This window comes from Perognathus longimembris, chromosome 15 (assembly GCF_023159225.1).
Source record: "Perognathus longimembris pacificus isolate PPM17 chromosome 15, ASM2315922v1, whole genome shotgun sequence".
Classification (NCBI taxonomy): domain Eukaryota; kingdom Metazoa; phylum Chordata; class Mammalia; order Rodentia; family Heteromyidae; genus Perognathus; species Perognathus longimembris.
The window spans coordinates 44,835,977-44,904,274 of record NC_063175.1 but is presented as its reverse complement, the minus strand read 5'-3'; the positions used below and the strand labels follow the sequence as shown (position 1 = coordinate 44,904,274).

The window sequence follows — 68,298 nt, the reverse complement described above, 5'->3', positions numbered from 1 at the left end:
CTAATTTTCCCAGCTCATAGTGTCTTTCATATTTGAAAATCATGATTTCCTCTCCTCACCCTAGAAAGCCATTGTTCTTTAGTTGTTTGGTGGAGAAAGTGAAAATTTTTGTTAGAGGCCAACACCACACATGTAAGACAGTAATGAGTGTGCCCTTATCTTTGCAACAAATATTTTCTTGATGTTCATTAATATAATCTAAGTAAAACAATGCAGGGGAAAGATAGAACATAATGCTTCCAGCATGAACTTTCATCAAAATAATGGATTCACTACGGTTGAAAGTGACATCTACCAAGAACCTCAATTCCGGAGTTCGAATGGCTTGTCCAGGGTTTGGGAGAAAATGTCCTTAGATTTAGGAGCCTATTTTCATTACAAATACCGTGTGGGATTGCTATAAGTAAAACCAAACTCTGGTAGAAATGAAAACAAACTGAAAGAATGCAACTTGAATGGAGTGAATAAGGAGAGACTTTACTCGCCCCAAGGAAGAATTCCTTTATGCCTTTGATCATCACATTTTCTCAGGAAAGAAGCTACCATCTTTACCATACAGAGGTGAAATATCAATATTATCTAGGAAATGTGCAAAGGTGTATACAAACAAGTGAAATAATGTATTTGTACATCCATCCAAGTACTGTAACTCAAATTCTGTGTGTTTTGTGTGTTTCATAGTATTCTGGCAAATTTTTTGTTTTGTTTTGTTTTGGTACTGGGCCTTAATCTCTGAAATTCACACTCATGTTGGCTTTTCCTCTCAAGGATGGTGCTCTTCTACTTGAGTCACACCTCCAGTTCTAGCTTTTTGCTGGTTAACTGGAGATAAGAAACTTAGAGACTTTTCTGCCTGTATTTCCTTTGAATCAGGATCTTCAGATCTCAGGCTCCTGATTAGCTAGGATTGTATGTTGGATCTAGCAGCTCTCATCATCATTGCTTGCTATCTTTTAAGGTCTGGTTGTTTAATAATGTGTAGGGCATGATTATCCTATGCTAGAACAATTCCAAGCACTTTATTAATTTCTTTTATTTCCCTCACCCAGGGATGAGGAATGTCCATCCCTCAGGCCTTAGAAAGCCTCAGATATGATCTGATACATGAAGGCATAGACATGGAAAGTTCTTTGTCATCTGTCTGCATGTCATCTGCTAGTACTGAAGATTTTGTATGGCCTATAATGATGTTATGAATATCTTAATAGCCCTTGGCAGAAGAAAGGGTCTCCATCCCTGAAAGGAGGTCACTTTGCTATTTGTGTTTTACACAGGAAGTGATGCTGAATTAGCTAAGGAATTTTCCCAACTTCTCGTGGTGAACAAGAGTCTGAACCTTTTGAGTTGGCTCTTGAGGTATTCATTCTGCCTGCTCACTTGGTGTTCTGAGTTCTTTCCCAGTTACAGAAATCTCTCCTCTTGCTACCTGAACAAATGCACACCTTCTTGATAGCTCTCTGCATTATCCTGCAATTGCTAGTCAGAAATAAGATTTGCTGACAAAAATCAAAAATTTCTGAAACCAGTTCATGTGTCACCTGTTAGCCTACCACCATTGCAGGGGTCCCTGCACCCCGGGTGCTCTCCCAACCAGCGGGAGAGGCAAGGAAGCACACCCTGCGGAGTGTGAACCCAGAATAGGTAACGAGCCGCGAGTCGCCCGCACCCAGCCCAACCCAACCTTTCGCCGGCAGTTGGACAATCAGACGACTCGGGAGAGGTTCAAGACTGCTCTCAGTTTTAGTGGGGCAGACCCGATCTTAAGTATGGGCAATGGCAGCAGGAAGAGGAGGGTGTAACATACCTAGCCAGGGGCGATAATTGGCGGTCCAAGCTGTCAGTCAAGGGCGGAAGGCCATGGGACCTCCCTAAGGGGCGGCCTAAGTACTAGCAGGACTGCCCCCAGGTTACTGCCGGCAGCCATCTTGCTGCACTTGGTCTTAAGGCTGGGAGGCGTGGCCAGCTAGAGCCGCCTTTCCAGTTCCGGACCCAGAAGGCAGGCGGGGCTAACTGGGATCCCTCTTCCCGGTGCAAGCAAGCACGCCCCCAGGGACTGAGGCAGGCAGGGCTTTTCAGGGCCTCACTCCTCCCGGGCCCGGACAGGCGGGGCCAGTCATTGTGCCCCACACACACCTCATTTCTATCCAAATAATTCCAATCCATCCAGGACTGAAAAAGTGCCATGCAAATGACTAGTGTTGTAACAATTATAATGGCCTTCTTCCCCTCCTCCTTAACCTAAATTTGTGAGATGCCATTTTACTTAAATAAAGTCACTTGAAAAGGAGAAGGGAAAGCCTATACCAGGTTATATAGTATACCAGGCCACCTCCTAGTTGCTAGGTCTGTTTTAGATGTCAGGGCCCCAACCTGGGCTGGACACTGGAAGTAGAGGGGAGAAGAAGGAACAGGGGAAAATGAAAAATTATCTCTACCATCATATAAAATGCATTCTAGTTGGGATGGGGCCTTGTGGTAAAGTGCATGCTACCAGGCATGAGGCACTGGTTTTGATCCTCAATACCAAAAACAAAAAAACCAACCAAACAAAAACCCTCAACAAACACAAACAAAAAACTACTGAAGCAAAAATGTACATCTCAATGTTCTGAGGACTGAATTGTAAACTCAGAGAAATATCTGAACAGTTGTGAAGAAAAATAAATCAGACTACAGGGAGAATTCCTAAGGTTGACAGTGGTTGGCTGCAAATTTAAATGGGATGATCAGTTAACAAATAGTAACCCAGGTGCTTTGGCTCACGCCTGCAATCTTAGCTACTCAGGAGGATGAGATCTGAAGATCACAGTTCAAAGCCAGCCCAGGCAGGAATGTCTGTGAGAGTCTTATCTCCAATTAACCACAAGGAAACCAGAAGTGGAGCTGTGGCTCAAAGTGGTAGAGTGCTAGCCTTGGGCAAAAGAGCTCCAGAACAGTATGCCCAGGCCCTGAGTTCAAGCTACAAGACTGACATATACATATATACATATATATATACATATGCATATATATGTACATATACATATATATATACATATACATATATATATATGTATATTGATGACATGTAGGAAATTAACTTAAAATGAGATGTCCTTCTTCTAAAGTGACATTTAAACAAAAAATAGGAAGGAGGGGGTACTGGGAGGAGATGAAGTGATGGAAAGAGGCACTATTATTAGATAAAAGAGAAGGCCAGGCAGATGGCAAGATCACGCAGGCGCACAAACCTTAGGTGGGCAGACTGGACAAATGATTCATTACAGTGCCGCAGGCATGGGTGTTAAAGAATGATTTCCGATGTCATCTAAATCTTCTTGAATGCAATTGTATTTCCTTTGTAGAAGTCATGTCTTTTATTTGATTTGGAAGGTTTTCATCCAGTTGTTTCATTGTTAATTTCTTTTTTCTTAATTTAATTTTATTGTCAAGGTGATGTACAGAGGGATTACAGTTACATAGGTCAGGTAATGAGTACATTTTTTGTTGAACATTTTTACCCCCTCCCTGTTTTTTTCCCTCTTGCCTCCACCCCCCACCCCCAAGTTGTAAAGTTCATTTCCAACATAGTGTCTTGTGAGTCTTGCTGTCTCATTGGTTCACCCTTTGTCCTCTCTGTTCTTTAGGAGATTTAAAGTCAGTTTTTCCTGGAAAGGGAAAGTGAGTGAAATTTTCCTTTAAGAGTTGGTTTGACCTACCTGGTTAGCCAGGGAGCTGCTTTTGGAACAGCTTTTGGAAGTCAAGCGCTCCAGAGTCTGAGCAGGGAAGTTTACATCGACGGCAGTAAGCCGCTTAACTAGTGAGATTGCCAGTGGCAACTCTGGGTCACTTTCTCACCAGCCAACAGGCCATAGAAGACTTTCCCTGGTGAATCAGTAATGCTGATTCTGCAGTTTTCCCCATCTTCCTCTGCCTCCTCTTCCTATCTCTCCTCCTCTTTTTTGTCTTTTTCTTTTCAGCCATTTGATAAAAAACAGAGTGTCTCATCTTTTGGGGTCTAAAGCTATGCTAGAATATTTCCAAATATCTGATTGCTATCTCAAAAATTTCCTAGACCCTATAAAGGATCTGGCAGATCATGTTAGTGTTCTACGCCACAGTGCAAGTCACTTACATGAACAGAACGCCCACACTCTTATAATATCTCATTCCCCCTCCACAAAGTAGTCATGCATATTAGAAGTGAAAATTTACTTGATAGAATTGTGAATAGCAAAACATACTTCACCTATAAAAGCCCTATAATTACAGAAAAACAGAAACCATGTCACTGAGCTGGGCACTTGTGGCTCATCCCTGTAATCCTAGGCTGAGATCTGAGGATCATGGGTCCAAGCCAGCTGGGGCAGAAAAATCATGAGACTTTTATTTCCAATTAGTCACAGAAAAAGCCGGAAGTAACTCTGGCTCAACTGGTAGAAGGCTACCCTTCAATGAAAGCAGCTCAGGAACAGCACCTAGGTCCAGAGTTCAAGCTCCAGGACCAGCAAAAAGAGAGAGAGGGTGAGAGAGATGGGGGAAGAAATCTTGCCAATGAAGAGAGCAAGCATCAGGCTTCTCTCTGTCTCTGCCAGTCTGTCTGTTTCTCCTCAATGTGAGACTATGGTATGACTTTTAAGACTCCCATAAAGGCATTAAAGTGAGCAAGCCCCTAGGACAAACCCAATGGCATAAGATTCTGTCTGTGTAACAGCACTGCAGATACTGGGGAGGAATGTTGGGGGAAAAATTGAGCCAAGGATTTATTTGCGTCTGCTGGAAGAGTTGTTTATCTTTAAATTAAAAACTCATCATTATCTTGGCAGATCCCATCTAAGCAGCATATGGAAGAAGATCCACTCTGGGAACAAGGCAGCCTTTGCAAATGAACATTTCTAAAGGAAGCTGTATGGCTGTGGTTTGGAATTGGCCTTAATTACCAGGCTTTTACCAATCTGTGACCCAGGGACAGCCTACCACCTGTGCAGTGATTTCTTATGAAGAATACAATATGTGGTCGTGCTCACATCCCATAGAATATTACAGCATATTAATTTCTAGTTTTAATGAATGTACCATTCAAAATTATTAGAAGATTTCACTGGCAAAACTCTTCTTAAATAATTAATGAGAAACTTGAGACGGAAGTAAAAATCACTTCACTTGAGTCCATAGCTGTTCTTTCTTCCTAGATCTGAATGGATTCCATTTTTTACTGGGATGCAAGTTCTTGTTACACTGATTTAATGTTAACACCTACCACCCATTTGATTTCCACACAGACATAAAGTTGAAGACCATTGATAAAAATGCAACTTTATTTGAAAAGTGTGCAGAAATTATCACTGAACTCAGCCATAGTATCCATACCTAGACACCACAAAAATCACCAAATACTATGATTTCTGAAGCCACTAGAACTTTGGTACAGCAAAATAATGACCTAGCAGTTTGTGTCAGGGGCATATAGACTCAAAACTACATGTTCAACATTTTAAGTTACACTCAGAGCATTAGACAAAACAGACATCTGTGTGGAAGACAGAATAAGCATGCTTAGCTTAAAATGAGAGTAATATTACTGATGGGCAAATTGTGGTGATACAGAGTGAAGCACTTCAGAGCTCTTATTAGAACTTTGTCTATTTGTAACATAGTAACTAAAGCAGAATATTTTATTTTCCTTTATTTAGAATACAGCTATAGTCTTTTTACAAAAAGGCTATATGCACAAAAGCAGAAGAAGTTGGACCATGGGGTAATATATTATATAGAAGCAAGCTGGTTTCCTTGAAAGAAATACAAGATCATATACAGATTGAAATAGAGCTCATATTTTTTAACAATGAGATACATTAAGCATCCTTAATCAAATATAGTGATCTTAAGGGGGTCTGACTGCCAACTGGTAGTTTTCAATACCCTTACTAAAATCAGTTGGGTTGATGCTATTAAACTTTTTAATGTAACAAGTGGTTCAAATTCTGACTGTTTTTTTTTTCTACTCATGGTTAGGTTGTGGTAACAACATCTGTTTAGAAAAGGGAAAATACAATAAAAGCCATATTCTTTTACATGCCCTCCTTTTAGTCTCACAGGAGCCCCATGAGGTACTTGAGGTTTCTAAGCCTTGTATAAGGAGAAGCCACTAAGATAGTAACATACTCCAGACTCCCAAATGGTTGTTTCCAGATACCTTCCTTTCTATAATTCCAGGATTTCTCTCAAAGAGCATTTGGGGCCAGAAACTATCTGGAAACAAAAACAAGGGTACATATACCAGACAGGCACATATAGCAACCACTGTTAAGTAAAGGATCCATTCAGTTGAGGTTAGATGAGCTGGCTTCTACAGACTTCACTAATGAGCTTAAAAGAGTGTCCACTGAAGGATAATAGTCATAATTCTCCTAGCAGCTTGGAAAAGAAAGGAGGCAGTAAACTAAATGTACGCCACCCAGTCCAAGATGAGTCCTTTGTATTTTTTTTCCTAAATGACGACATCTTTTTAAAATAGACCTTCTGTATTGGTACTAATGTTTCTTTCTTTTGTTAATGACCTTTTCTTCATGTATGAAATCAGAAAATAGCCATGGTTTGCTGGTATAAATGACTCTCTAGAAATGCTACTCTGAAAAGTTCATCAAGTACAATTCTTGAGAATATTGTACTCATTATACAGAAAGTGAAATGTTTGGAAATATCCCAAATTTTGAGGATAATAATGAATTATTTTTTATTTAAATGTTTTATTAGCTTTGAAGGACTTGGGGTTTAAGTATTTTTATTAGCACAATTCTGAGGGACTAAAACTGACTTGATATATCAAATGATGAAGAAATACCTTCCATTGATCTAGTTATTAAAACTCTAAGCATGTTTTCCTACCTGAAAAGCAAGCTTTGGCCTTCTCCATGTCCTGGTCTATTGATTTAATCAACTTTTGACTCTTATTTCTCTCCATGGATCCTGTTCAACAGTGCCATTTTGTTAAGGCTGTATTAGAAATCTATCTAATAACAATTTTAATCAGTTCTACATTATAAGACAAGCAGCTTCATAGTTTTATAAGGCATTGAGACATGTGAAGTTATATTTTATATCCCTTTGCATGTTTAATAGTTCAACACTCCCTAGAAATAAACTGATTTCATCTTGATTAAAGATCAAGGGAAAAAATATAGCTCATGGAGAATTCTTAGGCAATCTTTGCAAATATATATATATATAGCATCTTTAAAAACGATAAAACTTTCCCTAAAACATGTAAACACACTAGACTTCTCTACAATGTAAAACTTGGCAGTACACATTGAACGACAGATTCGCTTTGGCTAATATCAGCTCTCAGGTCTTCTTTTTAGAGAGTTATTATATGTACTTAGGCAAACCAGAGACTTGGAACATGATGTCTTTTTAGTCTGAGTTCTAGAATGTAACTCTGAAACTCTTTCAATGGATGGCAAGTTTTGCTCAAAGTTTTGACACAAGGAGGAAATCATACAGTTATCATGTTTTAAGTGAGCGGAGGTGCAGAACAGTAAATGACTTTGCTTTGTGAGTACAAGCTTCTGAGTGAAGTACTTTTTCTCTAGTGAGGCACGGTGTTCAGTACATGAGTTTGTTTCACTCTGTCTATTGATGGGAAGATGTGGAGACATCAGCAACTCTGACGACTCCCAGAAGACTCCATTTACAGCTGAAACAATTTTGCATTATTATTATTTTTTTAATGTAGTTATGCCTTGCTTTCTGGTCAAGCTTGTCTTTCTTATATGGGGGAAAGAATGGGCTAGTTACAATTTGCACAGTTCATCCTTTTCTATTCAGGTTAAAAAATTATAGTAGAACCATTGCACTGATACAATTACATAGAATGGCCTATCAGGTTAAAAATAACAGGTAAAATTCTTATTTTCGAAAATGGTGGCTAAGGGGCTGGGAATATGGCCTAGTGGCAAGAATGCTTGCCTCATAGAAAATGGTGGCTTTGAATATTTTTTTGTTTGCAGCCTGATAGCTAATACATCGAAAATGCTAACAAATTGGCTACAGTAGTAACTTACATGGGTTATAAAAACTTATGTAGAGACTCACAAATTCAAAACACACCATCCAGAATTTTTGCTGCAAATCACGACTTGGGGCCATCATTGGACCCAGACTAATATTATTTGTCTTGACTATTTTTAAAAATATTTTTTAGGAGTTGGGATCATGGCTTAGTGGTAGAGTGCTTGCCTAGTATGCATGAAGACCTGGGTTTGATTCCTCAGTACCACATTTTTTTAAAAGCAAAATATAAATAAAATAAACAAAATTTACAGAATATTTTTCAAAGGACAACTCTTTTCTTCCATTAAAAGACAGCCTTGTTATGGCTAATGACAGTGAAGTGAGGCCTCTGCTGTGAGAAGTGCAGAAGAATCTCCAAATCAAGGTTTGGTGTCCTTTGCTGAAGATATCAGAAGATAATTTGCTGTGATGGTGTCTGTACAGGATCTTTCTAAATGTAAGATGGGAAGAAATGAGCTTTGTGGCTAGAGACAAATTTCATCACAGACGTGTGTGAGGCACGTATGTGAGAGCAATGTAAACATCAAATCTGTGTAAATACTCCAGGAATGAATTCTATATCAGAAAAGAGTTTCGTGTATAATTTAAATATTTCTTCTGAATATTCATGTATTTGGGATACAATCAGCCACAGGACACATTCTGGCTAAAATTCCATAATGGGGGTGGGGGGGCGGGAGAAAAAGATATGGAATTCTTAGATGTGGTCTGTATGCTCACATTACCAAGTCAGTTTGGAATTGTAAAGTGAATTCTCCAGTGCTATGCATACTAAAATAATTGGAGAAGGGAGTTTTAACCATGGTTATACAGAACAGGAGATCAGGTGCCAAATTGTAAGTCAAAACATTTTTAGATCAAGAATTTATTTACAAGTCGAATAATAGTTTAATCTTTTTGTCAGTTGTAAATTCCATTCCTCTTCAGATTCTAGTAACTGTTATTCTTACAGGCATAGTTCTATAATTGTGAATGTCATCAACTTTTACTATGTGCTACAACTATCAAATAATGATCTCAAAATAGACCCTGAAAATTACTCATTAAATAATTGGCAATGACAGTATCTTGTTATGAGTAAATCAATCCCATCACTGGAAAGATGAATAGAAACTGAAAATCATACCCCCCAAAATACCTTTAATATTTAACAATGGCCAAGCATTCCCTATTAAGGACAGACAGGGGACTTCACACTTTGGATCCAAACAAATTGATTTAAAAATAACACCACAAAATATCATCAAGTTTTGCCACAGTCACAGTGACAGTTTTTGTTACCCACTTTCCTTCCAGTAGAAACACCTTAAATATTCTCCAATCATTTTCTATCTTTGTGGCACAAACATTAAAATTGTGAAAAGTATTTGAGGAAAAAAATACTACTGGAGAGATTACTCAACTGTGATCAATCTAGGAAGCTGGCATGGTTGATGCTATACAAATTGGAGGGGCTGAGCAGTTTACACTGAGAAATACACTAGGGGCCAATCCCAGAAAAGCTTCCAAATGTTTTCATTCCTGGCATAGCTCTAGGTCTAGCCTACCCTAAGAATGTTATAAACACTATTCCCCTTGGACTGGTGTTTTTCTGAAACTGGTTCAATACCAGATGGAGTTTGGTAGGGAGAGAAAGAGGGCACTGGGATTTTAGTTTCCAGTGTTTAATTAAAAAAATCCATCTATGCAATGTATGGAAAAGCTAGATATATTTGGACATTTTATAGAAAGAAGAATCACTGTGTCAAACAGGATAAACTTACCATGAAAAGAGAAAACCTGATGTACATTACCATTGTTATTGATGAAGTGGGTTGGCATTTAAAAATGGCATTTTAACTAGCTTCCCTGTAATCTTAACTCAGGATGCTAAGATCTAAGTAAGGATCATGGTTTGAAGCTAGCCTAGGTGGGAAAGTCCTAAAGATTCTTATTTCCAATTACTCACAGAAAAAGCTGGAAGTAGCATTGTGGCTCAAATGGTAGAGTACTAGCATTGAGCAAATCAGAGTTTACGGACAGTGCCTAAACCCCATGACTGGTTAAAAAAAAAAAAAAAAAAAGTTCGAGCCCCAGGACTGGTAAAAATAAAATAAAATGGTGTTTTGAGATGAATGGCTTGTGTGTCTCAAAAACCAAGAATAAAAACATTAATGAAATGGCAGTTGTCACAGTGATAACAATAGACAACTGAAGTTATTTTCATGATCATTTTTAGAAAGAAAAAGGAAGGCAGCGTTTTGTGAAAAAAAAATAAACTGATCACGTTTGGTGAGATAAAATAAAGCTCTATCTCTGCTCTACATTCAAATATAGCTCAACTGTAGGCATTTCCCTTTGTCAAAATAAAAATGTTATAATAAGACATGGAGTATTACCAATTTTAATGACATTAAGATTCACAGTGACCACAAAATTCATTTCTCATTATCCTGAAGTTGTTGGTTTGCAAAGTGATGCATCTGCATTTCTATAAATGGCTCAAAAGCTATAAGTGAGTGTGAGTTGGAGGAAAATATGATTTAAACATTACTTTCACAAAATAAAAGAAAACCCATAACTACCAGTCACTTTTTGTTTCAGGTCACCAGGAAGTTTAACCTTAAAAAAAATCAAGTCTGTATAAATTTTCTTGATTATCTTTTAAAGAGACATTTAAGAAACAGTGATGGTTTATTTTTCCTTGTGACTATTCAACATTTGCTAAGGAAAAACAAGACGTGAATCTGAGTGCCTCCAAATCAATCCCTAAATTTTGTTTAAAATGGAAAACCTCTTAGTAATGGAAATTCTCTTAATCCCAATGTCAGCTTTTAATTGGCCGGAGTGAAATTTGGCCAAGTAACTCTCCCAGACAGCTATAAACTATCCAAATGCCATATTCCTTTATTTTATTTTCCTTCCGGGCCATTTCTCTCAAACTTGGTTATTCCAGTCCTGTGCCTACCACTGTGCCATTTATTAAAAATATAAAAATAGCATCATTACACAATTTCCTACATCTTAGTAGAAGTCTGACATTCAGCCACTTATAACCTTATCAGCAACTTAATCATTCCACTACAGTTTACTGTGTGGGCACAGTAATGTTATTCTTAATGGACCATGTGGATTTCTTTATTTTGTATCTACTTTTAACTAACATGTTTTCCCCAGTGAATCATACTCTGGGTAAGTTAAGCCCAATTAAAAAAAAATTCTGTGTTCTCCCCTTTGTGGCCCATATAAACTCACTGACATTTCTTCCTGTATGCTTTCATATAAACTCAGATTCTTTATTAAAAAAAAAATAAAAACCAAAACCTGAGCATCACCTTGAGAAATTGTTGAGTTTTTGGTTTGGAAGGGATTCAGAAGAGCTGATCAATTTGTTTGACTATTCTGGTTTCTTAGAATACATGATCTGGCAGGAAAAAGAAAGACCTACCCTTATGCATGGTCTACTCAACGATTTTGTGCGCTGCCATTGTTTGGGGCAGTAATACCTGGGAAAGGTTCTCAGTTATCAGTCCCTAAGTAGCTTAGCAGGCACATTTCCTTTCCACTGTCTTTTCTCCATCCAGCTTTCCAGAATTTCCACCATTGACAGCGTCTGGGACTTGTGTCTTCTCCACACACTGTTCCATCCGCTTCATTATTAAATCCAGGAGATTTTCCACTGACTTCTCTACATTCTGTCCAGTCGCTGCACTTGTTTCAAAATAGGGTATGCTAGCATAGAAGAGATTTAAAGAAAAAAAGTATTTTCAAAAATGTACTTTTTGAACTTGACAGATATATATATGATGTATATATATGATATGTATATGTATATGTATATGTATATATATGATATATATATGATATATATATCATATATATACATATACATATATGATGTAACCTGCTTGGAGAAGCACATGCACCATGGAATGGATATGTCTAGCTAATTAGCAAATGCTTTATGTCGCAAGGTTATCACTTTTGTTACTATCCACTTCCTCTGAGTTTTTCAGGAATTACAGTTTATCATCTCTAAGCACATTCATCATATTGTACAACAGAGTGCTTGAATGTATTGTATTCTTGACAAATGTTGAACGTGGATGCCAAGAATTATTACATAAAAATTTTATAGACAGATACAGCATGAAGAAATTGGGAGGAAATAACCAAGATGTAGAAATAAATGACATGAAAAGTACACAGCTGAGGACATGGTCAAATCATGGTGGGTTTTGTTTTTTTTGGATAAATTGGAAACAACCTTATTTTTTTCTCAGTGAGTAAAAAATTGGATGGATGATTCTGTAATGGTTGTAAGTAGATTGATGGGGCAAGGAAACCACTACAGGAAATAGGAAGTTGAAGGCCAGGTTTGAACTTTATTAAAAAAGAAAAAAATAGCAGGAAGAAAAAAAATCTCTCATCAACGATCCATACATTATAGATCATTTCTATTTCTCTTCTAGTAAGTCATTTAGAAACATGATTTAGAAATTAGACATGCATCAAAGAGAACATTGATATAAATGTAGACAGACATAACATTTGAAGCTCTGAATGAGAAATCTTTAGTAAAAAGTAAAAACTGGCAGATAGAAGGTTAACCACTTACAAATAAAGTTTAAAATGATAAAGACAAATTGTATCCTGAAAATCAATTTACAATAGCACAGGCTGGTTTTCATAACAGTCAGTCGTTACATTGAAGGCTACATTATCTGTGCATGAACAGCCTTCTTCTTTAGAGTCCCTTATATTGAAAGGCAGAAGCCTATAGGGGTTAAGAACATGAACTATGGTCTTAGACTCCCTGGGTTGAATTTAAGCTTGGTTTGAATATGGCCCTCCATCAGATATTAATATCTTGGTGGTTGAGGCGTCATACAGAAAATAGGGTATCTGGTGTCTGACACAAAGCTATGCAAAGTGATGTGAATAAAAGTCTAGGGCCACTAACTAGCACCTGATAAGGATGCAGTAACTGTCAGCTTCTATGAAGCTTTATATGAAGTAATTTATTAGCATATTACATATTCCTCTGGAATATGTTTTTAATTTGCCTCCTGTTCTTGATCTGAGAGGATTTCCTCCACTTTCCCTCTCACACCTCTGCTGTATCCGTTAGTCAGCAGCCCACAAGGTCAGTGGCCCACTTACCCATATTTCTCAGCCAGTTCCCGTGCTTGCCGCTCATTGACTTCCCTCTGGTCTGGCAGGTCTGCCTTGTTGCCAATTAATACTATATCTGGATTTTCACAGTAAGCGTTGGCTTGCAGTTGGCCTTGGAAAGAAAACAGATGGAATCAGCAAGCCAGTGACAAACAAGGAATGGCAAGTGACTGCTCATACTCAAGATTTCTAAGCGAATTGTCTGAAGACCAGTTGCTTGCTTGTAACAATTAGCCAGCTTGCTACTCTCCTCAGTCACAGCTTTTGCATGTATTAAATGAAGAGGATGCATTATGAGCTTTGGAATGTGAAGATGACAAATAACAAGATACATGCAAGACCTGAATCAACACTGATCCGTGGTCACCTACATCAGGAAATGTTCTCTTAGCTCCCCCAACCACATCATACTGTGTGTTCCTCAGATAGAAGTGAAGATAATAGGCATGGTTTTAAAGCATGTAAATTTTGCTTGTTCCATTAAGAGGCTTCTAGGTCTCTTAATTAAATTTATCAATCAGTTAGTTAATTGAGACAAAGTCTCACTAGGCTGGCCTCAAACTGGACCCTCCTAAGTTTTGAAATTCTAGGCTGGTGCCAACACACTAGGAATCTAGATTTCTCTCTTCTGATATCACTAGTGATGATCTACAGAAAGGAAGCTTTTTGAACAATTGCTTCATGTAGAAAAATGTTAAGTACTTTGCTTCTATAGGAAAATTATGTGTATATTAAAAAAGAGACAAGGGAGAAAGACTGAGACATAGAGACAGGCAAAGAAAAAGACAGAGACAGAGACAGAGGGAAGGAAGGAAGGAAGGGAGGGAGGGAGGGAGGGAGGGAGGGAGGGAGGGAGGGAAGGAGGGAGGGAGGGAGGGAAGGGAGGGAGGGAGGGAGGGAGGGAGGGAAGAAGGAAGGAAGGAAGGAAGGAAGGAAGGAAGGAAGGAAGGAAGGAAGGAAGGAAGGAAAGAAGGAAGGGAGGGAAAGAAGAGAGGGAGGGAGAGAAGAGAGGGAGGGAGAGATAGAGGGAAGGAAGGTGGAAGGAACAAGAAGAGAGGGATGGAGAAAGAAACAGGAAAAGGAAGGGGAAGGAAAGAAAGGAAGTAGAACCCATTAAACCTGTGCCTTTGAAGTCCCAGAGGCTACTTTAATGTGTACCTTCAGGCATATTGTACATACCTTGTCAACAGTAGATGAAGTATACAAAGACTAACCCTGACACATAAACTATTTTAGGGTTAGAAATTCAATTGCTATTAGACTTGGTTATTACACTCATTTAGAGAGACACATAAGAAAGACAAACTCCATTGATATTCTCCCCACTGGTTGACACTGTATTATTGAACTCAAATTGTAAACAATGAGTTTACTTATTATATGTTATTATTTTTACACATGTATGTTTTGAATATCCACTCAGTGCCAAAGTATTCATCAAGATCTAAAATAATATATGGAACAAACTAGAGAACAATCTTCAATTTCACAGAGCCTGTTTTCTGGTGGTAGGTAGAGTCCAACACCCAAGTTGACACAAAAGTAGGTAACGCACCATCAGTGTGTGTGGCAGAACCATGTGAACTATAAAGTGTGTTGAGGTGAGGGCCCTCAGAGTGACAATCGATGCTCTGCTAGGTGGGTCCTAAAAGCCTGACTCAAGAGATGAGTATGTTTTTGACAAAAATGTGAGAAGGAAAGAATTAGCACCAGCTTGTACATTGGCAAAAGAGAAATGAAGACAGAGGAAAAGACCCTCAGGTAGGAGTGGTCTTTGTCTGCTGGGAGTATGGTTCGTGGCCAGTGAGGTGAAATAAGAGGAAATACAGTAAAAGTAAATAGATGGCTGGGCGCGGTGGCTCATATCTGTAATGTTAGCTACTTATGAGACTGAGATCTGAGGATTCTGGTTCAAAACCAGCCAGGGAAGAAAAATCCATGAGACTCTGATCTCCAATTAACCAGCAAAAAGCCAGAAGTGGAGCTGTGGCTCAAGCGATAGAGCATTTGCCTTGAATGGAAAGCTAAGACTACCAGGCCCTGAGTTCAAGCCCCATCATCGGCATAAAAGAAGTAAAAAAATTATCAAAGTGGCCTGAGAAATGGCTTAGGACCCAGAATTTTATTCCAGGTGCAATGGGAAATCATAGGCAAACTCTAAGAAGAGGGGATAAGATGATCTTTCCAAAAAAATTTTACTCCTTTGTACAACTACTTAAAGAAAATAAAAATAAGAAAAAATTTTGTTGGCCACAGATAGCCCTTACCAATCTGAGAATGACAAAAATAGCTCCTGCCCCATGAGACAATTGATCTTTGTGCATTCCACTGGGATCAAACTTCTTATTAATAACAAAATACAAATAAAAAATTCCCTTGAGTGCTACAGCAATTCTTTAAAATGTTGTATTTTAAAAAGTTCTCCTGTTTTGAAATTTATCCATTTTATTTCAATAATTGATTAGGTGATACTGATATGTGGTCTATTTAAGTTGCTATGCAGGCTGAATATCTTTCCATTCAAGGTATCTGCACATTTAAATAATTTCTGATTGAAGTAAACTCCCATGTGAACTGTCTGACTCAATCCCTGTGCCAAGGGAATCCCTGGTCTAGTTAACCCATTCATCCTCATCATCAAGCACATCTTGGGTGTCAATGTCCACTTTCAGAAAAACACTGCTAACTTTATGCCGTATCCAAGTTTGACATTAATGCTCTCTTACCTGTAGAAAGTCCTCTAAGACATACTGGACAAGCAGATATAATGGCTTTTCATTACAGTCATGAAGACCTTACCTACAGTTGCTAAGGAAGGGACGTAGCCTCCTCCTAAAGAAGAGTGCCAGAGGAAGAATTAATTCCAGACTGCCATGGGTAATCCCTACAATGGCCACCACTCTGAAAGTAACATAAGGAATGCCCAATTCTTGATTTCCCAGAGTTCATCAGGGTACCCTATCTGGCTGTATCTCAGAAGGCAACCAAGCCAAGGGCTGTGGAGTCCCCAGGCAGCCAATACACATTACTCAGCCCACTTACTCATCCAGTTTCTGACATTTAAGAAGCTCTGCTGATTGGTGAGGTCAAACATTAATAAGAAGCCCATGGCATCTCTGAAGAATGCGGTAGTGAGGCTCCGGAACCTGCCAAGGAAGCACAGAGGACCGTGCTGAGAGTTAGTGCACAGACGTAGGCTCATGATACAAACAATGCCATCTCTCAGATACAAGTATAGTTGGCCATCTTGAATCATCCCACAGACAGGGGACTGAGAGGGAAGGCAACCGCTGAGGCAAGGAAAGAGAGTTAGTCCGAGAGGTTTTCTTTTCTTTTGTTTTCTAAAGACCAACTTCTGATCCACAGCATTGACACACTGTATGGATATTGTAACATCTGATCACGTACTTCCTTACACAGCCTCAGGAGAGCTTGTTTTTCTTTTTGATTCTCAAGTATCCTGTCATCTCCAACTGAAATATAAGTCCTTTTAGGTCCTGTAGCCTGTGGCTCGCATCTGTAATCCTAGCTACTCAGGAGACAGATGTGAGGATCATGGTTAAAAAGCTATCCCAGCCAGGAAAGTCCTGGAAACTCTTTATCTCCAATTAACTACCCAAGAAGGCCTAAATGGAGCTAGGCCTCATGTGGTAGAGCACTAGTCTTGAGCGAAAAAGCCCAGGCCCTGAGTTCAAAGCACAAAAGAGAGAGACAGAGGGGGTGGGGGAAGGAAAGAAAGAAGAAAGGCAGGTAGATAAATAAAGGAAGAATGGAAGGAAGGAGCCACTTTAGAGTAGAAATTTTAACTTTTACTTTTCAGTGTTTCTTGTCTGTACCCAGAAGAAAACTTGGCACCAAGTAGCCTGAAAATGTTTGTGATCACATGATCCCATCTTGGGATTCTGTTGGAGGGAAAGACATTGGGGAGCAAATTCTTTCAAAGGCATTCTTTCAGATAAAATTGAGCTTCAGTCTGGCCTGCAGGAAAGGGATGATGTATGAGTGTTTGGAGGAAGATGAAGACAAAAGAGTCATTTGTGGATTGTGGAAAGAAAGTGAGGCTATTTGTGTCTGTTGGAGGAGGGTGAAGAATGTATTTCCTATGTGATGTGAAGGCATTCTCTCCTAGACATGTCCCTGCTTCCCCTCCCTCCATCTTCAGGGAAGCTGAAGAAATGCTGAGCTCCTGTGAACATTAGCAGTGGGCTACATGCACACAGTAACCACGGAAGGCTTTGGAATTGACTGTGGGTTTTCTCAAAGGCACATCGATTTGAGATAAAATGGTATAATACTTCCTATCCCAAATGTCCTCCTGATTTTTGAGCTCAGTCTGTTTTGTAGCTCTTCATGTTGATTTTCTCAAGGTTCTATTCCTGACCCTAATGTGACTCTGCATCACTTCATTTACTTCCTTGGCTGTGGAGTAAGCACCAAATTTGTAGATCTAGACCTTTTGTTTTGTTTTGATTTTTTGGGGGGGCATTTTTGCACCAGTGTGCTTAATTACTTGGACATTCTACCTGGAAGAAACTCAGGAACCTTCAAAGTCACACATCCATTTCTGTCATTCTCCTTGTCCTCCTTCTCTTCCTCCTCCTCTTCCTCCTTCTCCTCCTGGTGATATACCTCCTCCTTTGCCTGCTATATACTATCAATCCATTCTTCTTGACTCATATCTGTCCATCTACCCAGTTGATTTATCTCTCACCTAGATAACTTGAATCACTTTTTTACTGGGCTTCCTTTCTATGCCCAATTTTGTCTGCCTCATCCTGTTGATTATATCGACCCCTACTAACATTGTAAGTTTTAGTGTGGCTCTTATGATAACACCTAGAATTCTGATGAAGCCGTCTGGATTCTGCAGGAACTGGTCCTTGCTCAACTGTCTATTTAACTTCATCTCTTGGCTGCCCACAGGCCCGCTGATCTTCTCTTAGCTCTTAGAACATTCACTGTCCTCCCTGGGGCTCTCATGGGCTAGTGTTTCTATGGGCATCTTCATATTGATGCATCCTCTTCCTCCAACTCCTCTAGTTTTGACTTCACTCACTCACACACTACTGTGTCTCAAGGTAAATAGAGTCACAGCAGAGGAAGTTCCACTTCCCCAAGGCCTCCTGTGGTCTCACCTCTGTCTTTGTTCCCTTATTAATAATGTCTTAAGGCTACACTGCAGTTGATTATTGGGTCATCCTAGCCTAGCCTTAACATGGAAAACTGATGTGTTTTGAATTTGCTATTCACTATATTTTCATGGCCCAGGATATGATCCACCTAGAAAATATTTTTAAAATGAAAGACAGAGCTAGAGACTATTAAAAATTTTAAATATTAAGGATTTAAATTGCTCCAAAGGAGAATTATAGCTTGGATACCCCCAAAATAGTGAAAAAGAGATCATTTAACTATTATACTTATTCCCAAAGTAAGATTTCTTTTGTAGGGCATTAATTATGATCTAAGTAATAAAGATCACGACATTTCTTCCCCCTTCCTCCCCTTCTGCATTTGTTTCTGCTATTGCCTGGGTGTGCACAGAAATTACCATGATTTTATGGAATAGGTCTCTATTTGTAGACTAGCTATACCCACAAAATTGTCTCTTACTCAGTTGTAATGGTGATGTAGCTAAGAAAATTGTTCTTTGTTCTCTTTCTCCTCTCTCACTTTCTCTCTTTCCCTCCTTCTCCCTTTCTTTCCTTTTCCTTTGCCCCTCTCCCTCATCCTTCTTTCTGATTTGAGGATAATTATATGCATTTTCCTCTCATTTCCCACAACACATCAGAAAATCACTCAAAAATATCCTGTTGAGGTTATCCGATGGAGGCAAACACATTTTCTTTCCTTCATGGTAACATGGATAGGACTTATATGTGTGGAGTAGGCATATACCCTGGATCGATCTGCCCAGTATCCTTGTTTCCCCCCGACTCTTCTCAAGGGGACAAGGGATTGATCCCCAGTTCCTCATACCTCTCCTCATCACATTCTGTCCAGTGCACAAGCAGTGAGAAAAAGCTGGGAGCACACAAAGAAAGCAGTCACCATTTTGTTCTTTCTCCCTCACTGGGCATTAAGGCCCTGCCTCCTATCTTTTAGGTTTAAATAAGGATTATGTGTTTTGTCTCTTGCCAATGGTTGTGACTGTTATCAAAAGGCAAAAAGTCCTATCACCTTACATGGACTGTTCTGCTAGATGTCCTGAGGCCTAGGGCTGAGGTTGTAAACCACTGTTGATCTTGTTGCTTAGCTACAATATACTACACACACACACACACACACACACACACACACACACTATATACAGAGCTATAGATATAGATATGAATATTCAGAATTATAAATTCTGTATGCATACATATATGCATACAGAATTTGTAATTTTTCAGGGATAAATAACCCACATGCTACTCAGGCCTCCCCAGTCCTCTCCATTTCCCCCCAGTATCACAGCTGTCTTAGGGGACAGATGAGAGAAGCCTGCCATCATGCTAGGCTGACATAGCATGTGTGAGGACATATGGGTACCACATTTTTCTCCTATTACTTCTTCAAAAATGTATTAAATTGGTCTCTAAAACACACATCTTTGTGACAACAAAACTGACACATGAACAGAGACTCTTGTGAGGAAAGACTCAGAAGACCCAGCAGTGTTGAAGGGTGTGTGCAAATGGAATTCACAGTCAAAAGAGCTCACAGAGAAGGCCCAGCGCCTCTCCTGGCATTTACACTCACTGACAGCGAGAACATTTTGGATGCATTTCAAAACCAGAAGTGTTTACAAGCATAAGCACTTTCTGACATACGATGTAGAATTTGGAGGTATGTGCCTACTGCATAGCATTGCTGCCAATCTACTGCTGCTGTTTAATTTTTAATTTAATATTAAAAAGCTTTATTAGCTTTGGGTAGTTAGCAATTCAAAAATCATAGATCCCCAAGAAATATATCTTTAGAGAATAAGGCAATAAAAGCCTTGGCTTTAAGCAACCCATACGACTGCATACTGAGTATCTGCTATTTCAGACATGGCAACAGAGATGATGTTGTAAAAACTAGTCAGCCAAGGGCTCTTCCTAAATCCAGTGAATTAATGCATTGTGATTTGAGATAAAATAGATTACACTGTTTTTTGGAAGATATATATATGATTGAGTGACTTTAGGCTGGGTCACAAGTATCCAGAAAAAAGGAAGAATTTGTTTCAACTGGGTGTTCAGACAGGGATATTCAAGAAGTAGAACTGGGCCCAGCATAGTGAAGGTAAAAAGGGTGTTAAGGATTTGGTATAGAAACTGATGGAGGGGGAGGGAAGAGGTTGTGAGTGAGCAAAACCAATCACCCAGCAGAAAAGAAAACACAAGAAAGATCTGAGCACCTATTCTTCAACTTCCACTTTGAATGCCACTCATAATGGTCAATTTCTTCGATCAAGTAAATATTAAAGTTTTTTCTCCTTACTAGATAGATTCAGGATGTACAAAGATTTGCTTGAATCTGTACAATGTTATGGTTAACTAAGAAATCACATATATATTTTTATATGTTGGACCTAGCGTTTGACCTCAGCACCTTACTCTCGTGCTCTGCTTTTGTTGTTCATGGTTGGTGCTCTACCACTTGAGCCAGGCCTCAAGTTCTGGTATTTTGCTGGTTAATTGGAGATACGAGCCTCCAAGATTTGTCTGGCTTCAAATCTTGATGCTCAGATCTCAGCTTCTTGAGTAGCTAGGAGTACATGTGAGAACCATCAGCACCTGGCATTACTTTTTTTTAATACTTTTCTTTTTGTCATGGCGGGGTTTGAACTTAATGCTTCACATTCTTGCTCTGCATTTTTTTGCTCAGGGGTGGCACTCTACCACTGGATCCACATCTCCGCTTCCTGCTTTTTTAAGCTAAATTAGAGAAAAGACACTCTCACATTTGTCTACCTGGGCTGTCTTTTCAATCAGGATCCTCAGATCTCAGCCTCCTGAAGAGCTAGGATTACAGGCATGAGTCACCAGTGCCTGCTTTATTTTTAATTCTTGCTATAAATGTCTATTTCAAACTCAGGAGTAGAGTTGCATATCATCTTTTAAAGCTCATATGTTAGCACTCACTTAAAATAAGTTTTTTTTTCTAAGCAATTTGTAGCAAGTAACAAAGTAAAGTTACATTACCGCTCTTGTCCTGCTGTATCCCAAAGCTGAAGATGTACCTTGAATGCTTTCCCCGAAGATCCATTTGGTCCTTGGGTATTGTAAACCTAAAAAAGAAAACAAAAAAAAACCCAAACTATGATTCTTTTCACTTAATATTGCTCTGAATTTTGTCAACATTTAAATCTCCGGGTTTACTCAGCATGTTTTTTTTCTTGATTACTATAATCAAAGTTCAGAGTGCAGAATAAATATTTGCTCTATTTTTTCCCACAAGCATCACACATATCTCACTTTTAAATGTCAAGTACAAGTATGGTTTTCAACACAAGTTAGGCATACTGCAAACTTAAATTAGACACCTTCTGTCATTTCCTCACGGTGGTAGCAAACATCCGATTTATGATGCAAGTTCTAGGTTCAAACACCAACTCCTCATTTAACCTCTTTGAGTCTGATTTGCTTATGTACAATTTGAGAATCATAATTCTTTCCTACTTTTCAGAGGCATTAAAAACTTCAATGAAATAACAGGGGGAAATGTTTTTTTAAAACAAAGTGTTTTACAGATAGATACATGAATTTCTTTTACTTAGCTATAAAATATGCACAATCCTGGGTGTATTATAAAATCAAATGGATAAAATGTACTCACATAAGTTGCCTCATGACATTTCATGCCTTCCTGGACTAGCCCTTTATTCATAGACTTTTTTTAGATACATTTAATATTTTAAATGGACATTTGTGCAATGATTTATACTCAGATTAGTGGGGATATAGGAGAGTACAGAAGTCAGGACAGTCCTGGAAATATTCTAAGCAAGTTTGCTAAAATGAATCCATAATGTATTGGCTTTCTCATATGGCATAAAGAAGACCTATAGTTTCCCAGGCAATAGGAATCTAGTGGAATCATTTTTTTTCTCTAAAATCTTCAAAGAATGAGATTTATGTCATCAACTGGAAGGCACAGCCATCTTGGCAGTCAAGAAAACCTTGGTGGCATGAAATCTGGCCAAGCTTCTGTGCCTATGTTACCCATCTCGCATGTCATAATATCCTCCTTCCTGTCATTAGTGTCTAGCATGGGAGCAAGAAGTGACTGTGATTCTCACTTAGACACCCTCATCTTGGAAAATAGCATGGGTTAGTCTCACATTCTGTTCATAATAAGCCAGTGATTGATGGCTGAGGCTACACATAAATAAAACGGCAGCAAGAACTCACAAAGCTCATGTTCCAGCAATTTGCCAATCATATATATATATATTTTTTTAACCCCTTTGTCAAGAGTAAGGAAATGAACACTGGGTCTTCTTGAGGAATTTAAGTCAAATCAAAGAGTTAATGTTAAAGACTCTGAGAAACTCAAACTTTGAAAGAATTTGTAGGAGCAAAAGAGTCACATAAATCCTGAAATCATTTATTTTAGTTGTCATGCATACTTATGAAGACAGGAATTCATGTCACTCAATATTTTTTAATCAAAATGATATTTATGGTGTAAATAGTAGTAAATAAGATTCCAAAGTTAGGTTATGATTGTTGTGTGATAAAAGACAGACACTTTGCAGCATAATAAACACAGTTCTTAATTCTTTCTTATTTTATACCAGGGAATAAGTAACAAGATTAAAAGTATGGTTAAAAACTTACCACACGTTTTTCCCGGAAATCTATTCCTACTGTAGTGATGAATTTGGGATTGAATTTATTATCCGTGTATCTATAAAGAAATGTTGTCTTTCCCACCCCTGAATCTCCAAGAGCCAGGAGTTTGATCAGATAATCATAGTCTCCATCGGTCATAGTGGTGGTCTTGGGTGGCCTGAATGGGAGAGAAAGGACCAGCATGTTAGGATTAAGGTTGATTTCCTTTGCCTCTTAGAGTACAACGTCTATTGAAATGACAGAGCTTTAAAAAATCCAATGCCTCTACTGTGCCAAATTTTGAATTAAGTTGATCAAAGCAGCTTCAGGGGTGTGGTTACATCTATCATTCCACTCACTGCAAATCTTTTGACATTGTGTCACTTGCTATGCAAAAATATGCAAATTATCTATTGCCACAGAAATAGTGGAACTTAAATGACAATGTCGTAGACTTTTGTTTTACCCTTAGTTTTGCTCCTTGGGATGAGGGGGATGGTGCTGGGAAGAGGGGGAGTCACATGAAAAAAATTGCCAGTGTCAGAAGCAGCATGATAGTACGGAGACACTGAAATCACATGGGTCATGGAAATGAAAAGACTCAAGGTCTATTTTGCATCTAATTCTATAGCAGGAGTTTTCTATCATGTCATACAAAATATTCCTCTTTTTAATTTTAAAGTTTTATCAACTACTATGACAACCATTAGAAACATGGATTTGAAATCATTTCAGAAGCAATGTTTAGAAATCAGCGTTGAAACTCTAGAGCCTCTGTTCTCTGTAGTCAGTACTGTGTTTGGCTGCATAGTAGTGTAATTTCCAAGCCCTGAGGAAAAGGCAAAGCCATTGCAAGGTAAGTTAGAGTCATTCTGCTAATATTGCTCCTTTCTGCAGAAACAGCACTTGCCCTTTCTTCCAGTGCACTAACCTCTCCTGATGGAGCTTTATTTACTCTGTGAGTTTACAATGACTATGAGAGGATAAGCTCAGAGCTAATGCCAAGTGCACTTTTTAATTTTTTTTTTTTTTGCCAATTCTGGGGCTTGAACTCAGGGCCTGAGCACTGTCCCTGGCTTCATTTTGCTCAAGGCTAGCACTCTACCACTTGAGCCACAGTGCCACTCCGGCTCTATATGTGGTGCTGAGGAATTGAACCCAGGGCCTCATGTATGTGAGGCAAGCACTCTACCACTAGGCCATATCCCCAGCCCCAAGTACACTTTTAAGAATATCAATACATGTATTTGAAAGATGCCATTATCTTCAGTAAATGACATTTCCACCGTTCAGTTTAGAAAAGTGGTTTTCTGTTTGGTACAACTTTTTGTTTCACAAGTTACAGAAACAACTCTGTTTTATCCATTGCAAAGAAAGCCCTGTGAATTTTTTCTAAGATAGGAAACTTGATTCTTATTATTAGACAAAATAACATATATTTTCACATCTTTGAAGATCCAGAAAAGGTTTCCTTCTCCATGAATTCTTCACTAATTAAAAGTAAATTTTGATGATACCTATTCATACATAATCTTAAGGACATTGGATACTTCTGATAAAGCTATTTAATAAGAAAATGACATACATAATGTTCATGAACATAAATTCAAATCAAACACTTTGCTGGGTGCTGGTAGCTCATGCCTATTACCCTAGCTACTCAGGAGGCTGAGATCTGAGGATCTCGGTTCAAAGCCACTCTGGGCAAGAAAGTCCGTGAGGCTCTTACCTCCAAATAAACTACCAGAAAAATGGAAGTGGAACTGTGACTCAAGTGGCAGAGCACTACCTTGAGCTGAAGAGCTCAGGGACAGCACATAGGCCCAGAGTTCAAGCCCCACAACCAACAGAACAAAATAAACCAAACAACAACAACAAAGCAACAAAATAGAAACCACTTTGACCTTGTCACTTTAGGTAATGAAGCAGGGACGCTGAATCTAACTGGGGCCATCTTGGCCACATGGTGGATGACAGAGTATTGGGTGCAACTGGCACCATCTTGTCTTCATGATAGAGACAGGGAAATCCCACCTCCCAGGTGACAGGTGTGCCTGAATTCCTAGAGGCAGAGGTGGGAACTTGGACAATAGGTTACTGAACTTGACTACAGTCTTAAGTCATAAACACTCAAGCTCCCTGTGACCTTGACCACTGACCTGACCCTATTTAGGCCCAGACCAGCTCTGGTCTGGATGCTGTGACTTGTATCTTGTGTCCTGGCTCTTCTCTGGTCACTGTGGCATCCCACTTCAGCTCTTCATTGAAGTAATCTGATTTGTTGGTATTGTTTTTCTGCTTTTTCTTTCCTCTTCAGCTCTCATGGTTCATTTTTCTGACAGTGGGCAGTGTATGAAGGGCTGCAGGTTTTGCTAACAGAATGTGCCTTCATTTACCAGTTTTCCAATAAAGACTCCCAAATAAAGACTCCCAATTCAACCTCTCAAAATATGGCTTCTCTGTTTTCTTGCCATACAACAGTAAAAGACAAAGCTTAAAGGATTTGTATATTGAAGTAAAAAGAAATCGAAGGAGATTGTTCTGTTTCAAATGCTCCGTAAGTATTAATTGCTTGAAAAATTTGCAACACTTTTACATGAGGACTTTTAGAGTGGGTTGTTGCTGACTGTGAACATTATGTTTTTCTTGTGAAATATCTAGAAAAAAGCGTGATCATTGCTCAGGAACCAATGTGTAGCAGCTAACTAGAAACCTGCTTAATGACTGATATGGAATTCTTAGAAAATATCTACATTTAGTGGCTGCTTAGAAGCGTCTAGTTCCAAGTCTAGCTGGCTCTAAATATCTCACAGAGACTTTATAGTTGAAGATGCTTCTTTTCCCAGTCCCTGTGCCAAATGAGTTGCCAAAAGAAATTGCTGGCAAGTGTACAATGTCCACCCACAATGGGAATCTATCATAGCTATTAGTTGGCCTTCTCTCTTCCCCCCAAAATTTGCTCATGTGAAATTGTTCGTAAGGACAACACCACCTATTATTTCAGTAGTAGAATTGAATCAGATTGCTAAATCTCTCAGAAAAAAAAGAGCTTACATTTATTCTAGTCCGAATTAGAGTAAGTAAAGCCAAATGCCTCCCTAGGCATAAACCTTCATGATGGAGGTAAATATTTTTATGACAATATTGAGAAAGGTCATGTCTTGAGCCAGTGCCGTAGAATACTTTTAGTTCCTACTGTTAGATGCAAATATGGTGATAGAAAAGATGAGGGAGAACGGTTTACTCATGCCTTATCATCCTAGTTACTTGACAGCCATAGAAGAAAAGTTTGTAAGAACCCTTCTCAAATCATAGGTAGGCACAAGGTCATGTGACTGTCACGCCAAACTACAGAGAGGTTGAAATTGGGAGAACTGAAAACATAGGTTAGTCTAGGCCAAGCAGTCCATGAGAGTTCATCTCAGGGGAGGGAAACTGAATGTGATGGTGTGGATCCCATAATGATGAAAGCCTAAAGCTGGTCCATTGCAGCTTATGCAGGTGCTTGAGCTTAGGAAGGGAGATGATATCTTGGAAATAGCCAGTAAAAAACAGGGAAGTAGGAGTAACTCAACAGTAGAGGACCAGGCTAGCAAGTGCAAAGCCTTGCATTCAAACCTGAGTACCACTGAAATTAGAAAGAGAGAAAATGTAATTGCTAATCAAGCTCCTAACAATCATGAGCATACTTGAAAGTTAAGCATAGACTTGAGACAATACAATATAATTTTGATAAATGAATCAAATCATTACTGTGCTTTAAATTCAAAGAAGTGGTTTTCCTGAACTAAAGTAGTCAAAGAAGACTAAGACCAACCTGCATGTAATATTATGTGTGTGTGTGTGTGTGTGTGTGTGTGTGTGTGTCCCAGGGAGAACTCAGATAGGAAGAGACAGCTGTAGGAAGATTGCACTGGAGATTACTTCCTACTTGTAGAATGAGAGTATTAAGTACTTGCCAATTACATGACCTACCATGTATTCCTGATTAGCAGCCAATTACTCCGCTGGTATTCATGAATAAATTTGCCTAGGGCAATGCTGGCGTTGCTTCCTAGTCCAGAATGAGCAATGCCGGCTGGTGTTGATCAGTTTTACTGTGGTCCTTCTATACTACCTCTTTCTATAAATGTTGGGATGTGATACTCTTTGTCACTTAACACAAATGTCATACAAAATGAATATGAAGTTTGGTACTGTGGAAACATTTACTTAGTATCTTTAATATTTTCTACTTGATAGATTAAGCTATGTATGAGATAGTTTACCTTCAAGTTCCCTTTGAAAACTTAGCATCTCTCTCTCTATACACACACACACACACACACACACACACACACACACACAATCTGTATATTGTTTTGCTATTGGTTTAGCTCCATTTGGTTACTTTGTGATTTTCTGACCTCTAAAATCATATGACCTAGATACTCTATCCTTGGCTTTGAAAACAAGAATACCACAAAGAAAAATAAAACATCAGCCAGAGTTCTTTCTTAAGCATTGGACTACCCAATGACCTGGGAAGGAGCAAAGACAGACAAGTTTAACAGCTTTGCTTCCTCCTGCCCCAAAGTCTGTGACCTTGTTTATTCTCAGTTGTATAGATTTAAAAAGGAAGCAAAGAAAAAAAACAAGATCAAAATATAAAAAGGAAGCAAAAGGGATGTGATCACAGTATTTCCAGAATATCCAGCTTCAGTTCTTACCATAGCCATGCCCGAGCGCCAGGAAAACTGAGAAATCTGGCAGCAAAAGTGCCATCCCCAGAAGCCTTTGTGGAATGGCAAAATCTGGGAAAAGGATTGGAAAACACCACATTCAGGAGGCTCTAGAAGTAGAAGGAATCTTCAGTCATCATGGGATTCAGCCCTTCCTGGTTCAGATGAGGAGTTGCATGCAGAGAGTATATATGACCTTCGGGAATGACAATTTGTCCCTAACTAAGGAAAATTCAGTTTTGTTCATTCTTACTAGGAAATGAGAAATGTGTTAGATAGGTACAAAGTAGAAATAGAAAGAGAATTTTCTTCTTTATATTGAGGAAGATAACTTCCATTTCTAGAATATCTTAGCTGATTCTTGCCCATCATTTCTTCCCACAGTCCAGTTCCTACTCTGCTCATTCACCATAAATGCCATTCATGAAGAAACTTCATTTCTTTTTTCCACTGCTTGAATCACCTAATGGCCTACTACATATTTGTTGAAGATATAAATATATTTAAGCTCTTTCAAGCCGATGTAAAATGTCATGATGATTGAAATCAGTCTCAGGAGCAATTAATAGGCATGATCCCATCCCAATTCATTCTTGATGAGTGACCTCGGTAGATTAGTCACGATGGTACTTTTCCAAGCCTGGTTCACTGAGAACACATTTCTATTCTAAGTTGTACAAGAGGACAGAAATATTCTTGGAATAAAATATTTATGTCTTCAGGGGAACCATTTCAAATAATCTTGGAAAAGTCAAAGCACTAAGGGACTTTTGTTTTGTTTTTTTGAAGGTGACATGTGTTTCAGCAGAGAGACTATAAAGTTAATATTTGATTAGGTCAGGACCCAGAGAACAGGGCCCCTTCAAGAAATCGTTATTTTTCCACCTAACATCTTTTCTCTGCATGCCTCTGAGGAACCACGATGTTGTACTCAAGCAGAGACCTTAACAAGAGCTCAGAGATGCATCAATAACTCCTGCTCAGATGGAATCACACAGGCAAACTTGTGATTTTTTTTCACAGTCCCCAGAGTAGCAAACAAAATGCCCTAACAAGCTAGGACTTTGTGAATTCAAATCACGAAACAACCTGCCATGCTTAAAAGGGCAGTTGGGAGAGCTTAAAATAGTAGGCAAATAAATATTAGTGATACTGCTTTGTATTTGATGCCAATCATTTCAATAAAATAAAAGTATCAAGTACAAGATGGACAGATGTCTACTATTTCCGCCATGGTCTTTATTTGATTGGCTATGTTGGGCTTTAATAGGTGTATCTTTGACTACAAGGCTCTTAGAAATTAATTGGCTGAGTGATAGCCCTAGAGTCATTCCAATTAACTGACATTGAAATGCTGCTTTTCACAACCACAATTAGGTGCAGAAGGTTAGATTAAATTATGGACGGCAGAAAAATTGGACTTGTAACTTTTGTATCCATGGAATAAAAGATAAGGTTCTAGCCAGAAGTAACATCATTATTTATTTTTTACTTAATGTATGATTTGGTCATTGTTATTATTATTAGCAATACTGGGTTTGAAGTTAGTGTCTCACACTTGCTCAGTTTGCTTGTGTCAGCTAACACTTTATCACTGAAGGCATGCTTCTAGCCCTGCTTTTTGCTAGTAAGGTTGGAGATGAAGGCTTGCAAAATTTTCTGCCCAAGCTTGCTTTGAAACGTTGTCCTCTAGATCTCAGAACCCTGAGTAGTTAAGGTAATAGGCATCATAGCAAATTCAAAGTCAGCCAACCTATACAGCAAGACTGTTTGAAGACAAAAATAAATGAATAAAACATTTTTAAAAAGTACCATAGATTTAATTCAATCACTATCAAATTCTATCATGTTTATATAAACAATAGTCTGGTCTTAAAGTTTATTTGAAAATGTAAGGAGCTTAGAATAATGATGATTTAAAAAGAACAAAGCTAGAGACACTGTCCAGTTTCAAAACTTATCTCAGTCAGTGTGCACAGGCCTAAAGATAGATATATAATTGTAAATGGATAGAATTTATTTGTAAATGCTTGGTTCTAATATTTATGACAAAGGGTGCTGAGTTACTTCAATAAGGAACGAACAGCCTTTGGAATAAAGCTGTTAAGATATCATATAGAAAATTTTACTCAAAATGGAACACAGATGAAAACATTAGTGCTGAAACTATGGAATTCAGAAGAAAACATTAATCTTCATGACATTGGTTATTTCTCAGGTATAATATTAAAGTGATAAAAGAAACATGCAACTGTCAAAAAAAAAAGAAGTGCAAGAGAATCTTTATATTTGAAAAGATACCATACAAATGATAATGCAGCCCTAAGACAAGGCAAAAATACTCACATTTTATGTATCTTATCAAGGAGTTACATTCAGACTATGCAAAGAACTTTGACTACTTGATAAGAAAAAGACAAAATTTTTAAATGGGCAAAGAGTTTGAATAGATATTTCTTTGAAGACTGCCTATAAATGACCCAGAAGCCAATGAAAAGATGCTGAAAGAGCAAGAGAAAAGTACAACCCCAAGCCACTTTGCAGTTGTGAGGAAGGTTCTAATACAATCATCATGATAAAAGTTGGTAATACGGTGACAAAATGGCATCTTCCTATGCTATTGGTGCAAAGGCAAAATGACGCATCCATTTTGAAAGTTAGTCTGGTAACTGCTTGAAAACTTTAAGCATAGACTTAGTGTAAAAACCAGCCATTCCACTTGCAAGTCTACACCCAAGTGAAATGAAAACACAGCCACAGAAATACTTGCATAGAAATGCTCATAGTAGAATGCCCCAAAAGTGGAATACTATCCAGCTGGAGAAAGAATAAAGTACATATACATCCTACAATGTGGATAATGTGAAAACCTTGTCAAGTGAAAAAAGCCTGAAACAAAAGCCTTATATTTTATGCAATGTCCAGAATACATAAATCTGTAGAGATAGAATATAAATTAACATTTTCCAAGAGCCAAGGAGAAGAAAAAAGGTTACTCTTAGTATATGGTTGGGGAGAAGGGGAGGAAATATTGAAAATACTCTGGGTTTAGTGATGACAGAACAAGCTCGTAAATACACCACAACCACTGACTTAGGTATTTCCTTTATAAGTGTGGATTTTATGATATATTACTTCTATCTCAAAACTTACTGAATCCCAATAATATTACATTGAAATTTACCCCCAAATTCTTTGAATAACAACCATATAGGTATGTACACTGGGTTACAATTCAATAACTTACTAGTAAGTATCATGCATATTCAAATAACACAAATCACTGGAAACATACTGTGTACATTATACATCTTAATTACTCCAAATAATTTGTGTGTGTGTGTGTGTGTGTATGTCTACATGTGCATACATGCATGTGCCAGTACTGGAACTGGAATTTGGGGCCTTGTTCTTTGCTTGAATTTTTTTTTTGCTCATGGCTGATGCTCTGCCACTTGAGCTATGGCTTCAGTTTTAGCCCTTGGTTGGTTAATTGGAGATAAGAGTCTCCAATGTGTCTGCCTGGGCTGGCTTCAAAACTCCACCATCAGATCTTAGCAAGGATTTTAAGTATGAGCCATCAATACCAGCAAAGTAATTTTTTATTTATAAAATATTTATCACCTGGGTGGCAATAACCTATGTACTGTGAAGATGTGTTCACAGATCAGGGGAGTAATTGAAAACCACTGGGAAACAGCTGGGCATGTTGGATTCCTGAACATTGTCAACCAACACTGGAATGAAACTTGAGCAACTACACAATCCAGTGGCTGTCCATTCATATTCCCTGTTGACTTAACAAATACAAATGGCAGAGCTCCTCTAGACAAGCAGAATCAGAGTCTATGCAGGCAGACTTTTTATTTGAGTTAAATATTCCCCCCAAACAGGACAGAACAGCAGCGTGGTTGGAGCCATTTTCTTTCATCCTTATTGTTCCCCTTGAGCCCTGTCTCAAAACTTTCTCAGAAGACTGAGATTCTGTAGCAATTTGCAGCAATTCAGGCCAAAGTAGAAATCAAATGAGAAAGCCCATTAGTTAAGGGAGAGCAATTTCTTCTAGTTGATTGTGATTCCAGGGCACATAGGGAATGGTGGATTCTTCTTATGCTGGAAATAATTACCATTCTCTCAACATGATGCCCAGCTACAACAGAATTTTGCATCCTTCAATATTATGTTTGGTCTCACCGAAAATTGAGAGCAGCCTCTAAGACATTGTAACTTCACTCACTCAAAAAACTACAGATATTAAATAACTGTTTTAATTTAATAAACCAAGCTTCAAGAATTTCTTCTTGGAAACATTTACTATTTCACCTGAATTGCTTTCTGGCTTGTCTTTGCTAGCCGATGCCATGACTCATTTCTTTATCTTCTAAGAAGGTCAAATCTTTTTGTTTGGTTTTGTTTTACTTCAATGCTTTCCTAGACCTTTTCAGGCAGGACTTCAGCTAAGGAGCCAGAAAAAGTAAAACGTTAGAAAAAAATAAACTCCTTGAAATCTTGCAAAGCTGTGTATTGAAAGGATTTTTCCCACATATATCTTCCAAGATGGAAGAAAACTAATGATGCAATAGAGCAAAACTAACCCCACTCAGAAGATTAGCAAGTCTCTAAAGAGACTAATGGCTTCTCACAGTCAGCCACTGAGACCTGAAAGATTTATCCAACTCAGTATTTCTCGAACTTGGATGCTTTTAGAACTTCCTTGTGTCCAGGCTATACTTCATCCCCAAACCAAGTAAATTCTAAATCCGTATGGTAAGACAAAACCATTTATATATTTCTTTAATTCATCAACCCCTTCCAGATAATTCCAATATTTAGCAAAGGTTGGGAACCACAAATGTCGGCCTGGCCTCTAGTTTCAATCTAGGAGAAAGGACAGTACCACATTCTTCAAGATGCATCTCTTGTTAAGACAATGCTTGGGGCAAGATGCTTCCCTGCTTACTCTATCGGCTCCTGCTTTGATGGGCTCACAAGAACTAGCCAAGAGACAATCCTTTGGCCTTCTCTTATAAGGCAATTTTATAGGAAGCAGACAACCCATCCTTCCTGGAAGAGCCACAGGTAGCTTATGAAAAGGTGTTAAGTTTATATTTGCTTCAACATTTAAACAATATTTTCATATAGAAGACATTAAAGATATGTTTGGTTTTTAAAAAGTATTGTTCATTAATTTTATTTTGCTGTTATTGAACTCAGGCTTACACTGATGTACAAGCCATCTACCATAAAGATATAGCCCTAAGCACAAATATTTTATTGTAAAATGAACAAAAATTTATCTATATTGATTGTAACAGGTTATTTTGAAATGATATATAATATATTTGACATAAGTACACATGAGGAGTAAGTGAAATAGAGATAATTAATGCAGGGTTATCCATTTCTTTCTGATGAGACTATTTTAAATCCATTTTTTTCACAATTGTCAAGAATATGACACATTGTTATTAACCACAGATACCAGTTCACTTTTATCTAACCTTTTAAATCTGTCCTTTGTGTTTTGGGGAAAAAAAACATTAGCATAAATTAATTGTACAAAGGAACTTCATTTTGATATATTCACAACATTCATGTAAAGTATTTTAATCAAATTCATCTAGTCTCTATTACTCTCTCTTAACCCCTCCGTTTTCTTCTCCCCTCCTATAAAGCAGCCTCTGATGGATTTCATCATGCTATTTCCTTCCTTTCTTTCTTTTCTTTTCTTTCCTGTTTTGTCAGCCATGGGTCTTATACTCAGGGTCTCGGTACTGTCCCTGAGCTCTTTTGCTCATGGCTAGTGTTCTAACATTTGGGGCCACACCTGCACTTCTAGTATTTGAATGGTTAACTAGAGATGAGTCTCACAGAGACTTTTCTGCCAGGGCTGGCTTAGAACCCCAATCCTTAGATCTCAGCCTCTTGAGTAGCTAGGATTGCAGGTATGAGTCACCAGCGGCCAGCTTCATTATGCTATTTTCATACACATATGGAATACACTTCCATAGCATTCCTGTCTTGTTGTCTTCTCTTTTCCCTCTGTCCTCTCCCACAGGTTTCTACTCCCCTCCTTGCCCTGTAGTCTCACTTTTGTAATAATCTTAAGCTTATTTGTCAGAAATGAAGTATTTTACTCTGTGACCAATATCTCCTTAAGCTTCCCCCATATTCTTTAATAAGATGCTTTGCCAGGTTTTCAGACATTGTTCTAACAACCTTGCAAATTGGGTTCACTCTGTAGCTGGCACTGTTCTGAGAAAATCACAAAGGCATAATGCATTGCTTCATTATCTGAGAAAAGTCACCCTAATCACAATATCTGGGATGTAAGGATGGTAAAACTAGAGAGCATTTATGGATTTGTAGGCATATATCTACGAAAACAACGTATGCATCATTAATATTTCCTCATTTAGACATAATTCTAGGTAACTCACAGAACTATGAGATTCTAAGAATAAGGACATCTTTAGGAAGACAATATTTGCTGGCCATTGTTTTAGCTCTGTTCACTACAATTTTATGAGTAATAACCACTAGAAATGTAATCAGATCTACAGATAATGAAGTTAGTACAAAGAAAATACTGTTTTGACTAATAAATGCTCTTTTAACATTATGTGCACTCTTATTTTGTGCACTCTTATTCTTATGTCATAGAAAATCTGTTTTGAGTGTTGTTCTGCTATATATATGTATATGCATATATATGTATATATAGAGAGAGATCTATATATAAATAGTTTAGATTAAAAACGAAAGAAGGTTGGGCTGGGGATATAGCCTAGTGGCAAGAGTGCCTGCCTCAGATACACGAGGCCCTAGGTTCGATTCCCCAGCACCACATATACAGAAAACGGCCAGAAGCGGCGCTGTGGCTCAAGTGGCAGAGTGCTAGCCTTGAGCGGGAAGAAGCCAGGGACAGTGCTCAGGCCCTGAGTCCAAGGCCCAGGACTGGCCAAAAAAAAAAAAAAAAAAAAGAAAGAAGGCTACTCTTGTACACATTCTGACCATTTATTTGGGTGAGATGTAAAAATTTTCATCTGACATGTTATTTGGAATGAAGTCTGGCTCAGAAAATCTGAGGCTCTGCACCCAGTAGAAATTCTGAGGAGAGAGAAAACATTACAAAGGGATGAACTAGGGTGGCAGGGACAGTGGCTCATGCCTGTAATTCCAGTGACTTGGAAGGATAAGATAGGCAGAAGAACTACAGTCAAGACTATCCCAGGAAAACGGTTAGAAAGACTTTGTTCTTAAAGAAAAAGTCAGGTATGGTTGTAAAAGTCTGTAATCTCAGCAATGTGGGGGTAGAGACAGGCAGATCACAGTCGGAAGCTGGAACCAAGGGGAAAGGTTTGAGGCTACATGAAAAGTCACTAAAGCAGAAAGGATGTGTGGCTCTAGTGGTAGAGGTGATAGAAGAGATGGAGTCTGATGGGGAAAAGGGAAGAGAGAACGAGGAGGGCACTGGTCGTGGAAGCAGTCTGTGTATCCAGGGTTGCTGGATGTAGGAGAATTGGCAAAAGCATTCAGAGGACTTGGCTCGTGAGGTTGGATGCTCAGGATTAAGTATTAACTGTGGGGTAATGAAAAGAGGAAGACATTACAGTCTATATCTCTGGGCTCAAGGTATAAATGTCATAGTTACCACCCACATGGGAAATCAAAAGCCCCAAACCCTTGATTTAAGATTTTTACTTGTAGCTGAGTGTGTGAGATATCTGGCTGTATTCATTCTATTCTCGCATTTCCAACAAATAAAAAAATCTTTTGTGGAGCCTGGTGCTGACAATGGTTCAAGCCTAGGGTCTAGCTACTTCCCAAGACTGAGATCTGAGGATGGTGTTTTGACGCCAGCTTGGGCAGGCAAGCCTGTGAGACTTTTATTCCCAATTAACCATTAAAACCCTGAAAGGAGAGCAATGGATTAAGAGGTAGAGGAACAGTCTTAAGCTAAAAAGCTCAGGGACAGTGCCCAGGGCCTGAGTTCAAGCCCCAGAATTGGCAAGCATGCGCACACACACACACACACACACACACACACACACACACACACACACACACAGAGAGATCTTTTGAGCATGAGTCCAACATAACAAAACCACAAAATCATTAATTAATCAACATAAGCTACTTTGTAACCTAGAATAAAGTCACTAAATTTCTCAAAACCAAAACTGGTGCAGAAATCCCACACTGGTTTTACTTCTATTAACAAAGCACTAGATTATTTTAGCCACTTCAGGCCCTGCTGGAACTCTGATTAAAAAATACAATAATTGACAGTGACTAATTACAGTATTAAAGAAACGATTGTTTATTTCTTGGCAGTAACCTAATCAGCAGACCATGTCTTAAACTCACCTAACATTTCCCAGTATAAAACATTTATAATATAGCCTTTGTCAGCTTTTACACCCCCCACCCCATGTTCTGGTGAGAATGACCATCATTAGCACAAAGACATTTATAGCTCTGCTAAATTCCCTGCTGTTGGGTGCATTTTAACGTTTAAGTTTAATCTGAGTAGAGGGAAAAGCAGCTAGTTGATGCCTAATTGAGAGCCTGTTAGGGTTTTGACAACAGAGTTCTCAGCAAAGTAGTATGGTTTTTCAGCTCTATCACATCCTGAAACTTTAGAGTTGGTAGAAAATTTGTTTTGGCTAATAATGTTTGGCTTATAAAAGTTAGGAAGTACTTGACAGTGTGATAGCAATGATGACAAAGATGATTGTGTCTTACACCATCTATGTTGGTTCAGTTCTGCTTTGTACATTGTCCTTGTTTTTTTTTTGTTTGTTTTTTTTTTTTGCCCAATGTTGGAAAGTCTAAGAAAAAAGGTGCCTTTAAAATGCCTGAGATACTAAGTAAAAGTAAGCTACTGCAGGAAAAGGAACTAGATAAACACTAGTCACCAAAACACTCTAATTGGGGTCATTTTTTTCCTTCAGATTTTCAGAATCCAGAGTGTCCTGATGGTCTTCAGATACCATCAATGTATGAGTCAAGGAGTTGCGAATCTTGCTTTTTCATTAAAGGTGGAATATTATTTAAATAGCAGGGAAAGAAAGTACTATTCCATCAGAGAAGAAAGGAAAACACAACCCTGAATGACAAAGATTCCACTTAGCACTCAGTCTACTCTTCCATGGTCCTCTGTACCTCTTTGCTCCCCATAAAAGCCCTCTCATGTAACTGAACCCCCAAAGGTCACCCTTGGTTTGTTGTCTGTAGCGCCCCATTTCTCTTTTCATGATGCCCAGCTCTTGAATAAATCTGATTTCTTTCTCTCATCTCCCAAGTACTAGCTTTCCCCAGTGGCAATGCATGGAATTGATGCTGGTAACACGAGGATGCTGAAATTACACACAGAAATACTTTCCTCCCTATAATTTTCTTTAAATGGTCAAAGAGGCCTTCATGGGGAAATACATTGTCCTTACTTGATGGCTCATGTGAGCTGTGACAGTATCTTCATGACCACATTCATCCTTCATAATCAATACCTATGTAACTCAGTCTTCTGAGTCGTTTGAAGAGTAAAAAAAAAAAAAGATGAACAAGAACAACCAAAACAAAACACCAAAGCAAGACATAGGGGCTTAAATTCTCATAAATGGAGGTTTGGTATAAGAAAATTCTGAACTGGAGATGATTAGGAGACGGCAGTTGTTGACCATATTAATATGCCACAGACTGGTGAGATAGCTCTTACTCCACAGAGCCCCCTCCCTGAAGTCTATTCCTGGCCAAGAAGAAACAAAACCATCATTAAAGATTGATGTGTTCATTTCTAATATAGCTAACATAAGAAATAATAGATTTACTATACTAAGTCAAAGACTAAGAGGTAAGCATTATACTGTCAATAAACTGTCAACAAGAAGGTGTTTGTTGCCTGGGATACATTTGAGTTTACCAGAGGTTTGAGTCTCAAAGATATTCTTTGCAATAGATGTATTTCTCCAGTACTAAAGCAAACTCTTCCTTTGACATTTCCATCAGTACTTGAAAAGAGGGCACTGTCTTTGGCTTCTTGTTGCTCAAGGTTAGCACTCTACCTTAGCACTCTACTTTAGCCACAACACCACTTCTGGCTTTTTCTATTTATGTGGTGCTGAAGAATCGAACCCAGGGCTCGGTGCATGCTAGGCGAGCACTCTACCACTAAGCCATATTCCCAGCCCCCTCTTTTTTTTTTTTTTTGGACCAATTTGTCCTATAGAAGTCTAGGAACCTTGACTAAGTGGGAGATTCTTCAACACTAGGTTCAAAGATTTCCTGCTGGAATCTGGTTCCAGTTAAGTGATGATATTTTACAAAAAGAAGCATAATTATGAAGACTAAATGCACCTTAAATTCAGGAACATAAATTCTAAGTAGATAAAATAACGAAGTGGTATTGTTTCACATTCACCCTGTGTATACCTACTAGATACACTAAGTTGAATATACATTAAATTGAGGCCACTGTGCAAGAGTTTAAATTTAAAAATGATACTGGCACTGTCCTTCTCCGATAATGTCAGTTATATTTAACCATCTAGTGCATTTTCATAATATAGCAGGCATTATACCAGGCTGGTATGAAATCCATTATCCTTACCCTAATCAGATCAAGGCTGGACTATGATAAAAAGACACCTTGAAAATCTCCCAATATCATCTGAAGAGATAAGTTATTGGGAGATCAAAAGCAGAAACTAGTTCAAAACATTCAAATAAAGGTAAGATACCATTGTGGAATAATCCCAAGTGACAGCAAATGAAATGCTGTATCTCATGGTAATCAGGCTTGTGTTTTCCTAAGGAAACAAAGAAATAGGATGAAATATAAGAAATGAACTAAAAGACTTCCTCCTCCTCTCCTTCCAACAAATAGCACGGACTGGATAACACAGGTATTGGTTGTAAAGGATAAGCAAGGTTATAACGGGTATAGGTCTACAAACACCTGCAGTTACATGTATTTGTGAAGGCACCCAGAGGAATGCTTGAATGGATGTGCGCACACACACACACACACACACACACACACACACACGGCCATCTCCAACATTGAAAGAATAAATGAATTTCCTGAAAGTCAGTTGTCTGTCTACTTGGTCATGACAGATCAAATAAAGCTACAAATTGCATTGTATACATTATATACAATTACATCTAGAGTTCTGTGGTTACTTGGAGATAAGGGTCTCAGACTTTTCTGCCCAAGCTAGCTCCAAACCATGATCCTCAGATCTTAGCCTCCTGAGTAGCTAGGATAACAGCTACTGCCCCCTTCATCTTTAGCTTTTCCTACTCTCCCATTTTCCCAAGTTGTCTCTTAGTTGCATTTCATCTTGAGAGAACTTGCAGGAATAAATATTTACTAAAGGCTCCAATTCACCATATTTTGATACTCTTTAGCTGATAGCTCTCTTCTTATTTATTGCATGTTCACTCCTGTTTAAGAAGGTAAGCTCTGGAAAGGCAGAATCCTGTCTACATTGCTCCTGTTGGAGAGATAAAAAGAATTGCAAAAAGTATAAAGAATATAGAGCTTGTGCTCTGTTAGATCTAATTGGAAGAGGCTGTGTCATGGAGACTATTGGTCCTAGACAACATTAGGTTATATGTTGAAGAAAATTGCAAACCTTACATGAGAAGAAGAAACATCTTCATCCTGAGTTAACTTGTCCTATTGAATCCAAAGAAGAAACTGTCGTTCTATGAGTGCCAAGTGTAAATTCCAACACAGTAAACTTCTGTGTGTGTATATAAGACTGATGAGTGAGGGGACAGTATGCCAACCCAGTGATAGATATTTTTAAAACAGCATTGTACTCAATACCTACTTTTGCATCCTTGCATTTCAGAACATTGTCCACAGGGTTTGGAGGTGTGGCTCCATTGTTAGAGCACTAGCCAATGAGTGAAAGAGTCAGGTACTAAGATTGAGTCCCAGGCTTGTACCAAGAAAAAAGAAAGTATGAAAGAAAGAAAGAAAATAAAGGGAAGGGAAAAAAAGAAAATAAGGGGAAGGAAGGGAAGAAGGAAACAAAAGGAAGGACAAGAAAAGAACCTTGTCTAGTAAAAGTGTGCAATGCGGATGTGGGTTGTAAAGATACTGGGTAAGTATTGTGTTGCGGGGGTAAGGTTATTTAAAAGAATCCCAGGTGCTCAGATACTTGCTTCTGCTCCGTGTGAGGTGGCAGACACAGCAATTCATTGCATTGGATGGCAAGTATTGGTGACACATAATATGAACGATCTCTACTTCAAACAAGAACCATGTTTGTTTAAAATACCTTTTAGAAATGGCTAGCATATCAGGAAAATTTCAGGACAGTGTTACCACTATAAGACATAAACAATTCCAATTTCCACACAAGGCAAAAGATTAAGTTCACATTGCATTATCGTTTTCACTTTGTATTTGCTCTTCTAACAGTTTCATCTTGTTTTTCTTTCTTCCTTAGCTTACTCTCGTTTTATAAATATATTTACATATGAACATGTATAAATATATAAACACATATTTTATAAATACAAAATATATTATATAAAATATAATATGAATATATAGTAGAACACAAATATGTTATATATTAGATATATAATGCTGTAAAGTACATTATATATTATATTTATGAATTTGTTTCATATATAAATATGTTTATATATAATGCATATGATATATAAATGTGTCATGTATAATGCATAAATACAAATATATATGTAGCTTTTTGCCTGTGACTTCTCTTGTATGCAGAATCCAGTGATGAACATACTCTGGATATTTTTATGATAATAATACAAACATTTTTGTTAGCTGAATATTTTGATAATCCCCTTTGTTCCTCACCATTTTATTAAAATGTTTCCACACCTAGCTTTAGATTCCAGTGTATTAATAGAAGCACAGATTGGTTTGGGGCTCTAAAGGTCTGATCCTGATAAATATCACGTTATTACAAGTTTATAACAACGAATCTTTCTACCAACAGAAAATGCACCAGCAGCATAACCCAGAAACTCCGTGAGATGGTAAAGCACAGAAGACCAGGATAATCCTGGAAAATACTGAGCATCTTCAAAATAAGTAATAGAAATAAGGAAACATCAAGAGCATAACTCTCTTTTATTGCTAATCCCTAGAACATACTACACTTACCACTTCTTGTTGCTGTCACAGCAGTATCCTGTGGATTCTCGGCCTACACCCAATTCCAAACTACTAGACTCACTGGCGTTGTGGTTTCTTGTATTTTTTTTTTTAAAGCAAGTTCACAACTTGCCATAGACTGTCAGACATCAAGATCTCTCTGTTCTCTGAAATTCCTCGAACTTAGAGTGTTTTCTTTTTTCCTTGTTGCTGAATGCTGAGATATTTTGTTTAGTCTATCTGAGGATGTTTTTAGGTGAATAGATACACAGAGTTTAAGATCCCACTGTAGCTCTGTGCTTATGGATCTTCGGTGCCTAAAATGATAGTGCTGAATTTCTGATCTACCCAGATTATAGCCAATGCTTAGTTTTCAAAAAGAATACCAACAACACTTTCAATAAACACATATTGAACATCAACTCTGTGCAAGAAATTTTAAAAATTGCTGTAAATATAGAAACAAATTGGCTAAGCCAGTTTCTTCTCTCCTTCCCGAATCTATGCCTCAAGTTTTTACTGGACAACATCATTATCAGCAAATAACCTTGAAACAAATATTCATTCTGCAGAAACTCCTGTGGTTTTGTGGTCTGTCCATATCATGCATGCCAAAACAAGTCCAAAATAAGTCTTTCCCCCTCCCTCCTTTTGTTCCTTCCTGTGTCCCTTCTTTCCTTTCTTTGTTCCTTTGTTCTTTTCTTCCTACCTAGTAAATGTACAAGTACAATCTATATTGTGTCAGAGGAGAGCTGCTTATAAATAACATTTATGAAATGTAATCATATATTTAAAATAAAATTGGGAATCTGTTTTACAAAGGAATTCTATGTTAAATGCTTCTGTAGATGAGGAGCTATTTTGGAAACATGACTGACCCCAAATGATTACTTTTAAATAGGATATAAAATAAAATCATCTAGGAGTTTCTTTCTTACTGTACCTCTGAGTTAAAGATCTAATTCAAAACGTGACTGGTGGTTTATGTGTACAGTGGGTATCTTGCTAAATTACAAAGGATTTAACAAGTTATATTCAGTTTCTAATTTGGGCCTACCAGTAGTTAATTATTATTTGAAAAATATGAGCAAATATTTGCCAGGAAGAAACAGAATGGTACTCAACTTACAAAACCAGTGCTATTTTCATAGCTTCCCAGAAAGGAATGTGTCAGAGGGCTGTTGGGCATTCTGCTGGAAATGGTTTGGATCTGTCCATTCTAAACATCCCCAACTGTTTTTGTCTTCTTTCTAATGCATATAGCATGGGCCGAAAGTGAAGAAATGTTGATCAACTGGACATCATTATGGAAACTTAGTGCTGAGGGGGTCTTCAAAGTCAATAACCTTAAACACAATTAATAGCTACTAACCCATTGATAGGCGATCCTGGGGCTCCCTGAATAGCTGTTTCTCAGGAATTCTGACCAAGTTGGGTTTGGAGTGATTATTGGTCCAGTCTCCATCGTGTCACCGCCTCTCCAGCTGCATGCACCGAAGCCCTGCAAGGCGAAGGCCTTTGGGGGTTTCCTTTGACATCTCCATGTTTGAACTGTGGTTTTCTCCCATTGCCCCAGGCCCCTACTCCCCGCAGCCTTCTCTTTAGGCAGCTTCATGACTCCCAAGTCAGGCTTTTAAGAATCCAAATCAGAAATAAGTATTTAAAACCAGGCCCAGCTGTGCGGCATTGCCCGCAACAACTCTGTTAAGACAACCATCTTGCATGGCAGTGTCTGCACTGTGGCTCACATATCCCATTTACTCTCTTCCTTATCCCTATCAATGGGAACACCATCTTCAAAAACATATTGAGGGCTGGGGATATAGCCTAGTGGCAAGAGTGCCTGCCTCGGATACACGAGGCCCTGGGTTCGATTCCCCAGCACCACATATGCAGAAAACGGCCAGAAGCGGCGCTGTGGCTCAAGTGGCAGAGTGCTAGCCTTGAGCGGGAAGAAGCCAGGGACAGTGCTCAGGCCCTGAGTCCAAGGCCCAGGACTGGCCAAAAAAAAACAAAAAACAAACAAACAAACAAAAAAAAACATATTGAAGACTAGGCATAACATTCCAAATCCACATTGTTGAAGACAGTGTCTAAAACATTTGCAATCGAGGAGTTCCCATAACTTTTAGCCTGTCCTCTCTTGGGTGGTATAGTTGAGTATCTTCACATATTTGATTTACTAGATGTTTTCTATAATGAATTAAATTCTGTAAGGTTCAGAATTTAATGCAGTCAGTCTGCAGAAAACTCATTTTTCCAATAAATTGCATCTCCATTTAATCATATTTGTAACATCTAATTAAATCTATTCTTCGTAGTTTAAAAAAATAAGGAATTAGATTGTTAATATCTATTATAAACTATGGTGGTTTCAAACTGTTCTCTTTTCCTTAGTCTTATGAAGCCTTTATATTATTCCCTTTCAGGTGTCTTATTTTCCATTTTCTTCAGATTATTTATATATATATGTATGTATATACATATATGTATATACCATATATTACATATATGTGTGTATATATGTATGTAGTATATATACACATACACATGTATGATTATATAGCTATATATGTGTCTATATTTATATATGTGATTAAATTCCATTAATTTCCCCATTTTGATATTTTATTGACATGAAGACTAAGACTCAGTATTTTTTTTTAAAAACTTAAGAAATGCTAGTAATGCAGATTTATGATATAGCCATGATGCTATTTTTATAAATTCTTACAAGAGCTGGGTTAATAACCACATGTACCAAAGCATGACAAAGTAAGCTCAAGAACTTGGAAGATGAGGGCTGGGAATATGGCCTAGTGGCAAGAGTGCTTGCCTCATATACATGAAGCTCTGGGTCGATTCTCCAGCACCACATATATAGAAAAAGGCCAGAAGTGGTGCTGTGGCTCAAGTGGCAGAGTGCTAGCCTTGAGCAAAATGATTACTCTTTTTGCTTTGGTTTGTGTTCACAAACTGTCTATCCCTTTTGCCCTAGGCCAGATCAGACTGCAGTCCTCCTATTTCTGACACCTGAGTAGCTGGGATTATAGGCCTATGCCACCACAACTTGTCCTCAGGCTTTTGTCACTGTTCAGGGCTGCACATGGGAGTCTCCAGTACACAGATTATTGCAAAGGTCTCCTCCCTTTTAAAATGGTTTTAGAGGTCCCACAAAGCAGCCCTGCTCGAACACAACTCCCCCTCCCACTTGCCAGAGAACGGAGTGTTGCTAACATCACACTAATTTTATTTGGAGCTCCACAGAATGTAAGAAGTAGCATAACATGCACGGAAACTGCTTCTTATATTAGAGTCCCAGAAACGCAGAGAATTTTAGATTCCTGCAGAAAGGATTTCACAGAACAGGAAATCAGGAGGCATGTCTTAAGCATTGCCATAGTCCATTGAAACACATCATACAGATTTGATATCCATATGAATTCCAAATCTGTGGTTAAAATCATTGATATTCTCTGCTCTGTGCTAGAGAGTTATTCTTAGGCTGTAATGATAGAAGGTGTGTTTTACTTTCTTTCATCTGATAAGAAAAATGAGGATATGGTACACAATTTCATTTTTTCCCCTCTGTCATCTGAAAGCTCAGAATCTAGGCCAGGTCAGCTTTAGTAGGCATTGAAAGTTCTCTGGCTAAACTGATTTTAATCTCTCTGCTCCTGTACTCAATGGGTTAGCTCTTCCTGGTTTTCATTCTTCCCTTAGGTACATGACTGCATCGTTATTTCTAATTCTAAGCTCTGGCAAGTCTTCTCATGGGAGAAAGTACAGTAAATGCATTTGATTTGCAGTAGTTATTTACCACAGCTATGTTCTACAAAGTTGCTTTGAACAGGAAATTAACAAAGACTAGCCCCTGCTCTAGAAGGAATCTAACATCAGATTCCTACACATCTAGTCATGATATTTTTGTCATGATCATGACATAAATTTGCTTTAGGCGTTGCTACTTAGAGACATTTGGTTTCATACATGTATCTTTTGACCATTGAACTGAAGAGTGAAGAGCATTCGAAATGAAATTCATTCACAATGAAATTCTAACTCAAGTATTTTCTCTGCCAGGCTTGTCTCAGCCTTCTTGAACAGTGGAGAGCACCATGGTACGATGAGGGGGGGGCATGGATTTTAAACAGGAAAGCTGCCACCTCACATCTCAACCTATAAAAAAATATGACATACAGTAGATCATGAGAAGAACAGTTAGCAGGCTTGGAATATGGCCTAGTGGTAGAATGTTTGCTTCACATACACAAAGCCCTGGGTTTGATTCCTCAGCACCACATATATAGAATATAGCCAGAAGTGGCACTGTGGCTCAAGTGGCAGAGTGCTAGCCTTGAAAAAAAAGAAGCCAGGGGCAGTGCTCAGGCCCTGAGTTCAAGGCCCAAAACTGGGAGGGGGGGGAACAGTTGGATACAAGAGAGCTGGAAGAGTATACACAGAATGATCTTGCTTGACCTTGTTGGGAACTTGAAAGTCAAGCGACTTATAAGTCCCTCTCTGTGCAAGTCTGCAAATGATAGACAAGGCAGCGTGAATATTAATTTGGGGGTTACAAACATTTGGTTGAGGAGGCAAATTTGTAACTATGCAGCCAGCAATCCTTGTACATTGCTTCAAATTTAATATTTTCACTCCTCACTCAATTAGCCAAATGACAAATTATTAGATTAACAAGAAGAAGGTTCTTACCTTCTTGTGGGAATGGAATGCTGGTGACAGGTACAACTCATTGACCTGTAGAAAGACGAGCAGCCTGCAAGACCCACAAGGGCTCAGGTCCCAGGAAAAGACTAAGGAAAAGTGAGAGGCTAAAAAAGGAACAATAACACCTATTTCACAATGTCTGATCTTTCATACAGCAGTGGCCCTTTTATAACAGACATTCTCAATTTAGCTGGGAGATTAAGGCATAATTCTTAATAATAATCCTAATTCTAGCTAAGATATAATTGTAATATCCTTTCCTTATCTAGGAGGGATTACATCTTCCTAAATACATTCCTACCCTAAACTTAGGCAAATGCATCTAACAAAATGGCAAAGAATTGTGGTGCTATTACATCTGAGGAGAAAGTTGGTTAGTAATGAGGAATTTTGTTCAAATTGGTGGGATTATTTTTGTTTATATGCTTTTAGTACTGCATCTTGGGGTTAGGACTCTCACTTATCTTTTTTGTTCATGGCTGACACTCTACCACTTGAACCATTCCTCAAGCCTGGCTCATTGCTGGTTATTTTGAAAGCAGAATCTCTTGGGATTTTCTGCCCCTGCTGGCTTCAAACAATATTCCTCCAGATCTCAGCTTTTTTGAGTACCTAAGATTACAGGTATAATTCACCAACACAAGACTAAGTTTGGGCTACATTTTTAGTGAAAGTGATATTGTTCTGAGAGGAGATGCATCTTTCTAGTATTGATGATGTAAAGCCTGAGCAAACCTGAACAATCTCTCTTCACCACACTCCTTTTTCAGGCACCAGCATTATGGTACACACCAAAAAAAAAAAAAAAAAATGGATCAAAAACTGGGAGAATGGGAGGGAAGAATACATGGGAATTTTGTAGGACAGCAATCCACCTATTGAATTTGTTGTAACACCACATCTATAAAGGTCTCTTATTTAAGAGTGCATGTAGGGCTGGGGATATAGCCTAGTGGCAAGAGTGCCTGCCTCGGATACACGAGGCCCTAGGTTCGATTCCCCAGCACCACATATACAGAAAACGGCCAGAAGCGGCGCTGTGGCTCAAGTGGCAGAGTGCTAGCCTTGAGCGGGAAGAAGCCAGGGACAGTGCTCAGGCCCTGAGTCCAAGGCCCAGGACTGGCCAAAAAAAAAAAAAGAGTGCATGTAAATTAAGACTAGTTTGCTCATGACAAAAATATTCAGTTGGATTTCAATCTAGCCTTCAGTTTGGGTTCTATGCTGGTGAAACATCCTGAATCTTTTATTCAACAAATTATTGGGATGATCACCTGGAGCTCTGGAATATTTTTAAGGTACAGCCATTTGTCATGGTTGATAGCTAATTCTAGGTCATACAACACGTGGTTTGCAGGACAACTTCTCAATCAACATCCAGTATGTGAAGTGATTGTTTCAATGTTTAGGCTTTAAAAAAAATTAACTGCTTTACTCTTGGTTAACTGAAAGGAAGGGAAAAAATAAGACAAAAATACAGCTCCAGTCAAAGCAAGCTTTACCGATTGAAGAAAAATTTGGAAAAGGTTCTACATTTACATTTCACGTGTAAAAATTGACCTCATTCACTTGATGTTTTAAAGTGTGAGAATCAATTAGATTGTGCTGAAAGGTGACAGTGTGTCTCGTTTCTAAATAAGCCACTTTGAGCTGCGTTCCTCCGTACGAGTTGACATTGATCTCTTGACCCTGCTGACATGCAACAGATATGCGCCCCTGGGCTTTAAATGTTCCAATTATTTTGAATGACCAATAGGTACCAAGATGGCTGTTCAATGTGTGTCTTATCATCCCTGTGCCAGGAGAATCAGGAGAGGAAACAGAAAATGCCCTATTCATCCCTGATGCTATTTTACAAACAACATTATGTATGTCCTTTCCATGGTGAGTTAGGCACAGCTTCTTACTATAGGCTACTTTACCTCTGCTGAAAGATAAAATATAAAAATGTGGAGCTTTATTGAAAATCTAGAGTTACACATATGGTGTCACCACTAACTATATATATATGTATATATATACATATGTATATAATCAAACTGAATTACAGAGAGGTTACAGTTTCATACATTAGGCATTGGATACATTTTTTGTACTGTTTGTTACCTCATCCCTCATCCCCCCCTCCCCCTTTCCCTCACCCCCCATGAGTTGTTCAGTTCATTTACACCAAACAGTTTTGCAAGTATGGCTTTTGTAGTTGTTTGTCTTTTTTTACCCTGTATCTCTCGAGTTTGGTATTCCCTTCCAATTTCCTAGTTCTAATACCAGTATACCCGGTTTCTAATATACTCAGATAAGATACAGAGAAAGTGTAGGTACAACCACGACCACTAATTTTTAATAACTGTCAGCTCTATAGGGTACACGTTTGTTTTTGTGCCTTCCTGAATTTCAAATACCTCACTATTTTTTAAACAGCTAAACTCAGTCGGGTTATGTTTCTTTCTATTATGTCTCTTACTATTATTACTATTATGTTATTTGTACAGTTGTTTCAATACCCAGGGACAACTTTACAAATAAATTTGAAGGTTATTTCTGTCTTTATAGAAGTCTGCATGTCTGATCATTAAAAAGAAAAATAAGTACATGAATTTAAAAAATCTTACAAGCATTTGTAAGTCAAATGCTTTTATTAGAAACTGGCAAAATTATTCATTATGACAGCCTTGTAACTACATCTGTATGTATGTATGTATGTACTACGTACATATTATCTGTGTGTTTATGTGTTGATTTTGGTAGTATTTGGAGATGAAATTCAGGGTCGAGGCATTATTTTACCATTTGCATTATGCTTTACCATTGCATTATTTTACCATTTTGATTTATGCCTCCAGTCCTTTTTGCTTATGGGTAATTTTTCAGTCTTGTCATTTCTGTCTGGGGTTCTCCTCTGATAGACAAAGCCCTACCTAGGCTTCCCAAGTAGCATGTCTGAGATTCTGATAGACATGTGCCTTAGTGTAGCTTGTCTATTGAGATAGGGTCTCTCTAATTTTTTTTTGTGGACTCATGCCATAATCTTCCCAAACTCTGCTTCATGAATACTTGGAATTATATGTGTGAACTAACATGACTGACCCTCAAATAAATATTCAATAGGCAGTCATGGGCTTTCAACTTAAGGTCTTTTGCTAGACAAGCACTGTACCATTACACCATGTTTCCAGCCCTTTTTACATTGATTACTTTTTAGATATAATCTTGCTTCCTGTCCAGGCATATGCCTAGACCTCCATTAGTGTATTTTCAGAAGACAGATATCAACAAGCAGTAATGGGTATTTAAAAATATTTTTTGCTGCCCAGTGCTGGTGGGTCATATCTGTAATCCTAGCTACTCAGGAGGCTGAGCTCTGATGTTGAAAGCCAGTCCTGGCAGGAATGTCTATGAGACATTTATCTCCAACTAACCACCAGAAAACCAGAAGTGGAGCTGTGGCCCAAAGTGGTCAAGCACTAACCTTGAGCATACAAGCTCAAGGACAGCACCCAAGCCCTGAGTTCAAGCCCCATGACCAACAACAACATAAAAACTGAAAAACAAAACAAAAACAATAAATATATAATATATTATACATACATATTTAGATTATAATTTTATTTCTACTTTAGTCCATAGGTAAAAGACTTTTTATCCCATAACTTGTTTGTTGTATTTTGATATTTTCATTTAAATTCTGATAGATTATATAGTTTTCTGACAATCTGACAATCTGATCTGGTTTATGCTAGAAAATTAGATGAAATGAATTCTTATTTTCTTTCATACATGCAGATTTACAGATATATTTTCTGAAAATATATTTAGTATCTCATCACCTTGAAATGAGATATTATGCCAGCATATTAGATTAGTCTCCCTAAAACTTTTGCAAACAAAACCCATGAACTCTCCCAGAATCCATTATGTGATACAGGTGTTCATTACAATAGACTAAGTAAGAAACTGCTTTAGGATCTTATCATACATGTGAGGCAATCACCTCCATATGGCTTTGCGAAACATTATAGTCTTGAAATTTGTTAGCATTTGGGAATAAACCAAAATAGTGAAATATACATAAAAAACTAGGATATGTGTGTATAATATGTATAATATATATTTATAACATAATAGGTGTAATATATAGCATATCTATAACATAATAGAAATGTATAGCATATAATATATGACAGTGTGTGTGTGTGTGTGTGTGTGTGTGTGTGTGTGCATGTGTGTGTGTGTTTGCCAGGACTGGTCTTGAACTGAAGGTTTTGCATGCTTACTTAGTTTTTTCTGCTCATAGCTAGTGCCCTAACAATTGAGCCACACCTCCAGTAGACATTATGGTGGTTAATTGGAGATAAGACTCTCAAAGATTTTTCTGTCCAGGTTGGCTTCAAACCAAAATTCTTAGATCTCAGTTTCCCTAGTAGCAGGCTTTACAGGCAGGAGCCACTGGTACCTAACTGAATAAAATCTTAAAAAAGTAAAAAGAACTAGACAAAATGTTCCTACCATGAACGAATGATAAAATAGCAGTCATCAGCCAACGAGACATTTGTATAACTTGATACACTGTAGGCTCCCAAGCATGTTTGAAGACAAATGTAGGATATAATTTTGCTCACTCTACCTGATAATGTATCCGTTGGTTTTTAAGGGAAATCAAGCTATTATCTCTATGCAATTTCTCTGTTTTGATCCCTTTGATTCTATATAATAAGTCTGTTTTCCTAGGCCTCCAGTTGAAAAATTACACTGCATATTACATTAGCATCTGCTTCTGAAGGTAACACAGGACAAAAATTACATTCAAATTACTCTAAAATGACAAAAAAATACTATCAACCAAGAGATCTCTTGCAAGTATGTTATCTGTGAGGCTGGCTATTGAGGATGCACTGTGGACATGTAGAGAGAGCCTACAATTAGATAATTGCATATAAAAATAAGCCTCTTTATGCTAGTTATTGGCTGAGGTTGGTTTAGGGGGGGGTAAACCTGCTACCATTCTTGATAGAAAAATATGCATGCTGCTTGATCAGGTGCTACTGCATTCTGCTAGCTCACTGACCTCGCCTTACCCATAACTCACTATGATCACCTAATAGATTGGAAACGGAGACCTCACTGCTAGACACGCTGTTACTTACTGTACACAGTAATGGAGAGCAAGCTTTAAATTCCATATAAGGCTCAGTTACTTTCTCACGCACGGACTTAAGAGATTCTACTGAAAGGAGACCAAAGACTTTTCTACAAGAATGACCAGATGTTCAGAATTAGGACTCTTAACTTGTCTGGCCTTAAGTCTACAGATGCAGGGGAGATTTGAAGTGTAGGTTGTTTCAGAAATTCCTGAACATTGTGGTGTTTTAGCTTTGACTGAAGGAATTCTTTCTGTTGCAAACTGTAGCTTACCACTCTGTTTTGAAGCTTGGAACCTTTCAGATTAGGCATGCCTTTGGGTTTTTTTTGCTAAACTAAACAGGAGAATATGCTTATTGGGAAGAGTAATCTGTTTTCCCTTTTGATCCTTAACTATTTCAATCAATCAATTAGTTGCCAAAATGAATCAATAAGCTATTAATTTCCTAGTTTAGGAGATATAAAATGACAGTAAAACATGCAGAAAAATATCAGAAGAAAGCAAGATGGCTCTGACATGAAGCTCCAAGATTTCAATTTACCCATAATTTGTATTTTAAAAAAAAGTTCTTTGCTTCAACCTCCATGGACGTGAAAGAGACTCAGTGTGACAATTTCATCTCTATGAAAAAGTAGACCTATAATAAGATTATCTACCCAGGCAGGTATTTATGCACTGTAGGGAATGAATGGCCTTTGAGAATGTTTCATTTTTTCCAATTAAGTAGGTGAAGCTGAGGATAAATCATTTCCCTAAAAAAAGTCTGCAAAAAAAAAATCATCTTTTGTTTCTCTGTTAACAAAGTTTAATGATAACAGCCGCTATTCCGTAGCATGTTCTAAAGTTATTCATAAACACTACAGCAGTGGTATAAATGTAGTTCTTGAATGTCATTACTAGAATGGTTGTCAAACAATATCAGTTCAGTTCAGATCCAATACACAGGGTAATCTTAAGGTCATGTGAACTTAGTGTTATTTGCTGCTTAAAAAAAAAAAAAAAGAGTTGGGTGCCCGTGGCTCATGCTTGTAATTTAGCTACTCCTGAGGCTGAGATCTGAGTAAGCCCAGTTCCAATCAGCCCAGGAAGGGAAGTCCATGAGCTTCTTGTCTCCAATTATCCAATAAAAAGCTAGGAGTGGAACTGCGGCTCTTGTGGGAGATCACTAGCTTGAGCACAAAAGCTCAGGGGACAGCTCCCAGACTCTGAGTTCAGGCGCGTGCGCACATGTGCACACAACACACACACAATATTAATAAGCATGCAATTATATTTTCCTTTCTTAGTGTTGGATCAAAGAAAGCTGTCAGCATCTGAAGGTGCTGGGTGATACATCAAAGAAAGGAGCACGCCCTCTGACACTGAAGACCTCTACTTGCACCTTTATCGTCGTTTTTCCTTGAGACTGTGTGGTTTGGAGATCTAATTATCATCAATATCCTCTAGATCAGCTTTGTCTTTAAATCATTTTGAGCATTTTTTTCATAGTGTGCTAACTAAAATTAAACTCATTAAGATTATATGTATAATAGAATATCTAACCTAACCCTTTACCGTTTTCCAGACTTTGCATATATACTACACAGAAATCTTAACAACTTATATGTGACAAGAATTAGTCCAAATGAATGACAATAGTAGGAAAAATAGAACTTGAAAACCGGTGCCCTTTAAAACCCAAATGATCAAAATTCTGATGCTCTAATACAACTGTGAAAACTTGAAAAGTGGCATCGGTAATAAAGGCTCGTGTTGGAGTGAAATATGTGAAAGCCAAAAGTGATGGTGCTTCTTGTCATTCTCAAGAAAGAGCCAAATATCTGTGCAATATTTCATTCCTTGACAATCAAGTCAAATAGTCATCATTTAAAGTGACTCACAAATATTTACTAATACCCAACTATTTATGAATACTCACAAGTATTTACACATAGTAGGAGGACATTGTTTTCCAAAGTAGCAATATTTGTGCCCTTTTCTTTACATTGATTTTTACACTTTCAAATAGGACCCTCTATGAAGCACAAGATTTATGTCCATGATGTTAGCTTACCTACACTGGAAACTCAAACAAGCAATTAAAAATAAACCACTGGTATTTCCCAAGAGAGTATGAAATATTGATTAAGTTACAGATGGGTAAAACTTGGAAGATTCAGAGTTCATTAAGAGTTTAGTGAATGATGTCACTGCTTGAGGGGAAATAATAGAAGGAAGAAAATGAGTCTGGTTCTAATCACAAATCTCAACTGAGGTATTTGTTGATGTGGATTCTGTATCTAACTTGTACCTGACTCATTGACATGGTTTGGGGGATGTGCGTTTTTCTGTTTGTAATAATCAGAACACAAATCACTCGAGCTTCTGGAAAATTACATAATAAACACTTGTGAAAACACAGTTATTCAGAAGTAAGTATCTCATATTATGCATTCACAACAAAGAAAGCTTTGTACACCTGAAATTCAGAAGGAAGACAGAGGGGGCATAAATTGGACAAGTATGCATACAGCATGTTCTTGTACAGACTATGTAATAATCAGAAATAATTATGAGTGAGAGTGAGAAGCACTCAGAAAATTATATAAAAATTAATATAAATGTAATAGTGCCTCCAATTTTTCAAATGGTGAACTGAAAAAAAGTATTAACATATGGAGGTAGACATGGAACAGAGGAAGGGAAAGTAGGAGAAAGATAATAACTTTCCAAAACTTGATAAATCATTTGACATGATTTTTCATTAGAATCACTTAACAGTAGCTTACATACTTTTGGAACCTGTGAAATAATCATCATCACTAGAGAAATATTTATGCCAGAACTAGAACTCAGAGCCTTATCCTCTTGAGTGGTTTTTTTCTTTTTCGCTTGAGGCTGGCACTCTACCATTTGAGCTATACCTTAACTTTCAGCTTCCTTTTTAAATTTTATTTATGTATTTATATTTATTTAGGCTGGTTAATGGAAGATGAAGTCTTGCATACATTTCTGCCTGGCTATTGTTATTATATAGATGATATAAAGAAGGGTTATAGTTACATAAGTCAGGAAATGTGTACATTTCCTTTTGAACAATGTCACCACTTCCATCACTCTCTTCCAGTTTTTCCCTTCCCTCCCCACCTACAAGTTGTATGGTTCATTTTCAACATCGTATCTAGAGACTACCACTGCTTCATTTGTTCACCCTTTGTCCCCATTTCTGTTCCCTTCATTTCCCAAAGACAAATAAATGAACAAAGAAGACAACACAAATTGAAAACAAAGCAATAAGAGTTTGGCGGACTTTTCTAACTGAGTTGACTTCAAACCATGATCTTCAGACCCCAGGCTCTTGAGTAGCTAGGATAACAGGAACAAGCCGCCACTGCCTGGTGAGAATTATTCTTTAATTCTTTTAAGACATCAATATACATTATGTTAGGTTGTGGCAAATAAGTCTTGAAGTTGTAAGTAGGTCGTAAATCTGCCACAAATTTAATCATAGCAAGGCTAGAACAAAGCCATTGAGGGAAATGAAAAAGTTAACATGCTATAAATTCAGTGTCTGAGTATCAATTATTAGAGCATAACATTAATGTAACTGAATCCATAGACTCAATTATCTTAACTTCTTAGGTTCCCATATGATATCTAGGACACATTCCAGTTAAACCCATTTTCTTGTCCTCTTTGAATAGTTTAATTTCTACATATTTACAAATATATATTTATCTATAAATATAATGTAAAGATGCATTAAAATATAAAATGTATGAATATATACACCTGTGTGTGTGTGCACACACGCCTAGCTGTGTGAATACAGGGCTTGAACTCAGGACCTTATGTTCTTGCTTGACTTGCTTGCTTACCTGGCTAGTAGTTTACCACCTGAGTCACGCCTTCAGTCCAGCTTTAGGCTAGTTAATGGAAGTTGGAGTCTTGCAAACATTTCTGCCTGGCCAGCTCTGAACTGTAATCCTCCAGGTCTCAACTTCCTAAGTAACTAATATTACAGGAATTAGCCAGTGGCAGCTAGTTTCATTCTATAGCCCTCATATTTTGACATTCCCAGAAATCTTTGTCAATAGTACCTTTTATTTATGGAAATAATACACTATGTGTCAAATAATAAGACCAATACTACATAATTCTTTGCACAAGCTTTTCTAGGTCTGATTGCCTTGCCCAAGTGAGAGGGGCAAATATAAAATATATAAAGTATATAAAATATATATGTATTTTATATAAAATATGTAAAGTAAGCCGACTTGGCTTTTTTAAATTATTCCCAATCTGTTGTGTCCCTCAGGTCAGATTTAATTCAGTCCTATTTTCCTGAGCAAGTGAAGGAAGCAACAATAATAGAGATTGGGTTGACCCTGAGTTCACTGTAATTGGCAATAAATTTATGTGCTACAGAAAGAAAATTGATCATGCTTTTTCTTCTAAATCTTTGAAAGAGAATATTTCCTCTTTTCTAGTCTTTTTATCTGTTTATCTCTGTCTCTCCACATTTATATCTATGTCTACACACAGAAATACACATCTATATGTATGGATAGCTACCTAAATGGAAAGAAGAGAGGAAAGAACGTGCTAAACAGTGGGGATGTTGGAAACACAATCAACAGTGTCTTGTTTTTCACTAAATGTCAATTTTTTAAGATCAGACATCAAGCCCATAGGTATATACAGTTCAGCAATGGAAATATTTGCTTAATAATAAAGTAAAAAATAACCATTTGACATAAATCCCACCAATGTATGAGGCAGTATCTGTCTTCTATGAAATTGCTCAGAAATTATGTGAGTGCATCTCAGTATTATGGACTATAACATTATCTAACCATGATGTTCTTGCATTTCTGGACATTAAATACTTGCTTCATCGCAACTGCAGCTTAATTTACCGTGGTCTGTCTTGCTGCCTGTGCCTAAATTTTCTACTTTTGATTTAGAAAAACCTAAAAAAAAAAAACCCTATACAAACTGTGTTCTTGCATTTGTAGGGTAAGAACCTTGGGGAAGAGCTTGAAGTTCCATCTCTCAGGACTATAGAAACACTTCTGCAATACCTCTGACGAGTAAGTCCTTGGTCTCTGCCCTTCTTGGTCTTTCTTAGTCTTCGCTCCTCCAATGATTTCACAAGTGGTGTCTTCAACCTTGCCTTATATCCCTCTGTCATCTGCTTTTCACTCTCTACCTTCTTCTCTCAGTTATATGAAAGCTTCAAGTTTATCCCCAGGGTAGAAACACTGAAGCTGCTTTTGCCTTTTCTGATTTTCTTTTTCCTAAAGGATTTCTTTCCCACTTAAAGTACTTACTTGCAGTAGCAATAGCCTCTCAGCCTTTTAGTTTAGGTTTTTTTCAGTGTTGTTTAATCCTTCTTCTTTGAGCACTATTTTTTTCTATAAAGAAAGAAAAAGCAGAACAAAAAGTAGCCAGCCTGGGCTACACAATGAATTTCAGGTTAACTTGGTCAACTTAACCTTTCTTAGGAAAGCTTTACCACTTTCCAGTACTTTCGGAACGCACCTGTTGATCATTTAAGCTCTTTTTTCCGTCATCCCCATCCTGTATCCAATTCATTAAGCAAGACCTGTCAGTCTGCCTTGAAATATTTTCTGAACCAATCTGCTTCTCTTTAAGACTAGGGTTCTAATTTTAATCTGTAACTACCATCTCTGGTCCATTGGAATAAGGCCTCCCATCTAGTCTTTTTTCTACTCTGACTATCCTAACCAATGGGTATTAAGGAAGCCAGAGAGATCATTTTGAAAAGATCACTCCCTTAGATATTAAATGTTCTCATCAATGAAAAACAAGAAGAATGTTGTGGTTGTTATAGTTATTGTTTTCCTGCACTAGTTCTGAGGATCTATCTCAGAGCACAAATGCATGCTAGGCAGGTGCTCCACCACTGAGCTACATCTCAGTCTGAATAGCTGATTTGGTCCTTACAACATACACAGTTGTCACTCACTGCAGAGGTTTTGTTCTAGGATCCCCATATATATATAATGTTTCAATGAAAAACAAAATACAACTCACAAAGGAATCCCTTCTCCCGAGGCTCTTTCAGTCCAGTGAATCATGGAAAAACTTTTAGACCATTTCTGCTATTTTCTGCTTCAACATGTTTTCCTTACAAACACTAAACCTTGTAGAATGGTTCATTTGTTTCTTGACTACAATGTCTATCTCCCCACCAATTAGATGGTAAGTTCCAAATTAGCAGAAATAACTTATTAGCATTAATTTCTGGTCTTCAGAGCTTAGAAGAACCTTCAAATTTGTAGCATGCTCAGTAACTACCACTGAGAATTTTTTTAATAGGGTACACAATGGACTACAGTTTGATACATGGAGCCACAACTAAATTGTGACTAAAGTGTGCACTTATCTTTGTCAATCTAAAAATAAAAAAGTAGAAAATGTGATTGTGAAAAAATAGGCTACAAAAGATGCATGCTTTTTCTCATATGTGCAAATTAGATCTAAATTTACAAACACATATGTAAACACATACAGAGTCATATGCATATATACATAAACATGTTCACTAAAGTATATGCACACACGGAAGGATACCAATGCTGAAACTCTTTTGAACAACTAGCTTATAGTTTTAGCACCATGAATATCAGGAAGCTGGAACATGGCTTGTGAAGGGGGATGAGGTCAAGGGAAAGGGGAATGGAGAGAGGAAGTGTGGATGAATGCAATCATAACATTGCTAAATTGACAGGATGGGTGGAGTTGGAACTGATAAGGGAGAATGATGAAAGGTGTGACATTGATTAAGATGCATTGCACTCACACACTGACCATGTTGAATTGAAACCCTGTGGACAACTACTTAAGCATAATAGAACAATAAATAACTGGGCTATCTCTAAGTCATAGATTTTTCTCATTTTGTCTCGGAATAAATAAAACCAAAAGGCAGTATATTGACGACAACCATCCAAGCCTTACTGACCTGGCCTAGAATGATCCTTTCCATATTTCTGCTATGCCCTGCTTCTGCAGATCCTGGGCACAGGTTTCTTGCTGTTTCTGGAAGATGGCTGGCAACCCCTTGCTTGCTGCTCATCCGGTTGAGGGGGCTCTTCCTCTCCACATCTACAGGCCCTCTCACTCCCTTGCCTCAAGTTGACATGGACCTACCAAGTCAGGCGAGCCTGCCCTACAAAGGCAGTCCTGGCAGCCCCTGGCTACCGGCGCTTCATGCAAGCTTTCTACTCTCTCCTTAGTGTCTTTCTGTATGGTTGCAAAGACTGAAGTTGCTCATCTTGTTTAGTCTTTGTCTACCAGCTCCAGAGGTAAGCTCCATTGAGCTAGGAACTTTGGTCAGTCTGTTCACATAGAATCCTGAACAGTGATTCAAACTATTAAAAAATAATTGTTGAACAAACATATTGAAGAATGTTTTTGTTGAAAGAAGAAATTTGTTAAAAATTTATTTGGAGGATAACAGCATTATTCTCATTACTGGTAATATAGACAGTTGTCCCTCATTTTAGGAAGGCGTGTGAGAACAGATCAATATTTACAAAGCAAGAATACTGGTCATGAAGGTCTTGGAATAAATTGGGCAATGCCCTCCACTGTGTGTGCACGATTTATACCAGGTTGGTTATTACGCTTATTGATGCTGCTGCTTCCTGTTTCTATTAATTAAACTCCATCTATACCTAATCATGAATTAAAGCATCACTCCCTTCTTCGAGCTGTCTTTAGAAAGTGACAGACTCTTCATGGAACATCTGGTTTGTCCTGTCGGTTTTTATTGCCATTGTTCTCATGCATCTCAACATTACAACTGATTGCTCCAATGCTGAACGATTGGTTAACCAGCCTTGACAAATCAACACAAGATGCCTATTATAGCAAGAATATATATCAAGATCACATATTTAATAACATATAATAGTGTAGTATAACAAGAAATAATTGGGAGACAACTTTATATGCCTATCCTTCATATGTTTTTGATCAGAGGGACCAAAACCTAATCAAAAATTTTCCAAAAGTAAAGGTGGAAAAGAGATAACATTCATGTTTCCAGAAGAATGATAAAATAAATGAACAGTAATTCTGAAACTAGAAGACAGATTTTAATATAAGGCAGTGTGTCACAGAGTGGAGTAAATCACTTTTGTAGGGTTCGCTTTCCTATCAGGTCAAATGTACCTGTTCTAGAAATAACCTGTGAAAAGGGAGAGCAGTGGCCGGCTCACATTTGACAGATTCCCTTTAATCCTGTTTGGCATCTATGAGAACAGGCTCATCCAGTTTCCACCGAAATGTCTTCTTTTCCTTTTGAATGCAAGCTCACTATGAAAGTCACCATAGCCATCCTTCTGCCCATCCACAGGAATTCCCTGTCCCCTTCAGGAATGGCTAATCCCAAGGAGACAGAGAGGAACATTAGCAATATTGGGGAAAATGTTTCGGGGAGAGGTCACAAGCCAGGTACAACTCTCACTTTGGAAGCACAAAATAGGACCTGGCAGTAGCTTGAATGTTCAGTAAGCTTGAGCTTGTATGATGCTAATGACACCTTTTCTTGTTGTCAAATTCGAGTTCATAGCTAAACACCATGATGAATATTCCACCTGAAACATCATGGAACAAGGGTGAATGCTACTAAAAACGGAGAACAAGGTATTTCTCTTGGTAACAGAACTAAACCAAAAAGTCACCGCTTCTACTGAATAAAATATTAAACACTAATTCCTGTGATTAATCACCCTGAAACTGCCTGTTCATCACTGAGCCTCAACCTATCCATGTCCCATTCACACAACTGGAGTGTTCAGAGGCTTCCAACTAAGCCTCGACATACCAAGTCTTCACAAACATGACAGACATGTTACAGGTGTGTCTGCTTTAACCAAACAACTTCTTCCTAGGAAGCCAGGCTCCGCTTACACTTCACCCGCCTCAATAGTTATCGGAGGCTTAATTAGATAACATTGTATTGAGTGGGGCAATCTTGCAAGGTAGTTTATTGTGGTTACTTACACACACACACACACACACACACACACACACACACACACACGAAGAAGCAATACAGATCAGAATTCAAAAGTATCTGAGCAAAACCTTAGAGAACTGAAATGACTCTAGTCTCCCCCCCAACCCCAAGAAGCACCTAGAAATGTCCTGTCACTTGCCTGGCCAGCAGCACTCAGTCCCTTCTCCCCAGTGAAACTCTGAACACCAGCATCACGCTGCTTCTTATGAATCATTTTGTTTCCTGAGACCCAGATGGAAGGAACCGGGCATGGCTGTGCCCAGTTTTTGTTTTGTTTTGCTTCTTTCACCCCCACCCCTCCCCTCCCCAGCTGTTGAACAGGCAAACACCAAAAGAAAGGGAGCCATCCTGAGTTTGGGGGTGAGAGGGTGGGCAGGGGGTGCGGGTCGTGCAGTGGAGATCCCCACTGGGTTCCCGCGGGGCCGGGGCTCAGCGGGGCGCTGGACCTCCAGGCCTGCGCTTGGCACTCTCTCCAGCACCCCCAAGTGAGTGGGTGGCCCCACTGATCTTGCCACCCAGCCCGCCTTTCCCAACTCACCAGCCTGCGGGGTTCCCTGGCCAGAAAGCTGGTGTCGGATTTCAGCGACGTTTCTTTCCCTTTCCTTCCTGCCTTCCCTGCCTTCCCAAGCCCAGGGACTCCGGGCGGCCCCTGCGCACCGGAGCTCGGCTTCCCAGGGACCGGGCTGGGCACCGCTCCTGCGATTCCAACCTGTGGCTTCGGATCTCCGCAACGCTGGGCGGTCCCCGGCCGCCGGCCCGACCGAATTGCTTAGTGGCGGGGCCCCCGGCTAGCACCACCCCGGGGAGTCGGGCGAGAGCGGGGAGGCTGGGATCGGGAAGGTTTGTGTGAGAAGAAGGCGTGTCTGAGTCCCAACGCGGATGTGCCCGGCTCGGCCGGGCCAATCTCGCCGGTGACTCACAGGCTGCAGCGAGAAACGCACTTGGCTGGGGTGAAATTCTCCACGCCGGCGGTGGGGAGAGTGGGGGGGGGGGGTCCTGCCTTAGCCGCCAACGCCGTGGTTTATTATTTATGCATCAGTGTGTTTGTATCTATGGTTAGTGCTTGAACTCAGAGCTTGGGCTTGAAGTCAGAGCCTGGCCTCTGTCCCTTGGTTGTTGTTTCCTCAAGGCTAGCCCTCTACCACTTGAACCACAGTTCTACACCTGGCTTTCTGCGCCCCCCCCCCCCCGCCCTTCTGCTTAACTGGAGATAAGAGTCAAGATATTCCTGCTCCGCTGGCTTCCAACCTTGATCTTTCCATCTCCACCTCCTGAGTAGCTAGGATCACAGGTGTGAGGCACTGGTGCTCCGCTTTCACTTGATTCGTCTGTGCTTCCTGGGACATCCCCCCCATTCAAAGAGCTCAGGGCAGGGAGGCACAGACTAGTTTCCAGGCATTGCTTGTCTCTGGGGACGGGACTATGGACATAGGGGGGAGGGGGGTCTTTGTAATTGCAAAGAACAGGGGGTGGCAGGTGGAGCACAGAGAAAGGCCAGTGGAGAAATCATCTCCAAATAGTTGTACGTAGGGGCTTCACTCCAATATCAATTTAGGAGTACAATGCATCTTGATGGGAAGGGCATTACCCTTCCCATCCTTTTCTCCCGTCTGTCCCAACCCCACCCATTACCTCCAATTACCTGGTAAGAGAAAACCTTAAAACATGAAAGAGATGATAGTGTACAATTTTATTGCCTCAATTCTGATGCTTCACAGACTTACTAAGGGCGATACTACTGTCAACTCTCCTCTCCGAGGAGACAGAGAGACAGCAATCAATCAATCAATAAAACCACACAAAAGCAATGCCAAAGTAGCGAAGCGGAGTATTCGGTAAAAAGCGTTCATTCTCACTGATGGCTTTCCATGCTACCAGGAAACTACAAAAGAAGTTCTATTTCTCATGCCTCAGTGTTGTTATCTGGAAAATGAGTGTAATAATAATAACTCATAAGTTTATGGGAATAACTGAGTTTGTGTTGATAAAGTGTCCGGTAAAATAGGGACACAGTTGGTCCTATAGACATGCTGGATGTCATTACTGTTTTAACCGTATCCAATGCACTCCATTCTCCCAAAATATGTGTACTGGGTATCTTTCTGTATGGTAAGCCATCCTTGTATTCATCAATGCTATCCATATATGTAAGAAGTCTGTGTTCTAGGCCCAAATCGAAATTTAAAAAAGCATATATCTCGATTCCATTCTGGATGTACACATTGATTTTAAATATTTCCTCACGCTATATGATCTTTCATTTTATTTACCTTCTTACTATGCAAACTGAACTTCAATCCTAATAGCTGTTACATGCAATAAAGTTTACAGAGGCCTTGTCCTTAGATATTCTCACTTGAGTTTCATAACATTGCTTTGAAATAGGCAAGGCTTCTATTATATCTAGCCCTGTTTTAAGAATGAGAAAGCAGATTGAGAAGATCCCAAATAGTTGCCCTAGAATTATGGAAGCCTGTTAAAGTGTAGCTCAAATCTACTCATTCTGAACACAGAGGAAGTGGTTCTTACTACCTTTTCCAGCCTAGTATTTTTGGGGGAAAATACATTGCCTCCATGAGAAAATTTAACACTCACACTCACCCGTGTCCCTCTTTGCTCCCTCAATGTGTCACTGATGGGGAAGGGCCAGACTTTTAGGGACAACTGTGCTGAAGTGACTTGCCACATACAATCCTGTCTTTCAGGTTCTGAGGTTCAGAGCCATTAGTGTTGAACCTGACCGTGGGTTCCCAGACGGAGGAGAAGGTAGAGGACACAAGAAACATGCTTCTCCCTTTCATGAAGACCATGTGAACCAGGTAGAGTCAATGCACAGGAACTTCAGTGAAATCAAGGCACAACATCATGTGATAGGACACTATGATACCAGTGATAGCCACAAATAAAGCCATTGTGTACCTAGAGTTTCTAAAGCCCACGTTAGACATAATTTCTGCCTAAATCATTCAAACAACTCTGAGGAGACTTCTAGTTAATAAGACAGATTGATCATGTGTGTTTCATCTCTCTTTCATTAAACTCCTTTCACCTAAGAAGGAAAGAATTCTAAAAGTATTTGAAGCCACAGACACAAATGAAAGGGAGAAGAGACGACAGATAATAAATGAATTTCCAATGAATCTTCTGCAGAGCATAAATCAGCTGGAGGCTAGTGCTTGATTGGAAAAAGCAGAGTTTACACAGTGTGCAGCTACAGATGAGCTGCAGGCAAGAAGCAAGCCAATCCTCTCTGTGAAACACAGCAGGCTCAGGTTTAGGAGGTAAAAATGCCTGCATAAAGTGGGAGGACAAACAGGGTTCAGCTAGAAAACTTGAAGTCTGAGTTTCCTTCCTCACTGCCATGCCTTCAACCAACCACAAGTTCTTCCCTCTGCTAACATAGCCTCCAGTGGTCTACAGCTTTACTTTCTGGAGAATTAAAAAAATAAAACAACACTAGAGTAATTTGTAGTTACAGCACATCAACCAACACATACGGTTTTGCTGCTCTCAGAGAAGATGGAAGAAATAAAAACCTTTGAGATTGAAAATACACTCAAAAATTTAAGAGCTACATGAGAAGATTAAAGGCAACACATTTTGGACTATAACAAAAATGTAAAATGCAAAAACTTGAAGAAAAAAATGTGACTATCAACAATCCTAGCAACTTCTAGGAAAGAGTTCTTTCTATTCAGGAACAGATTTTTAAAAATAGAAGAAATGACTTAAAACTTTCCAGAAGTAAAGATCAAAAGCTCTACATGCTAAAAGGAATACATTTTAATTGACTAATTAATTGGCTGATTAATTAAAAAATAAAGTAATATGCAAAGTTAAAAATATAAATGCTACATTGGATTTCTCAAGACCAATAATAATCCAGGACTTGGAGACCTGGTTCAGGTGGTAGAGCACCAGCCAATGAGTGAAAGCAAGCATCATCTAGGTAGAGTTCAAATCCTGGTCTCAGAACAAAATTATTATTAATAATAGATAAAATTATTATTAATAGTTAATAATGATTTATAATAGATCCAGATGTTTCTTTGGATGCCTTTATATCTCTAAAATAAATGCATTTTGAACTTGGAATTGAACATCCCAGATATATGTCAGCTGCATGAATAAAAACATTTTTATACCTTTAAGGACTCAAAAATATTCTTCCTGTGGACCACTTTTAAAGAAAAGCTCCTCTGCCGCAAACAAACTAATATAGTATGAAAGAGAAAGTGATGAAACTCAGAAAACTCGAGTATCTTGCTCTGATTTGTGTTCAGGAGCGAAAACAAAAACCAGCAAAGAGCACTGAGACCCTAGAGTACATGAAAGTGCTGAGCAAAAGAAATTTATGACCTTGAATGATAATTCCAAAGAAGCTTCAACTGCTGCTACCTGTTGAACTGTGACAGAAGCAAGAAATAAGGGAGTTGCTTTTTTTTTATATGTTGGGGTTATTACAGAAATTCACTGTTCTGACTGTTACAATTTTAAAGATCATCTGGAAACAATTTTGACAAATTTTCTGTTGGTATGACATGTGCTAAACATAATCTCAAACCACTTACCAACTCCAGGAAAAACAAAAAGTTGTGACAGAAAAATATCTGACAGAGTGCTTCTTCATTTGGATGTGGATATGATCAGAATAAAGAGAAGACTCACAAAAGAATGAACTTTAAATGGTAAATCTCTATCTATACGTATATATGTGGAGGATGGAGAATGTAAAGACTATACGTATGTATATGTGTCAGCTAAGTCCTGAACTTTGATAATCATATGTCAAACCACTAGATTTCTTTTTTAAAATGGGAATGGTTGTATAATCCTGTAATCGCTCCTCCTCAGGAAGCAGAGGTAAGATCATGATTTGAAGCTGTCCAGGTAAAAATGTGAGACCCTATCTGAAAATCAAACAAAAAGCAAAAGGATTAGGGGATAGTTCATATGTTAGAGTGCTTACTTAGCAGGCATGAGGCCCTAAATTCAATTCCCTGTACCACCAAATAAAGAAAAAAAGATAAAGAACACAACAGGATTAGCAAAGCTTTAGAACAATAAGAACCCACTAAATGATTCAAAGATTTTCCTGTGGGAATTGAATGGGATTAATAATAGGGCCTAAGAGGTCTTTGAGACTTTCTAAGACCTTTAACATCATTTTATCCCATTATAAACTAAGAAATGTATTTTCTTAATAAAAATAGGATTCGTTTTGAAGTAGCCTTCAAATGGACATAGAGAAGCAATGACACGTGATATTTTAATAACAATACAGTTTTATAAAGAATAACAAGTAAACATCAGAGAAAGTGAATTTGGGATGTGGAATCAAGTCAGACTTGAGAATTTTACTTGTTGATTTGTTTATTTAGCCACTTATTAAGCAATTGTGCCTGGAACATGGCTAGATGGGGAAGATAGAATGAGGAAAAGGAAGGAAGAAAGATCCTCTAAGAGAAAATAAGTAATTTCAAGCCTCAGATGACAAATGCCTTTGCTGTCCTCTGTCTCATCCTTGGCAGCCCAAGTCACTTCCTGTGGTTACGGTCCCTTCAAACTGCAAAACCCTTTCTTAAAAGTTCCCTTGACGATACACTGTTGTGCCTTGATATTTTCAGCTAACCTGTTCCATGGTGCCTGCGAAGGCTGGCTTTGTGCCAGCCACCGATGGGTGTGCCTCTCCAGCCTGTTGATCATCAGCTCATGTGGAGTCTGTGTAATCACAAATAAAAATCAACCCCTCCCCTGTCAGAGGAAACCCCACACACAACATGACTAACAAGTCACAGGACCAGACTCCCAGGCCATGCGAGTTTCTCCTGCTAAAAAGGAAATAACTTCAAGAAGTACCTATGCTTAGGAGACATCTATTAGCAAATCGCTTTGAAGGCATGCATCTGGTTAAGCTATAGGTACTAAACTGAATGTGTTTCTGCAATTGTTATCTAGGGCATCTCCTCAAACACCGGGTCATAACCTTCCCACTTTTAACCTTACCCTGTCTTGGTCTCTTAGAATGTGACATGAAGCGGCCCAGGGACCTCTTATGAAGATTATTGTGATGTAGTCAAGTTCCTCCTTTACATGTTAAAGGAGCATGCTAATAAGACCACATTGTTTTATTAATATCTACCATGTAGTATTTACGCATGCTCTGACTTCTCAGGCCACACAATAGTTTGGATATGCTAGAATTCTACCTGTGAATGAGAACAAACCCTGTCTACAGACAGAATGTTGTAGCTGTAGACATAATTGCCATCACAACATTGCTTGGTCCAGTTCAATAGCAATACCAGATAAATTATTAAAGAACAATTGTGTTAATAAAAACTAAGCCTACTGGAATGAATCTGATCTATTTTATGTCTAGTAACAGTGTCATCCATGACAATAAATGTAGTCATGTATCAGCATGTGCAACAATAAGTATGAGCACAGGCATGTATAGATTCATATCTCTTCTGCTTCATATATTTCATAGCCAACATAGTACAAGTTGGAAATAAAAAGTTTGTGAAAACATTTCAAAATACTCTCAGATTGTTAAAAGTAAGTGTGATTTGAAATAAAAGGAATGCTTTAGAGGCACGTAGCATAAATGGTCATACATTATTTGTCCCACTAAACACTAGAAAGAGGAACTCCAACCCCTTATAGTAGTTAGTTGAAATTGTTACAATTAAGGGATAAGCACACTGACAATTCTCAGTCCTAGGATTCAACGTAAGAGAAACAAAGCACAGAAATAAATGATAGAGAAGTTGCCAGACACGGTCCGTTTTGTCTCATCTCATTAGCAGCCAAACAGGACTCGTAGCAATCATAAACACACACACACACACACACACACACACACACACACACACACACAGAGCCAAAACTTGCCCTTAATGAAGCTCTCTCTAAGGTCTTTTACTATTGGCCTCAGAATCCACTTTCTCCAACTAATTGCAAATGTTTTGACTTGCATCCCCTCTTCCTCCTCCATGAGTCTGTCCCTGTCAAGATAAAATTAGCCATAGGCTCTGTTTTAAAGTTGAAAATAAAACAACTAAAACATTTGCTTAAATCCATTATGTTCTCAATAACTAACCACAACATTTTTAAAAATGTAACATTTAACTTCTTATGAGTTAACCCCTCAGTCATTGTGGCAAAGCTATGCCCCTTGATTGTTGTGATTTGTCCTTGACTTGTGATGTTCAACTTGGTTGTTGGGGATTTCTAGCCCCTTAATGGTCATCTACTGCTTTTCACAACAATGTTCTGACCATCATAAGGAACAGTCAACTCTCCTTTAGCTAATTCCTGAAAGCTTCCTACTCACTTCCTAGCAGAAATAATGATGAATCTGTGTTATCATAAAGAATTAAATTATATCCAGTAAAAAAGTGAAGGAAAAATATTTAGATTGCCATTAATAAATACACACATTGAACAAAAATATTGTATATCTATAGAAAGTTTTACTTAACTAAGAAAGTAATATTATTAAACAGAACCCCAAACTCTCATGCGATGTCACAGAAACCAGACAATTGTACACTGTATACACAAAATTTTTGAATTTACATTTTTGGGGTTTTATTGTCTACAATAATGATCTTATTACTTGATTCATTCCCCCAAATAAAATATGTTCTCTATCTGTCTTTTTGAGATTTTCAGAATAAAGTAAGCATTCTTGTCATTCAGTAAGTACCTACCTGAAGTTTTTAAGAGTATTTTATTTTATTGTTATCCTACCTGAAATTTTGTGATATGATTTGCATTGCTATTTTCTTCAGTTACCAATAATATTTTTAGTCATTCTTCTGACATTTCCCTGCCAATAGAATACATTCTATTCTATAACTTAGTTACATTGATTTACCTATTAGGTAAGCCATTTTTTTACTAAAAGTTTTCTCATTCTCACCTACTATTCTTTTCATTTGTATCTACTTAGACCCTAACTTGCTGCAAAAATTCATTGATTTTTTTCCTTATATTAAAACATTTTAAGAAAATAAAGTTTAAATTATTAATGTAAAAGTGAATTTGCATAGACCCTTTACAAACAGGGTGTCCAAATATCCAGTAAAAATGAAAAGCTGCTCCCTTTTACTACTCATCAGAGAAATGAAAATCAAATAGACATAAGATTAATTTTAGTAACACTCTCTTTTAGAACAAATTTATGATTTGTAACTGATTTATTATTGAAAATTTAGCCTGCATTTGAAACACATTGCCGAACTAACACAAGAAAGAATAACTACTGTGGATTTCTACTTTAGCACAGAAACAATTGTAAAAGAAAACCTGAATTGATACTTTAAGATACATGGAATCTGTGTGATGTTACTTATATTTCTTCATCTTCATACAGTGCTGCCATTTTCAAGACTTCTAATGTTATTCAGAATAAATTTCATGGGTTTTTATCAATGACTATCTAAATCTTGAATAGCACAAATAATTACTGAGAAATTGTAGTAATGTAGGATTTAGGAAAG

General features: G+C 38.2%; 1 protein-coding gene across 2 annotated transcripts; it reads right to left on the bottom strand.

Moving 5' to 3' along the window:
* Positions 1-10,121: 10,121 nt before the first annotated feature.
* On the bottom strand, positions 10,122-60,536 carry Rab27b (RAB27B, member RAS oncogene family). Of its 2 annotated transcripts, none has more exons than XM_048363580.1 (6): positions 60,327-60,536; positions 23,022-23,193; positions 21,384-21,469; positions 16,252-16,355; positions 13,198-13,321; positions 10,122-11,766 (listed from the first exon to the last, which is right to left on the bottom strand). In XM_048363580.1, the coding sequence occupies exons 2-6, from the start codon at positions 23,172-23,174 to the stop codon at positions 11,577-11,579; spliced, it is 657 nt and encodes a 218-aa protein (XP_048219537.1). In that variant the 5' UTR covers positions 23,175-23,193; positions 60,327-60,536; the 3' UTR covers positions 10,122-11,576. The 2 variants fall into 2 exon arrangements, with proteins under 2 accessions (XP_048219537.1, XP_048219538.1); XM_048363581.1 differs by lacking the exon at positions 60,327-60,536 and adding an exon at positions 25,604-25,671.
* Positions 60,537-68,298: the final 7,762 nt, after the last annotated feature.

Bases quoted from the DNA above. Each gene is read 5' to 3' on its own strand.
- Rab27b (XM_048363580.1), bottom strand. From the start codon at position 23,174: ATGACCGATGGAGACTATGATTATCTGATCAAACTCCTGGCTCTTGGA. The intron at 13,322-16,251 runs GTAAGTGGGCTG...TTTCTTTCCAAG, and splicing joins AAATGTCAGAAACTGGATGA to GCCAACTGCAAGCCAACGCT. The intron at 11,767-13,197 runs GTAAGTGGGCCA...CTTCTATGCTAG, and splicing joins GAACTGGCTGAGAAATATGG to CATACCCTATTTTGAAACAA.